This window comes from Malania oleifera, chromosome 3 (assembly GCF_029873635.1).
Source record: "Malania oleifera isolate guangnan ecotype guangnan chromosome 3, ASM2987363v1, whole genome shotgun sequence".
Lineage (NCBI taxonomy): Eukaryota > Viridiplantae > Streptophyta > Magnoliopsida > Santalales > Ximeniaceae > Malania > Malania oleifera.
The window spans coordinates 46304734-46376822 of NC_080419.1; the positions used below are offsets into that span (position 1 = coordinate 46304734).

The following is a 72089-nucleotide window of genomic DNA, read 5'->3' on the forward strand; positions in this document are numbered from 1 at the left end:
AATTCAAAGAAATCAAAGGTAAATATGTGCAAAATGAAAACAAAAATTATTTATTGTCGTACTAGTTTATTTTTTTTCTTCTTTATTTTTTTCATACCTAAATGTGTAAAAAAAAAATTATATGTTCCTTTCTTTAATATTTTTTACTTTTAAGCAGACAATAAAAGTAAGAGTTGGATGTTCAAATTATCAAACTAATTTAAATTATTGGTCTCACTTTGATACTTACAAATATTAAAATTATAAAATTAATTTAAATTATGAAAAAAATATATATAAATTTATATATCATGTTACATTTAGATTGGCACAAATTAAAATTATTATTATTTTCTTTTTTCTCTTTTTTTTTCCCCCTCATTCCTCTCTCTCCGTGTCTCTCGCATTTCATTTTCATCAACTAGCAAATCTTTAATTATATGTATTTGATATAACAGTATGCATATTACTGATATATTATATTATATTTTTTTAATCTACAATCAAATAAAGATTAATTTTTTATCCTAGACTTTACAATTTAAAATTCTCATTAAATATTGCTGCTATGCTATATATAAATCTACATTGTATATTTTTTAAAAATAATTTTATTAGTGTGTACCCTAAATTTTATATTGAGTATTTATTTTAATATAATCAAATTAGTATCCCGTTGTTTAACACGTAAGCGATAAATTAATGAAGAATTTGTCCACGTAGACAGCCTTTATTGTATTATACGAGTATGCGGTTGCGCAGTGCAGAGCCAGCCAAAATATATAGGAGAAAACAAATTAAAAATAACGCCGTTGCCGGGGATCGAACCCGGGTCACCCGCGTGACAGGCGGGAATACTCACCACTATACTACAACGACTGGACGGTGGTTTGCTTATCTTATTTTTACATAACTTAAAAAATAACTCCTCATATGTGAATAATAGAAGGCTCCCTTTTAAGATTATATAATTGCATTACATAAGCTAAATCTCCTATCACTAATTCTCATTTGCTATTTGCACGCGCACACACATTCACACTAATGCTTCCCTCAATATGCACATGAATATATTACACAAACATTGAAATTTTAAAAATGACTCTCTTAATTTTATATTGACTTGCTATTCTCCTAAATATTTATGAAAATTTTGAAATTAGATAATTTTATTTTGTTTGTAAATATACACAAATATCTGTTTTTTTATTTTTTTTAAACCAACGATAAATTAAATTAGAAATTGAATTTGTTTAAGCTTAGTTTGATCCCTCTTGGATTTTAAAAAGACACTAAAAAAAAGAGTTGGTAAAAAAAAGGAGTTGATTCTAAATTTATATTCAATTTTACTTGTAAAAACAAAACGTTTGTCCAAGGGAGGATAAAACTCAAACACTCATAAATAAGGAAAGGAAGTCGAACTTCTTAAATTTTATGAAATTTTAAATGTTTTGTAAAGTTTTATGATATTGTTCAAGTTTTATAAATCTTTGTGAAATTTATGAACGGGTTTATGATATTTTGTGAAATTATAATTTGTATTTAGAAGAGAGAAGGGAAGAAGAGAGTGAGAAGGGAAGAGAAAATGAGCGAGAGAAAAGGGAGAGAAATGAGAAAAAAAAAAAAGATTTTATACTTAGGGTTAGTGGGACACATGTCACAACCCTGTCTAAGTATTCTGGGGCGACATGGAGCAATCCTGACTATTTGATTGGCATTTTCTTTGGACGATCGGATAATTATCACATCAACGATCCTAGTCAAAATTTCATATCTAATCAAGGGGTGACACGTGGTAGGTGACGTCATGCTGACATCACCTTGCTACAAGAAATTCAAAAAAAAAGGGGGGGGGGGGAGGGGGAAAGAACTAGAGGTTGACACATGGTAGGTGATGTCACGCTGACGTCACCCTACTACAAAAAAAAAAAAGGGCTGTGTCCCCATTATGGGTGGACACTTGGCCCACCAAGCCAACCGGACTTAGCTTGATTCAAAACGATCTGGTTTTTACAGAACCATTCCTTTTATTTATTTTAATTGGATTTTTTAATTTTAAAAATGTGGAAATTAGAGAAAAATCATGAAAAATTAGGAAAAATACTTTGGAAGTCAGAAAAAAAATATATATATTTGACTTGTTTTAAGTCCAAATAAAGGAGAAAAAGTCTTTAAAAATCTCGAAAGTAAATAGAAAAATACTAAAAAATCTCAGAAAAATTTTATAAATTTTGAAAAAATCTGGGGATATTTTTAAAGACTCTTTTACTCAAAATTTGAAAATTTTTCCCAATTTTTGTGTGGGTGTGCTCCAATGATTTTAAAAAGGACAAAAAGGTATTTTAGACCCCACCTGTTTAACTCTGAGGGGGGGTTTATCTAACAAGATCCCCTCATTTGGTGGTGTTATTAGATATTCTTAAATCACACTTTAATTTTCATTTGCCTTTTAAATTCTTATTTATTCATTTTTTTTTAAAAAGAATTTAATTAAAGACCATTAATTTAGTTTAGGGATAATTCGTAATTAATTAGGTACCGCTCGTAGAACATGTGTGTAGGGGGTGTTGATATATTCTCCTCGTATAACTGGAATCCTAAGACTATTGGTTCCTTGACCTAGGATTAGTTTAAAGACTAATCAAATGAGTAGTAATTAGGTGTCGTAACCACACGTAAATAAATAATAGGTTAGTGACGACTCCATTTCAATTTCCAACATTTATTACCCCTCATCCATTCTGGGGACACCCTTGCCTGTTGGGGGCACGTCACGACAAATGTAATATTAAAAATATAGTTATAAGAAAATATAATGATAACAAGGAATATAATAAACTATAATATACAAAGTATAATCAAGTTGATATTATTGTTAGTAAAATTAATTACTATATAATTAAAAATAATAATATTACAAATATGATTTTGTTAGTTTATTTTAATATTATATTATCAAAATTGATTAATTATGCTAGAAATGATATGTACCTTAAAGTTAGATTTTATTCAAATTAAATTTTTGTCAACGACATATATTTTGGAGTTAGACTTTTATTTAATTGAGTTTTTGAAAAAGGCGTATACCTTGAAGTTAGACTTTTACTCACTTGAATTTTTGGAAAAAAAAAATATATAACTTAGGTTTAGATATCTATTTATTGAGTTTTTAAATTTTTTTGTGTTTCCTTAAATTGAAAATATTAAGTGTACCTTATTTTTAGGTATTGTGTGTCTATAAATACCTTAAAGCATTGGCCTTAAAATATAATCTCTACACATAATTCTCTTCATATCACTCTTATCATACTATTCTATCATCTAAATATAGAGAGTTTAACAACTTAAGAAATATGTTCTTTGTAGAGTTTTAGACTCTTCCATTTGTCAAAAATTGGAAAGATTCATAAGATTCAAATTAGATTTTTATATCTCGGGATAGACAAGTTAAAATGAAGTTGTAATGCATTGGTTCGCGAGTTAAGTCAAAAAAACCATAGAGACCTTGAATCTACTTAAGAAGAACGAGATATCCATGCCTCAACCTAATCGTGAATCATGTTTGTGTTTGATTTGTGTTTTAGTTATATATATATATTTGTATTATATTTCTAACATTATGCACAAAAGAAAAAAGAAAACTAAAAATTCAATTGAAAATTAATTTAGGTAATAATACTTGAAAATTGAAGAGGCATGAAAGATTAACACAAAATGATTAGAATCTGAGTTTTGGAATAATTAGCATTATCTCTGATAACATCATTGTTGTATTTTTATTTATTATTTTTTGGGATCAATTTGAGGCCCACACTAAGTATGGATTGCGGAATGAGAAATGACACGTCTCCTTTAATTACCACTCTTCGGAGAAATTAAGCATGAAAACTCTAATATAGAAATTTTGATTCTTACTATTAGGATATTTCTTTAAAAATAAATAAGATTAACTAGACTTGAATAGCAATACAAAAAGTCATTTGTTTTATTAATGCTTTTCAGGGTGAAATGCAAAGCCAGTCTTCTTTAAAATGGAATAGGACCTACCAGGCACCAAAAAAAAAAAAGTATGATTGTGAATAGTGGTCTCCAAAAGAAATTTCTTTAAGTCAAGTCTCATGGGTTGATTGAATAAAGGAAAAACCTACCCAAGGGCATTGGATTGACGTAACTCATTTTGGACTTTTCCTACCAATAAATAGTGATGACAAAACATAAATTTAATTAATCTTTATGTTTTTTTGGGATGATTAATGCCCTTTAATGAATGGGGCAAGTAAAAGAGGGAGTGGATCGGGATTTATGATAATAGAATTTGGATGTCAGCCTCATAATATTGAACACACATACGTGTATTCATACATGATCTGCAAGTCATGTGGCCTTCCACCACCCTCTTTTCTCCTTTCTTTCTACGATTGCTATGATTTTATCTCTATCCTTGTGCTTTTGATGAAAGTTAACATGATAAGTCTATTCACAATTAATCCAACATCTACCCATCTAAACCCATACAATACCTTAAAAGGTGCTTACTTTTTTATCAAACATATTTTTTTTTGCATCTGACCCTTTATACCGTCATTTACTAGAGCTATAAGGTAAGGTCATTATGCTATACAGAAGCCAAATGGACTTACCAATGCTAACTTGGTGTTGATTTAGCAAGAATTAGCCATAGAAATTGTTTGATCGGTAACTCACACTTCTCATGAGGTGTCAGGCGCGAGGAAAATAATCCTAGGCCTTTTGGAAACTAAGATGAGATCTTGAATGGAGAGCATGCCAAGAGATATGTTCAACAATTCAAGATTAACAACATAAATGTTTACAAAAGCCTTTGCTACTATTCGCCCTTTGTTCTCCTATGGGCATGGCTGAATCATTGTCTATAGCTGCAATGATGGATTTGTTTAGCATATTCTTTTGCAAGAGGACACTGAAAGAAGAACCCCATTTGCTTCACAATCACCCCCAGTTAGACTTAGCAGCGTGGGGGCAATAAATTCTTTTCTCAAAGACTATTGACTATGAAGATCACACGAGTGATTTATTAGTCGATTTTATAGAAGAAAATGAAGAGATTGAACCCAACATAGGCCAACATCACAAAGATTCCATAGTAATCGATGACACTATAGAAGAGAAGGATTTTCATTCGGAAAAATATGAAGAATATCATAAAATGTATTTGGCCAAGGACTTAAACCTTGTTGGTGATAAAGCCTAAAGTTCTTCAACAAAAACTTTGAACTAAATGAGAATCATTCATTGCCTTGGCCTAAATCTAATAGCGAGTGATCTTCTTCCATCTTTTCTCTTGGTTGGTCAAAACTAGTTTCAAGTTCAATATTCTAGAAGCATTGCTCACGAATAATTTGATCGACCCTATTCATCCTAGAAAGGGTAATATATTCTTCACACCCGAAATGTGAAAAAAAAAATGCTTACTCATTAGAAAATGATAAGTGCCATTAATGGAGCAGTGCTCTTGAAAAATATTCATAGTTTCCCAATTTTAGAATCCACCTGTAGGCTTACGCGAATGTTGCCAAGTGAAGAGCATTATGAATATCGCCTAAGATAACCTCGCCTGGCATGAGGCAGATTATTTTAAGGTAAAGCGAATTATTATTGAAAAATTCATCGAAATGAAATGCACAACAAGCATTGCCTAAGTTATGATGGAAAATTATTTAAAGTGAATATTAGGTTTTTATTCATGTTTATTTAAATTCAACCGGTGTTTAGGACTTAACTTGATAAATATAACATAATAAGAGACTAGAGAAATATAACATAATAAGAGTCTTAATCTAATTATCCCAACATCTTGGCGAGGGCTGATGGATCTTATAGATGTTGAAGCGAGTCTTCTTCATCGGACAATGTCATATTCTCTCCAAAACTATTGTGGCACGCATAAGTAGTATGTGATTTGGACAACTAATCACCTCACCTTTTTCTCTTTTGCCACATCATAATATTTGGCAATGAGCATAAAATAATTCTAACTTCTGGAGCAAGTGGCATTATCCTCACCTTTCAACCTTGTCAACTTCTAAACATCCTTGCATTTTTTTATCATATACTTGATGGTACTAATCTTCAAGATACTCTAGGCAACATCTTAAATATTTATCTTTCACGAGATATCTGTATTTTCTTATCATAATCTCACGATAGACATTATGATTAGGAGCTTCTCGGGTAAATGCTTTCAATTTGGTGATTCACTTACTAATAAAAGGATATTTGGTGTTTGTCGGCTTTATTGCTTAAATGATAGTGCGGAGATATTCTATTTTCACTTCACTTGATAAAACCAAAACCCCATTAGAGAGTGTTGAGGATAGGATTGCATCCATCAATATTGCCTTTGGAAAATTAGCCGACGACGAAGAGGTGACCTCTTCACTATGATAGAAGGAAGCAAAGAATGCTTCCACATATTTCGTACTCTCCATTTTGTAGATCATGAATGAAAGCGGAAGCAATGATAAGATTTAAATAAATCAAGGTGAAATGGATAATACTTGGAAATTAACCTTTCTATCACAAAGAATCCATCGTGCGGTTAGACTAAAGCAAGCAGTTAGGGAAGGTCACTTAACCTTTATGGCAATTAAGCAATGGTGGTGGATTAAGTGATCGTTTGACCAAAAACGCCTTATGAAAATCGCTTAATTATTATAGCAACTAACTGGAGGGTCATAAATGTAAGCCCCAAATTTTACCCTTTTTTGGCTAACGACACGATTAATATACCTCTCAAACGTGTAACTTGTCACCTTGTGATGGACAAAACAGGGAAAAGACTATTTTGAGTATCAAGTGACCAAGAAAGGAAGACTATAACACATTTTGATTGGCTAACACTGAGGTCATGATTTATGATCACTCATTTATAAGCGTTACAAGTAACTAAATGGAGCAACCATAAGCGACATTAATTGTGACATCCTTGTGTTCCTCCTTGGAAAGTAATGACAATTGTTCAACTAAGATAGTTGCCCTAAAAAAGAGCTCGTCTAGGTAAGATGAATCACGTGTCACCGAATCAGTGAAGTGACTAAATGGGAATCACCTTAAAGGAGAGGTAAGTCAAACACCATAGGTGACGTGCAAATTCCCTATAAGATGGAATCACTTATCACTCAAGTACTAATAAAGAACAAGGAGTGAACAAACGACGATGGTCTCATATGTCATTAGTAGATGTTTGCCCAAAATAATTGGCAACAATGGTTGCTTAACTCATCAAGCGAAGGTTGCCCATCATTAAACAACAAGATGGATAAGTATTAGGCAAGCATATCATTTATAATAATTTGCACTTTTAATGTTATAAAATGGTCCTAATTTATAATTAAGTTTTAATTTTTTTTATAAACTTCATCTGTTATTAGGATTTATTATTTTGAATTTGTGCAGAAGGATATTAATATGTGTAATGGTTGTTGTAAGAATATCTCTAACTCAACTCAATAAACATTACGCAATAGTCCAATGCTAAACAAGCTGCAGTGCCTTTTATCCCTCTTATCTCTTTATCTCTTTCTCTCTCACTTTCCTCTCTCCTTTGTTTCTTCTCTCTTTATCTCTCCTTACCTCTTCTAATCTAAGTTTTTTCACCTCCCTCTCTTTTTCCTCCTATTATTTCTATAATTCTGTAGCTATCCTTGTACTTTTGATAAGAATTGATATAATGAGGCCATTCATAACCAATCCAACATCTACTTACCTTTTCTAATTTAAGTTTTTTCACCTCCATCTTTTCTTCTTCCTTCTACAATTTCTACGATTCTATCATTATATTTACACTTTTAATGAAAGTTGACATAATAAGTCCATTCACAATCAATCCAACATTTACCCATCTAAATTCAAACCATCCCTTAAAAAGGTGCTTGATTTTTGACAAAAAAAAAAAAGGTAAAGAGGTTGATGGTTTTGTGAAGATTTAAAGGAGAAAATATCCTTATGGTTAAACTTGAGACATTTATGTTGGAAATCTCAAATTTGAATCCCGAAAAGGAAAAAAGAAGGGGGAGGATATAGGATGAGACATGGGGCAGCTCTCCTAATCTAGATTCAATTTAACTCTCCAAACGAACAAAAGAAAACTGCTCTAAAAACCCGAGGGGTGTTTAGATATTATAATAAATCCTCATTGTATCTCATTGTTTTCTAGTTTAATCACAACATAGATTGATGTACTTAAAATAATAAAAAAAATAAAAATATAGTAATAGTGTTGGGCTTTGTGGAGCCTAGTCGCGTTCAATCTAGATGATAACTTGACTTTTCTTTAATGTGAGATTTCTATCTTAATGCTTAGTCCATGGAGTGAAGGATTGGGTCGTAGGGGTCCGAGGGTGATGCCCCGGGAAAATTTTTGGGGCCCATTTTGTAGACCATTCGGAACCCTGTGCGCAGTATATAAAATGATTGTTTTTTGGGTGATTAGGTTAAGCCGTCACACTTTGCGAGAGAGAGAGAGAGAGAGAGAGAGAGAGAGTATTGTACCGCCACACTCTCTATTTTTTCTTTTTGATAATAGTGAAATCCCTGTAACTCCGTGGACGTAGGCAAAATTGTCGAACCACGTAAATACTGTCTTATGCGTGTGATTGATTTTTCTTTGCCGTGCATTCTTTCTCTATTTTGTTTCTCACAAGTTTTGGGAATTTGTTGTTAATTCCTAACAACTGGTATTAGAGGTTCGAGTGGGAGCAATGATAGAGGAAGCAGAAAAGGCGTATGGAATAGAAAAGTTTGATGGCATAGACTTTGGATTCTTGAAGATGCAGATCGAGGATTATCTCTATGGGAAGAAGTTGTATTTGTTGCTTCTAGGAGAAAAACCTACTACTATGAAGGACAAGGAATGGACTCTTCTTGACAGATAGGTACTGGGAGTTATCAGATTAATTCTGTCTAGGTCTATTGCACACAACATTGTGAAGGAGAAGACTACAACAAATCTGATGAAGGCTTTGTCTGGTATGTATGAAAAATCGTTAGCAAATAATAAGGTACATATAATGAAGAAACTTTTTAATTTGAAGATGGCATATAATGCATCAGTAGCACAACATCTGAATGAGTTTAACACTATCACAAATCAATTGTCGTCTGTAGAAATTGATTTTGATGATGAGATTCGTACACTGATCGTTTTGGCTTCGTTGCCAAACAGTTGGGAGGCAATGAGGATGGTAGTAAGCAACTCTACTGAAAAGAAAAAACTGAAGTACAATGATATACAAGATTTAATTCTGGCTAAGGAGATTTGCAAAAGAGAAGTGGGTGAAACCTCAGGATCTGGTTTTGCCCTAAACCTTGAGACAAGAGGCAGAGTTAATGACCGAAATTTAGATTGGGGCAGATCAAAATCCAAAAATTATAATCAGAACAGAAGTAAATCTAGATCTGGCCAAAAAGGACAATGTTGGAACTGTGGGAAAACAGGTTACTTTAGGAGACAATGCAAAAGTCTTAAGAAGAAGAATGATGATGATTCTGCTAATGTTGTAACATAAGAGGTATAGGATGCATTACTTCTTGCAGTAGACAGTCCACTTGATGATTAAGTTTTGAACTCAAGAGCTTCGTTTCATACCACTTCACACCATGAAATCATACATAACTATATAGTAGGAGATTTTGGTAAGGTGTATTTGGCTAATGGTATAGCCTTAGATGTTGTGGGTATAGGAAACGCCCTGATGACGTTGCCCAATGGGTCTGTTTGGTTATTGGAGAAGGTACGACATATTCCTCACCTGAGAAGGAATCTAATTTCTGTCAGACAACTTGATGATGAAGAGCATGCAATGTTGTTTGCTGGTAGCACTTGGAAGTTTACAAAGGGAGCTAGAGTATTAGCTCGTGGAAAGAAATTTGGTACTCTATACATGACCTCAAGTCTAAGAGACACAATTGTAATTGTTGAAGCAAGTACTGATACAAGCTTATGGCACCACAAACTTGGTCACATGAGTGAGAAAGGAATGAAGATGCTGTTGTCAAAAGGGAAACTAACAGAATTGAAGTCCATTAATTTTGACTTGTGTGAAAGCTGCATCTTAGGAAAGCAGAAAAGGGTGAGTTTCTTTGCAGGACACCGAAGGCTGAAAAATTGGAGTTAATGCACACAGATTTGTGGGGGCCTTCTCCCATTACATCCCTTGGAGGATCAAGGTACTACATTACTTTCATTGATGACTCAACCAGAAAGGTATGAGTTTATTTTCTGAAAAATAAATCTGATGTATTTGAAACTTTTAAGAATTGAAAGGCTATGGTTGAGACAGAGATAGGTTTGAAAGTAAAGTATTTGAGATTGGACAATGAAGGAGAGTACATAGATGGAGGGTTTAGAGAGTATTGTGCTGCACATGGAATTAGAATGGAAAAGACCATTCCTGAGACACCACAACAAAATGGTGTGGCTGAGCACATAAACATAACTCTCAATGAGCATGCTAGGAGTATGAGGTTGCATGTTGGACTACCAAAAACTTTTTGGGCTAATGCTGTTAGTACTGCAGCTTACCTGATAAACCGAGGACTTTCAGTTCCTATGGAGTTCAAACTTCCTGAAGAGGTTTGGAGCGATAAAGAGGTAAAGTTTTCTCACTTAAAAGTTTTTGGTTGTGTTTCTTATGTTCATATTGATTCTGATGCTCGTAGTAAACTTGATGTAAAGTCTAAAATATGTTATTTCATTGGCTATGGTGGTGAGAAATTTGGCTATTAGTTTTGGGATGAACAAAACAGGAAAATCATTAGAAGTAGTAATGTGATTTTTAATGAACAACTTATGTATAAGGACATGTCAATTGTAGTGTCAGATGTCACAGAGATAGATAAGAAGAAATCTGAGTTGTTAACTTAGATGAGTTAACTAAAAGTACTATTCAGGAAAAGGGTGAAAAGGATAAGGAAAATATAGAATCACAGGTAAATAGAGTACACCTGTAGCTACGGTTCATAGATCTTCCAGGACCATTAGACCTCCACAACGTTATTCACCTATTCTAAATTATCTCCTGTTAACTGATGGTGGTGAGCCAGAGTGTTATGATGAAGCTTTGCAGGATGAAAATTCAAGCAAGTGAGAGTTAGCCATGAAAGATGAGATGAATTTCTTGTTGGGGAATCAGACATGGGATCTGACTGAATTGCTAGTAGGGAAGAAGGCTTTGCACAATAAGTGGGTATACAGAATAAAGAATGAACATGATGGTAGCAAGCGTTACAAAGTCAGATTAGTTGTCAAAGGGTTCCAGAAAAAGGAGGGCATTGACTTCACAAAAATATTTTCTCCAGTTATGAAGATGTCGACAATTAGACTGGTACTAGGAATGGTGGTTGTAGAAAATCTACATCTTGAGCAGTTAGATGTGAAAATAACATGCCTTTATGGTGACTTGGAGGAAGGCATTTACATGATTCAGACAGAAGGGTTCATTGTTCAGGGACAAGAGAATTTAGTCTGCAAACTGAGAAAGAGCTTGTATGATCTAAAACAAGCTCCAAAACAGTGGTATAAGAAATTTGACAATTTTATGCATAAAATTGGGTTTAAGAGATATAAAGTTGATTACTGTTGTTATGTTAAGTTCTTTGACAATTCTTACATCATTTTACTATTATATGTAGATGATATGCTCATTGTAGGGTCTAACATTGAGGAGATTAATAATCTGAAGAATCAATTGTCAAAACAGTTTGTAATGAAGGATTTGGGAGTTGCAAAGCAAATCCTTGGAATGAGAATCATTAAAGACAAGGCTAATGGTACATTGAAGCTTTCATAGTTAGAGCATATGAAGAAAATTCTCAATAGGTTCAACATGAATGAAGTTAAACTAGTGAGCACACCCTTGGGTAGTCATTTCAAACTAAGCAAAGAACAGTCACTGAAAACGGAAGAAGAAAGGGACCATATGAGCACGGTGCCCTATGCCTCAGCTATTGGCAGTTTGATATATGTTATGGTGTGTACAAGGCCAGACATTGCACATGTAGTGAGAGTTGTGAGCAGATTCATGAGTAGGCCAAGAAAGCAACATTGGGAGGCAGTCAAGTGGATTCTGTGATATTTGAGTGGTTCATCAGATTCATGTCTTTGCTTCACAGGTGCAAGTTTGAAACTGTAGGGTTATGTAGACGCTAGTTTTGCTAGTGATAATGATAATAGAAAGAGTACTACTGGGTTTGTATTTACTCTAGGTGGTACAGCTATATCTTAGGCTTTAAATCTACAAAAGATTGTTACTTTGTCTACTACAGAAGTTGAATATGTTGCAGCAACTGAAGTTGGAAAGGAGATGATTTGGTTACATGGTTTCTTAGACGAATTGGGTAAGAAGCAGAAGATGGACATTCTACACAGTGATAGTCAGAGTGCAATTTTTCTTACTAAAAATTTGGCTTTTCATTCAAAGTCGAAGCATATACAAACAAAATACCACTTTATCTATTACCTTGTTGAAAATAAGCTGGTAATACTTGAGAAGATTTATAGATCTAAGAACCCAATGTACATGTTTACTAAGGGTATCACTATTGAGAAGTTGAAGCTGTGTGCAGTTTCAGTTGGTCTTTTAGCTTGAGGACAGAAGGATGAGTTGCAGGAATGAGGAATTGCTCATTTGGAGGATTCAATTAATATTGGTGATTGAACTAGTCTCCATGTGGGAGATTTGTTGGGCTTTGTGGAGCTTAGTTGTGTTCGATTTGAATGATGACCCGACTTTTCTTTAACAAGAGATTTCTATCTTAAGGCTTAGTCCATAGAGCGAAGGGTTGGGCCGTACCTAAGTCGTACTCATGGGGATTGCCCCCGGAAAAATTTTTTGGGCCCGTTTTGTAGCGCATTCGGAACTCTGTACACATCATATAAAACGATTGTTTTTTGGGTAATTAGATTTGGTAGTCACACTTCGCGCGAGAGAGAGAGTATTGTACCGCCGTATTATCTATATTTTCTTCCTGATAATAGTAAAATCTCTACAATTTCGTGGACGTAGGCAAAATTGCCGATCCACGTAGATACTGTGTTGTGTGTGTGATTGATTTTTTTTTTGGCGTGTATCTTTCTCTACTTTGTTTCTCACAGTTTTTAGAATTTATTGTTAATTTCCAACAAATAGTCCTTAAAAAATTACTCAGGCAATCCATTATTTACACAGTCCTTCTTTTCCCTTTTAATTTTTAAATTTAGAAGTGTGAAGCAAACATGTATTATGCGCCGGGATGCATATATATATATATATGGAGGTGTGAAGCAAACATGTATTATGCGCAGGGATGCATATATATAGATATAAATGGGGGACTAGGTCGGCCATGTAGGGGTTGAGGAGAAAATTCAACCAAATGATCAAAATTCAACCAATAATTGCATTCCACTCTCCTACGCAGCCTGTTCATATTAGTCAAAATTGCTACATCATCCTCTATGTTTAGTTTATCTCAACTCTTTTTTACCCTTTTACTTTTAGTTGTCCAATTCACACACACACACACATATTCATCAAATTCAGATATGGAGTTGGTGCGCTCTTTTGATTCAGCAAATTCTTTTCTGTGTTTTTGTCTTTGTTTTTCTTGTTTTTGCTTTTGTGTCTTCTCTTTTGATTTGTCTACGCCTCGTGCAAAATGGCACACCCCCTCTTCCCTTCTCTCTCCGGAGTCGGGCCTAAAATAGACGGCCGCCAATGCCGAACTAAATCAACGCTCCATCGGGTCCCATCCCACTCATCCTCTATTCCTACGCGCCCAACACACACACACACACACTCTCTCTCTTTCACCCTTTGAGTCTACAAAAATACGCAAGAACTGCCAGGCGGGGGACGGTGGTCCACTTTCAGCCGGATCTCGTTACAGCCGGCTACTCTCTGCTTGCCACGCCTACGATAAGCCCCTGCACCATCAGCTGCCTTCCTCTCAATCCCTCTCCCCACCTTCACATTCACTCCGCTCTGAGTCTCCACATTTCTGATCGAATTTTACTCCCCCCCCCCCCCCCCCCCGCGGGGACCCTACTCTCTTCTTCCTCTACTTCTCTCTCTCTCTCTCTCTCTCTCTCTCTCTCTCACAATTCGGAGATTCCAGCTTCAACGTTAGCATTCCAGCTTCAAGCATTTGATCCGTCGCGATCAGTCTTCGAAGATTGATTGCTCGAGGACGTTGCCAGAATCATACGTATATGTGTGTGTACACATACGCACACACATACAGATGAGTGTGCTTTGAAGCTTTGTAATTGTGAAGACAAAGCAAAATCCGAGCATTGGACTGGATTAGATTGGGATCGAAGATCTTTAGAGGGAAGTTAGTTTATCATCTGTGTTTTGGTGGTTGGTTGGAGCTGGAGGAATTTCGGTTATATATGGTTTTGAGGGGTTTTCAAGTGTTGGGTTGTGTTCGTTTTACGGTCGACAGAGTTTTGGATTGTGTATAGGTTCTTATTGAGCCTGAGAATTAGTCGACATGGTGGCCGCTAATTTATTCCATTGTAGAAAGAATTCGTGGCCGCCGGACGAGTACGTCGCTCGGGCGACTTTGCAGTTGGTACGCTTTTTTCCTTACCGAGTTCTTGATTTGTAGGCGTGGTTTTGTGTAGCTTAATTCGATTCGACAAGGTTTCTCATGCCATTTTTACACTTAAATGCTTCCGTGTTGGAACTTCGCCTGGGCTGTTCCTGTTTGTGCAGGATTGTATTAGGTTAGGAGTTCTAATCCTGTGGAATTTCAAAATTTTGTTTTTCGAGATTTGAGGTTTAAGATTTCGAGATCAACACCGAATTCCTTAGTATCTGAAGAGACCAAACAGTGGAATTGGAATTGTCGGCTCGGATTCTAATTCTGGGGGACGAATTTACCCAATCAAGCACAATCGTGATTTTACAACATTCCCAAATGTTGTTATATTGCGTCTTTTAAATCACGGTCCCAGTCCTTCGTCCATTCTCATTTAGTTAGGTGTTGTGGGAGTGTTATTTATTTGCCCCCAGCTAATGCCTGATACTTGCCACCGCGCTATCTTGGCTCGCTTTGGATATAGGACTGTTATTAAGCTTTGATATATGTGGCTTAATTTAGATCTCAACCGTTAGACTGATAACTAGAAGCAGTGATTTAACGTATATGCTATTACAAATGAGTTTTGTAGTTTTTTTGGCTGGTTTATTCTATGAATTTGATGCTAAAATCAATCTTCACAAATCTGTGGGAGACAATATTTTGATTTTGTGTGTTTGTGTGTGTGTGTTTTGCTTTTGGTTTTTTGGTTTTTTTTTTTAAATATAGCTTTCATTTCATTTAATTATGAAATTTGTGGTACTTGGACTGAGTTTTTCGCCCTTGATGCTTGTCTGCAGCTTGATTTTGATAGTGCTGCCCCACCAGAGCAAGCATGGAGAAGGAGACTAAACAGCCATGCGAATATTCTGAAAGAGTTCAGTGTTACATTTATGGAAGCCATAAGGATGGTATGATGCTTCCCCTTTTAAAATATTTTCACCAACTCAGATGACTTAGAAATCCTGTTATTCCTTTAAAAACAGAAAAAAAGTCCTTTTTATATGGTTATATGTTACATTCTCAAATATACGCCCTTTTTCTTTTTCTCATCCCTTTTCTCTTTACACGGATATTCACCTGTCATTCCATGTTTTCACTCTTGGATTTTAGGTTCGACTTGGTATTCGACTTTGGTCTTATATTAGGGAGGAGGCCTCTCATGGAAGGGTAATTTTCCAATTTCCTTATGTTATATCAAGAAGTGCATTTGAACTTTTTTGACATTTTTAACTTGGTTGAAGATAAATGTTTTCATCATTAATTGCAATTAAGATAATTGGAACTTGATCTTACATTTCCATTTTTTCCTGCACTTGATGCTTCAAACTTGAAAAATGCTTGACCTGCTCCTTGCAGAAAGCACCTATTGATCCTTTCACTCGAGAGAGTTGCAAGCCATCAGCATCACAAGGGGTTCCGCTTGGAGGGATGGGGTATGTTGTGGTGAACATGATATTGAAGCTCTTTTCTCTATTGTAAAACACACACACACTCACACACACATATTAATGAGGTGGAATGTCAATGTTTATTCTGTAACAGAAGTGGCAGTATATCTCGAGGCTTCAGGGGTGAGTTCAGGCATTGGCAAATTATCCCTGGTATTCGTGAAGCTTCTCCTATAATGGCCAATCAGTTCTCTGTAATGCTCTGCTCTTCATTTTATCGTTTTGTTGCCTCTACCGACCTTTTAAAGTTTTTTTAGAATGTGTTACATGGATATGGCATGTTTTTATGAGTGTTTATTGAATTCAATGTTGTATTTTATTGTTTTAAGCTTTCAAATTGAAGCATCCAAATATTTCTGTTATTTAAGGAGTCCCACTCCCAAGAAAAGAGTTGAAGGAAATTTGAGTTTCTAATTTGCAAGTAGAAAACTAGCACAACCTTCAAACTCAAGGACTCTTATCTAAATTTGTATAAATTCAATATTTTATGCAGCAAAAAAAATTCGTAGGTTTTATTGCCAAAAGCAGATTAATTTGTTGAACTTGACGTACAAGTGTACGCCATTATTTTAAATATATTGACAACACAATTATTTGACACCAACCACTTTCTATTTTTTGAATGTCACAGTACAAGGATTTTATTCTGCAATATTATCTGCCCAAAAAAGTGCCACCTTAGATAGTGCCGACAACTCCAACTAATTCCCTGCTTCCTTTTAATATAATCTAGTTGGAATCACCCACTCTCTACTTATCAAAATAATGAACAGTTAGGATTTCATCTCAAGTGCAGATAAACTGACATTGCCCTAATCTTTGATCTACACTGCCAGAGGAACATGTGGAGAATTTGTGGATGCAAGTAAATGGGTGCCTTGCATGCATTGTATAGATATTTTTGTCTTATCTACTTGTGCGTCAAAGCTGATAACAAAATTGTTCTAAATCTCTTATCAACCCAGCTGGTTGAACTCAGTTTGACTGGCCAGGTCCGGGCTATGGCATGATCCTGAAAATGTGGTGAACCTGGGTTACCATAGAAAACAGGAATCTACTTCCACTTCCCTCAGCTTTCTTGATTCTAATTTCTACCCCTGCAAGTTTCGTGCAGGAGACTAGGCAATAAAATATTTATGGGGTGTTTGGTATCATTTCTGTACAGTAAAGAACAGGTTATGACAATGTGTTTGTTTCGTTGCTAGCTGTTTATGTCTGTTATTAGTTTTGCCAAAAATTTGGAAACCAAATTTTATGGTTTTTAGTTCTTGTGGCAGCATGTTATCATACAATACTTTAGTATCCAAAATTGAGGTTAAATTATTCATTCTACACAAAATTTTTAATTAAAATTAACATCAATTGACCATGTGAATTTAAAGTATAATTAAAATAAAAATATCCATAAAATTTCTAAAAATTTGAAAAAATAATAGAAATCATTCAAAAAATATTTTGACTATTTTTCAATTGCCATGCACTCTAGGATTGTTCTTGTAGTGTGCAGTTTTAGTTTTAAAATATTATTATAAAATAAAATAATTATACTTAATTTCTATTTTTATTATTATATTTTTAAATTTGTGTTCTTTTGTATTTTATTATTTTAATAATATTTAAATTTTTTTATTTAGTTCAAGAACAAAAATGAACATAAATTCAATCAGATTTTTAATTTGTTTAGTTTTGAAAATACTAAACAAGTTGCTAGTTTTCAGTTTTTTTAGCTTTCGTTGCTGATTTGCATTTTTGGTTTCTGGTTTTCATTTCCATAATTTTTTACATGCTACCAAACAGCCCCTTTTAAACCAAGAAATTACCCCAAGGGATGATCTTGGATTGCACACATCTAAAGAAGGTTCTGGAGATCACATGCTTGAGGTTTGAAGCTGTAGTAACTTCTAATAATAATAAAAAAGGATAAATAAAAATATTAGTTATGCGTATTGTAATGTTTTCTGTATCATGATATTTTGTTGCACATTTATTTTAATGGTAATTAAAAAACACTATTCATGTACAAACATTTAAGGCATGCACAAAAAAATAAAATAATGACTCAAACAACATACATTTAACTATTGATTGAAAATGGAAAATCTCTAGCTTAATCATTAAAAAATATATCAAGTCTTTAGTTTTTTCCACAAAGCAAATATGTGCATGTGTGTAGAGTGTAGGAAAAAAAAAAACATAATAAAATATATAAAAGTTCATATAGCCGACCCCTCTTAGTGGGACTAAGGCTTTTTTGTTGTTGTTGTTTTTTTTTTTTTAAATAAAATATATAAAAGATAACTAAAAATATTTGAAGTATATCAAAATTATTGACACACTGATCTAACTGCTGGCCAACCCAGAGTGGCACAAAAAATGTGATTCTAACCCAAAGCAACTCAAATTCAATTAGCATTCATTAAAACCACAGGCATTCCTTTCCAAATATTTTCCTCAAAACACAACAAAAACAGAACAATGGCAAAACCTATTAGCATCATTTTTGCTTCCCAACAAACCCTTAAAAAGAAGTGAGGGGGGAAACCTCCAATGAGTCTGGGTTTTTAAACTATGGAAAACGGTAATTTTTTTTTGGGGGGTGGGGCACATGCACATGTGAATACCAAAGGAACTCTTATCAAACCCCTCAGAGGGGATTTGTTGGAGTTAGAGGTGTCCTTTATATATGAGTATGTTTCTTGATTGGAAAAACCATAGTGAGTAAAATTGCAGAAGTTCAAAACAATGATGATTGGTGATTTTGTGGAAGGTTCCTTGGTGTAATATCCTTGTTACTGTTTACGATTTTGAAGTAAACAGAGGCAGAGTTTACTAGTGTACAATCAAGCATCACACAAAAAGCGCAACGAGTGCGATATCAAGGAGTGTCCAACAGCTTACAGCTAAATCATAAATTTGTTTTTTTTTTTTGTGTGCATAATCTCCATCATAGTTACTGCAAGCATTTTTTTGGGGTTGGCCCATGACTTTTCTCATTGACAGGAACCTCAAAATTTGTGAACATTCTGCCATGCTGTCTATGTAAAGTAAACCAGTTTGGTTGCTTATTCTGCCTTTGACAGTTATATCAATTACATTGCACTCAGCTGCATTAAGAGAAATAGTTATATAGGTTGTTCCCTTTTGTGATTCAACTAAAAGTGTACGACCAAGTGCCAACTTATATTTCATCTAATTACTGTATTCAGATTTTTTTTTTTTCCCTTTTGGAGTGTGGGTTGGGGTTGGGGGGGGGGGGGGGGTGGGATGCTAGTGACAAGTAAGGATTTATTTTATACTTATGCACTATGTACTGTTTTAGAAGCTTATAACATTCATGTTTGATAGTTTGACTTACTCTTTTGGTTGTGCAGATCTTTATATCTAGAGATGGAGGAAGCAAAAATTATGCATCAGTTTTAGCCCCTGGTCAGCATGAAGGCTTAGGGTAAGAGGATAACCCAAAAAAACATATTCTTTGTGTTATACTATTATCTCATGATTTATGATGAGGCAAAACTGCTTATTTCAAGTTGGTCACTCATGATTCTTAAAATTTGTTACATGGTATGGGGAATTTGTTGAGACAAAAGGGGGATATTCCTTCTGCAGGAAATAGAAAGAGGGCAAAGTAGGACAACTCGTTGCAATAGCTTGCTGACTTATACAACTGAAATTAGCTTGCCTCCTGCCTCTCTTTTTTGAGGTTGCTTATCCTGGTTTCTAGTTTTGGTTGGTCTGGGTATTTAGGAGATTTTCAATATCCTATTCAGGCATTTGACTTGGTTAGTTCAATTAAACGATGAGCATGAACTTTCATCTTTGTTCTTGCATTTCCTTATTCTTCCGGAGTTGAAACAATTTGTTTGGCTTTTTTGTGGAACAGTGATTTTGCCCCTCTTTGGGGAGCTTGTGTCTTCATCATCTTATCATTTTCACCATTAGCTGTCAAGATTTTAAATACAGAATGAAATTTCCTTGAATTCAAGTGTGAGATTTAAAACATAAAGCGAAAGTTCTTCCTTAATTTTCTTATGTTTTCATTGAAAACAAAGTTTATAATGCCTATTAACCATTTCTATATTTTCATGAAAGAATTCCATGTTTTGCAACTAATTTCTGTCAATTTATAAAATTGAAATTGAAATTGCCATTGAAATTTTTGTACTTCTGAAGCATCGAAATTTTACTCAAAATTGAAATTTAAGACCTTGGTTCCCTGACTTGAACCTATGACCTTCAAGTTTATGCGTTACACCCTACTGTTAGGTCAATATTTGCCTCGTTTGGGAATTAGATTATGGAGTTTTGTTATTTATGTTGACTTTAAATCACTTGGGATTCGATTTTGAATTTGAAGAATTAAGAAATCGAGTTTAGGTTCTTTCCCCTTTTGTGTCTTGGACATGTGTATCCTGCATTTTCTGGATATCAGAGCTAAGTTGCTGCTGCGCCACTGCTGTCATCATTATACATGTTGCCACAGCGACTATTGCCAGTAACACCATCATCATTTGGCATCACAGTCTTTGTCCCTAACTGGCAATTCTTTTTAAATGAAGCCCCCATCTCTGTCAGCTATCCTCTTCCACAATTAATAACAAATCTGATGAAATTAAGATCATGCAGCCCAACCTCCTCCAATCATTATCAGTAGTTACATCTCTTCACAGCTGTCATCAGAATGTAGCAGTAATCTGAGGCTTCTACCCTTATTTCAACTAGCAGCACAGGCATTCAGTTGAGTAACTTGTCATTGTGAAATCTTCCCATTGCCCCATTGCAGAACTTGGATCGTCTCAGTTTTACCCCAAGTTTTATTTTGTCAGTTGTGCTGGCTACTTCTCTTGCCAAAGACTCAACCATCCTGACATCTTTTTTCCCATTACCGAACCAGCATCCACTACCAATATATTTCATGACATGAAACCAAGCCCATAAACTATCTTCCAACTCTCTCTTTCATGAAACCTGCCAGTATATTTTTACAAGAAAGATCACCAATGATCAGTTCATGGTCATATAGAGGGGATGTGACAGATTTGATGGACTATATACATAATATTGTAGAATAAATGGCTGTATCTCTAGGATAAAACACCAAGGATGTTGTGATCTTAATTGCAAATTAACAGCTGTATTAGCTTGCCTGGACTTTATTTCCAAACAAAATGGATATATGAATCACCATGCTTCCAGATCTGCTATTCTTATGGTGGGACTATCGCTTAGAGATCACTCCAGACACCTTCTGCCATTGTGCTTAGCCCGATTGGTATAAAAGATTAATATGCCTAATTTTAACAAGGGTGAATTATATTATTTGTCTGATTGATTTGAACTTGAGCTTAGCGGAACACATTTTTGTTCATAGAGGAGTTAGGAATGAGAGCAAGGTAAATTGAACTATAACTTGCCTCAATGGGTGTGCTAGTACCTGGTGAAATAACATTGCGTATATTGAGGCCCAAGAACTGGTCAGAAGGACATGTGGATTTGATGGAATGGAAAGGGTGTTATGATTGGAAAATATCCATGCCAACTACGGCTTGGAATTATATTCAAGATTGTGTCCTCATTCAATGTGGGAAAAATGTGGATGCCTACGTGCACGTGTTTTATAAGCTTGTTATGAGGTGTCAATTTGAGGAAAATGTGCGGCAACAAATTATTTGTACTTTGGTGGGGGACTTGAATTGAATTACATCACCATTTTGAAACCGTTGATTAGGCGTGTTCCCATGTTGAGGATGTGAAAAAGGGTATTGCCTACACAAAGGACTGCTAGAAGAAGGTTGATGAACAGCCCTGAGGCCTGAGCTTAGACCGATGACCACTCCTATTCAAACCAAGTTAATTGAGCCAAAGAAGATGATAAGCAAGGGTTGGAATCATTGTAGTCAAACGTGCAAGGCGCATTGAGGCGCAAAGGGTACTTGGAGCCGAGGCGAAGGAAGGTGAGGCACACAATTATTAAAATTGTGTACAATTCCTATTTGATGGGTAATTGATATATGAAAAACACATCAATAGGAATATTATAATTTAAAATGCCAAATATTCAATACCAAAACATAAACACACAGAAATTATGACAACCAAGTACCAAGTTCCAAGTGAAACAAACATAGTTGAGCATAAGTAATTACACATGCAAGGGTTCAAGCAAGCTTCAAATTAGAAAGAAATGAAATTGCCTGGCCGAAGGCCCAAAAGCATCAACATAGTGGCTTAATGCAAGTTAATCCATAACTTGCCAACAGTAGGGCAGCCACCAGCAAGCAGTAGCAGCAAAATACTGAGCCCTGAGGAACACGAAGAAGAAGAAGCTGAAGCAGAACAAGAACTGAAAAAGAAGAAGCCAAAGAAGAAGAAGGCAACAACAGTAGCAAAATACTAAAGAAGAAGAAGACTTACTAGTTTGAAGCAGCGTGACGAATGACGAAGACTGGCGATGACAACTCAATGGCTTGAGGCCTCCCTCTTGTTCAAAGGCTCTGGCGAAGGCTCTCTTGCTGGCGGAAGGCTCGAAGACGAAGGTCTTGAAGGCTTGAACCTTGAAGACAAAGGGCTCTTGCGAAGGCTCTCTTGCTGGTGAAGGCTTGAAGATGAAGGCGTTTCATGCTGGTTCGAAGGCTTGAGGTCGAAGATTGTGCTGGTTTGAAGGCTCGAACCTCGAAGATGAAGGGCTCCTGCGATGGTTCTCTTGCTGGTGAAGGCTCAAAGACATGAAGACAAAGTGTGGACTGCTGGTTTCATGTTGGTTCAAAGGCTCGAAGACGAAGGCTGTACCTGCTGGTTTGAGTCAAAGCCTCTGGCTAGGGCTAGGGCTGGTTCAAGTCTGGCTATGTTTTTTTTTTTTTTAAAGGTTAAAAAAAATGAAGTTAAAAGGTCAGATATCTCAGGCATGACTCACTGTATCTGGAGCCTCAGTGTGCATCACTGCGCCTACATGCACCTCTTGAAGGTTGCCTCGACTCAACCCTGATGAGGCGCTATCCTCATCGCCCCACTGCGCCTTGCATCTAGGCTTTGACTACTATGGTTGGAATGTTTCAAACATGGTGAGATGGGATGTTCATATCAACAATGTCCTAAAATGAAGCATCAGAATTATCTGATTTCATATTGTCTTGTTGCTAGCTTGAGAAACGGTCAATTTTGGGCTTTCTAGATGCAAATTTCTGGTCATAGGGATTTGGGGATGATGTTTCTTCTTGTACTGTGTGTCTTTTATGCTTGGTGGGATTCCATTTCAGCTTCGTTGATGCATTTGTGATCTCTGCCTCCTGAGTTGTTAGTTCTTGCTATGTGCTGTTAGGGAATGTTTCTTCTTGAAGTCATCAAATTACTTTTTTCCTTTGAACTCAGGAATTTCTACTTTCATGTTGAAAATTTTACTGAAATTGATGGTTTCTATAGGCTGGATTGTCCTTACCGATATCTTGTCTAGATGCATGGCTTCTACCACAATAGAAAGGATGGACATCATCATGTCCATCTGCTGAAATGGCACGCTCAAAGGCAAGAAGTTCTTGATCTCATTCTAGAGCCTCAAAGTTCTCTACACGTTGAAGCTACTGCACTTATTCCTCAATTCCTCGTCAAAATCATGTTGATTTCTCATAGTAGAAGTTTCAAGTTTCAACAACACCCTTGTTCTTCTTTGGAGCCATTGAACCAAAGTTCAGAACACCTACAAGAACTTTTTTCCAAAGCTCTGATACTTACTTGATGCTAGGTGAGGTGGGGAATTGAAGATAGCATAAGTGAAGATGAAAAGGAAAAGCTCATTCTTACATGTACAAAAAATCACCACCCTAGAGGTGCAAGACAAAGAAAATACCTCAGCACTCAATGGATTCCACCAAAGAGATATACAACCCGAAGAAATGCCAAAGGCTGCTATTTTATTCAAAATAAAATTTTGATTTTGAAAGTCGAGGTGTAGTCCCAAGAGGGGGGGGGGGGGTGAATTGGGTTATTAAAATTTTCTTTTAATTCCTTTTAAGAATTCTTTAACCCTTAGCAACACTCAACAAAAATTTAGTTTGTTTAATTAATCCACAATCACACTTAATATCAACACAAGTAAACAATAACCAAACAATCCAATCAAACACAATATACTCAATCAAGATATAAGATGTAGCACTTTTCAGCTTTAGCGAAAACTCAAGGTAGAGTTCGTTTGTAGCCCTATGAATATGTGTTTGTTTCAAGCCCTGTAATGAATGAAATTTGCTTGTCCTCTCTCAACTAAGATTTCCACAAACGATTAAACAACGTACTCCCTTTTGGGTTTCCGCAAAAGTTTAATTAAACGTACTTTCTTAAGTTAAGAGTCTTCTTAATCACGGTTTTTGATTTTCAGCAACCTGCACTTTGCATACACACCACATAATATATATATATATATATATATATGCTGAAAGTAAAGAGAAGGGTAAGAGTGAGACCAAGATTTTTACGAGGTCCGACTTTTTCTCATCTTATGTCCTCGCCTTAGGCCAATACTACCTAAGGTTTCCACTATAGCACTCTTTTCCGGGTAGAGCAAACATTTACAAATCCCTCCTTAAGGGTAGAGCTCCCTCTCCAAGCGATACTCCATGCTTGGTCCAACGATCCAAACAATTGTTGAATCGTCAACAACTACAAGAAAGATAATAGACAATCTGGTGTACAATGACACTCTCAAAAGAGCAAATTAGTACAATTGAAAGCACTATATACTTCAATATAAAATATCAAAGGAAATAGAATTGAAGCTCAAGAGTGATTTCACCAAATTTCTTCTTTAAATGAGAATCAGCGATTTAGAAGTTTAGAACTTAGAGAAGGATGATTCAGTACTTCAGAATTCTTTAGCAATTCAGATTTGCAAAAGTGAGCAAGAGAGATCTTTGAGAGAGCAAGAGGGCTTTCAGCTTTTGAGCAAATTTATAATTACTTGGTATGGTATGATTTGATAAAACATGTATTTATCGGCTCATAAAGGTATTTTTGTGTTGCCCAAGATTACTTGGTGTATTTCCCAAGTTTTTATGAAATTTGGGGCACAAGAAACTTAAGTTTGAAATTTAAAAGATTTAAAAATTATAATCGTTAACAGTGTTCAGTTGACTGAAGCATCAGGTTCAGTCTTTTGAAATTCTTTAAAATACTGAAAATATAACTGAAAACAGGGTCAGTCGACTGGGGTGACACAATTCAGTCGTTTGAGGAGGAATTCATTAGGAAATTCTTCAGTAGACTAAACTTAATCTTCAGTCGTCTGAGGAAATTCTTCAGTCTTCTGAGATTAAACTTCAGTCATCTGGGCAGTTAAAAATCTGGTTTTTCAGTTTAGTTTTCAAAAACTCTTTGCTTTCTTACTTTGATTACTAATAAAACTTTTTACGGGGTTTTTAAAATAAAGTTTCTTAAGGCCACAATAACCCCGAAAGAGCTTCAAAATATTTCCATGTGATATTTCAATATGAAGTACTTACATCATTTGTCTTAAAGCCTTAAACATTCTAATTTTCAAGTCTTCCATGGTATTTTGCTTTGAATCCCCTCTTGACTTGAGCTTGAGTCAGCTTTACATACTTTATTCATTTTGGTGTTGTTTGAGCTTCCTTTGGATCACTTTAAATATGAATGTGACTTTTTAGTCCTTAGTGATCTTGAACTTTTATTGCTATTCTTTCTTTTGAACTTTGTCTTTAAGCATTCCTGAAACATCATCACTTTAACAACACATGTTAAATCAATCTTCATTTGTTATCATCAAAATAAGAGTCGTAAGCCTTGTTAGGCCAACAGATCTCTCTCATCACTAAAGATAAGAAATATTGAATTAGGCTTGGAATGTCCTTCAAGCATGGGAAAATGTAGAAAGAAAGTTTAACTCACTTCTTGGTTTTCGATCCCCTCAGTCACTACGAAACAAATGGCCCCGATTGGGAATTGTTTAATTGTCTTTCTATGAGGAAGAGGCGAAACATAATCAACTAACAGTCAAAGATGATCTACACTTTCAAAAAAAAATTTTGAGTATGAATATATTGCTAGTTGCTTGCACATTAAAAATAGAAAATCGGATGCTCTTTTAACAACAGGTCTTAATTTGCTCTAGAAGCCTTCAACTTGCACTCTATTTGAGGCTTCAGAATCCTGAATCATTAAGCTGTCAAATAACACCCTTTTGTTATAATTGGGATCATAATCCAGATTAATACACCTTGCTACATCTAATTGGATTCAACTAAGGGGGACTTTGAGCTTTTCTTTGATTATGCACCTTGTAAGTGTACTGTAGCCAATTGCACAATGATTTCTCAAGACATGATGAAAATGGCTGTCAAATAACACCCTTCTGTTATAATTGGGATCATAATTCAGAATAATACACCTTGCTACATCTAATTGGATTCAATTAAGGGGGACTTTGAGCTTTTCTTTGATTATGAACCTTGTGGGTGTACTGTAGCCGATTGCACAACAATCTCTCAAGCCATGACGATAATGGTGATTGTCATGATGCAATAGCATCAACTAGCATCAGCTCTTTATATTTTTATGTCCTTACCAAGTAGTTAAAGTTGACGAGATTTGTTTCCTCTTTTTTTGGGGTTTTGGAAAACAGTACCGTGCAGTTCCATCTGTAGCATTTAGGAATTTTGCAGTCCTGAGAGAAAGTATTGGATTTTACTTCACATTTCTTAATTCTAAGGATGATATAGCTTGCTGACTATTTTTTATGTGCATGGAGTACTATTCCTGAAACTTTTGGGATTTCCAAAGCAGCAATAGGAAGTAAGCAATATTGAATGCTGTTGGTGGTGTGAAGTTAAAATTTGTTGAATGTTGGCTACTGATGATGCAGATCGTTAGTTAGTTTTGTATTATTCTCTTTCAGGAAATCTGGTGATCAGGGTATTTCTTCATGGGGCTGGAATTTGAGTGGACAGCATTCCACATACCATGCTCTCTTTCCCAGGGCATGGACAATTTATGATGGTATTTCCATCTTGATTCTTTTAGTTTGCAAAACATGTTAGTACCCACCAGCATGTTCTTTTAATGATGGTACTTTTTTTCTCCAGGTGAACCAGATCCAGAGCTTAAAGTGTCTTGCCGCCAAATATCACCATTTATACCACATAATTATAGAGAAAGCAGTCTTCCTACTGCTGTTTTTGTTTACACGGTATGTATATTTAACTCTAATGAAAAATATGGATATTTTTCCATAGACTCATGAATTGCTTATCATTTTTTAAATTTTATTTCTGGGACCTGCAAGTTTCTGGTTCATGTGCTTGTGTATCACCATGAATGATCTGGCTTCTAGGCCTAGTAGTTGTGTGCATGTGTAAAGCTTCATCTTCTTGTCCTGCAAGAACAATGTTTTGCTTATGACTTCTCTTACCAAAATTCTATTCAAGTTCTTACGACTCATTAAATACAGCAGTGAGCTGGTGCAGACAGCAGTGAGTCCTTACGACTCATTTCATTTCCTGGAAGTCCTGCCCTTTTTATTCGATAGGAAAAAAAATTTATTGAGAAGTATAAGAAAAAAGATGCAAAAAGGAGAACCATACCTCAAACAGAACAAAAGGGGAAAAAAAGAAGGGAAAAACAACTTAAATGAAGCATTCCAATCTCTGACAGCATCTTGAGAACAGCAACCCCCCCTTTAAAACAGCCAGTACTATTAGCCTGAAGAGAAGCCGAGTATCGGATCATGTCCTAAATAAACCCCACTGATAATCTCTTCCCTTTAAAAACTCAAGCGTTTCTTTCCAACCAACTATCCCACAACACGGCCCCAAGTGCACATCTTCGCAGCCTTTTGACATCCTTATTTCTCCCATAGCCAGCAAAAGAAATGGACAAAAGAGCTTCCACTGAATAAGAACTAACCTATGTTATGCGGGGCCAGCATCAAGGTTCTGCAGCCATGGAGAAATTAGAAGAGAAGAAGGGGAAGGGAGGAGATACCGCCAGGGGGTGGGGGAACTCACTTTCAATTCAATTCAAGTTCATCAACAACTGTCTACAACATGGCTTTCACACATTGTTTATAAGAAAGCCTCTCTACATCCCTTAAAACTATATTACAGTACAAATATACCCCTACTTTACACAAATATTACAAACAACCCCTGGATACACATGATTCTATACTAATTACTACTAAACACACATAATCAACTACTAATTTAAACCCAGCAATCCCTTAACCCAATTTTTCTTAATTTTTCTTAATTATTCTCCAGTAAGGATCTTCCCAAGGTTTTGCTTCTTGTCCTACATCACTATGATTCTCCAAACAGCCCAAAAAGCGAATTCAACGAGTTCCAAGCAAAAGAATAGTGAATAAATAAGTGAGACATATCCTATGATCTATTAACACAGATAACACGTCCAGCAACAAAGATTTAGGACTCCAACTTGGTATCAGATTGTTGGTGTTAACTCTATTGAGGACCACCAGCCTAATAAAAGCCTAATTTCAGAAGGAACTTTAACCTCCCAAACACCCTGATAGAGAGGGAAAAAATTGAAGTAACCTTAGCAAGAAGAGAAAAGAAAGATTTACTAGAATACTCCCCTGAAGAATCCAGAACCCAAACTCTTCTACTGGAAATATGGTAATTGGCCAATAAAATGAGTAAAGAAGGCAACTCCTCCGATCAATCAAATTCCTGCTAAAGTGAACATCCCAAGAAAAAGAATCCCTCTCCAAAGTAAGAAAAGAGGAAGTCACATCATTATGTCAGGAAGAAAGAGGATTTAATGAAGCAAAAGATGAAAATAAAGCTGACCCCTCCACTCCCAACCGAAGGATCTTCCCAAAACTTAATAGGGTTACCTCTTCTTAATTGAAATTTAGTGAATGGAAGAAAAGAAGAATAAACCGGAGAAATGAACCTCCAAGGATTCACGGAAGAATCTCTAACGCCCCAATTAGCAGCCTATCCATTAATATGCAAACCATATTTACTTTTAATTACTATCTGCCAAAGAGAATTCACCTCCAAAGCTTGGGTTCCCTACTTCTAAGGTTTTTTCTTATAAATTCTCTTTATACAACTGGTTGACGAACACTGATTACAATTTTTTTTTAGCATAATATATATATATATGATTCTGTTAGTTAGTATGAAAAAATTTTGCTTAAGAGGAATAAAACCATATGATTGTATGTTGATGATTGAATGCTGCAACTTAAGGGCTGTTTGGTATCGTTTTCGTTTTCTACTTCTCTATTTTTGTTGCTGCAAAATGAAAAATAGATAGATAATGGCAACACATTTGTTTATGTTACTGGTTTATTGTTCCTGTTGGTGGATTTCAACTGTTTTTGTTAAAATTGAAAATCCAAATTTTATGGTTTTCAATTGTTTAGGCAACAAGTTGCTAGAGTATTTTAATATATAGAATTAACTTTTGTGGATTAAATCATTCATTATATGCATACGTTTGAATCAAAATAAAATAAAATGACCATGTGAATTTAAAATATAATTAAAATATAAACATAAATAAATTTTTGATAAATTTTGAAAATAATAGAAGGCATTTAAAATATTATTTTACTATAATTCAATTGGTGAGTACAATTAGATTGTTCTTGTAGCACTAAAAAATGAGTGTTTAAATTCAATAATTAATAAAATAGCTAAAATTATTTGTATTTTTACAATATTTTATTTTATATTTTTGTTATTTTATACATATTTTTCATTTTTTTCATTCCAGGACAAAAATGAGCATTTACTTAATCGAGTTTTAATTTTTTTTAGTTTTAGGAATCTTAAACCAAGCATTTTGCTCACTTTGGTTTTAGTTTTTATTTTTGATTTTTAGTTCTTATTTCTGGTGTTTGTTTTTCATAATTTACAATAATATCAAATGGCCCCTTAACATAGTTCATTGGACATGCAGGAGGCATCAACATGAGTTTTTTTTTTTTCCTTCCTTGGGGAGCTTTTAAATTCATATTCTAATGAATTATTTTTAATCCTGTCTCAATATAGCGTATATCACCCCAGGAAGGCTATCTATTTGATGAGCTTCTTTGTCATTTCTTCCCCCTGATTTTTCATTATTTTCTTACTAGACTCTTGCTCCTGTTGTAGTTAGTGAACACCGGGAAGGAAAGGGCAAAAGTCAGCCTTCTCTTCACATGGGCGGTAATTTTTTTTATTATGAGATCCTGTGTAATATTGACTAGGATTTACCAGTGCTTGATACTCAGTCATCATTGTCTGTTTTGCACAGAACTCAATTGGAGGGATCTCACACCTCTCAGGAGATCATGTAAATGAACCATTTATGTAAGAATGTGCAATTTTCTGTTCTTTGTTTAATGCATACACCTATTATGTTCAAATTTTGATTTCAAGTTTCTCTCTTTGATAGAGGCGAAGATGGAGTCTCTGGCGTTCTTCTACATCACAAGCAAGTCACCAAACCTTAATAACTATATATGACGGTTGGTTTGCAGATTTCCTTGGGTCATTTCAATGTTCAATAGGTGAAATTGATGGCAAAGTGTTTTGAGCACCCCATCCTTTGGCTTTTCAATGGACCAAATTTGGCATAGACCGGAGTTTGATTCAATTCGGGTCAGTTGGAGGAAATCCTGATCCGCTCCTGTCTGCTATCAAGATTTTAGAAAATCTAAAAAGTTCCTGAATTTGGATGCTTTTGGATACCTAATTTGGAAGCCTGAAGTAATCCAATCCAACTGCATTTAAATTATATAATTCATACTATTTCCATTGTTCCTTAATGGGTTAGATTGGCAATATTTCCATGTTTGTTCCTTGGTAGTGATTTATCTTATTCAGATCTTTAACAGATTAAGAAATTGGAATCCAATCACCTAGTCCAAACAATTGTATCATGTTTTTGATTCAATATTTACTGCAGAGCCTAGTTTCCTTTCCAAGGCAACCGATAAGCACTGTACACAGTAATTTGAAAAGACTGAAGATTAGCCACGATGAATTACTGATGAGTGATGACATGATTTTTTAACTTGTCTTAATTAGGGGAATACAGACAGGAGGTTTCCTAAAAGGATATAATGTTGGAAACTGATTGCATAGATAAAGATATGGGATGTATAAATTGTTAAAATGAAAACCTGTTCAAAATTTTAAAGTTGAGCATGTTGATTGGAAATCTTTAAGAGTGCCAAAAAGTCTGTATGCTAGACTTCAAATTTCTCTTTGTTAAGGGGTCTTGAACTTAGTTTGCACTCCTTGGAAGTAAAATCAGTACTACCTCAAGTTAGTGTCAAGAAATATGTTGAATAGGGCTTTTAGATGGTGACATGGGGTTTACTTGTGTTGATTTTTAGAAGTTTTATATGTGGCATAATTCAGCAAAGAAACTGAAGCTGTGAGATGTTAGAAAAGAAAAGAAGATGATGATTATAGGCCTTACCTAGTTTTGTTAGGACTTGTAGCTACAATTAAACTCTATGGGAGTGCAGCCATAACCTTAGGTCAGAAGTCTAAACCATGATCTACCAGATTAGGAGGCAACACACATTTTGGGTCCTAAAGCAGGAGACCACATATGTGATATCGTGCACACTTCATAACTGATGACAGCTTGGTGAAGTAAGCCAGGCAGTCTACTAGAATGTGATGACATCGGCCAGGACAGGACACTAGGTATGTCTGGGATAAAGGGTGAAGCAGGACCTACACCTGGTTGCAGCAAAAGGGGGAGAAGGACTCTGGAACAAGTATTGGGCTGGTAAGGTGAACAAACAAGGTGGGTGGTGGTTCAGTCTGTTTGCTGGCTTGATTAACCTAAACAACAAATTAGTGGGTTTGCAGTCCCATGTCTAACACATGAGAAAAATTATACTCTTAAGGGCTTGGATAGGCCAAATAACTTAATCTTTAGCATTTAGCTTGATCATTGATGCTTATGCTGGCTAAAAGTTGGGCTAGTGTCATGACATAGTGAAAGACCTATACATGTTTTATGTATGTCAAAATATTGTATTTTTTATAAAAATCATGTTTTTAACAGTCATACACACTACATGTAGGCACATTACCTGGAAATGTGCTTGCTGCTGAAAGATTATATGGCCCTGTAATTACTTGGCAAACTTGCACTAGTTGTTGTTGCAGCTGCTTTCTTAGTTTTCTCAGTACCTGGAAGGAGTTGGTTCTGCTGATCTTTTCTGAAGAGCTTTTTAACAACATTTTTTCATTAAACATTGATATTGACATTCTGACTGAATTTGTGAGGTTTATGTTGGGGGAGTACAAGCGCTTCTAATAATCTTGCAAATTTTGCAGGACCGCAAAAGAGAAACCTCCTGTCACCTTTGCTATAGCTGCATGTGAAACTCAGAATGTGAATGTGACTGTTCTGCCATGTTTTGGACTATCTGAAGGAAGTCAAGTTACTGCAAAGGATATGTGGTGTAAAATGGTCCAGGTAACTGTTCCTGGTGTTCTGTGATTGCCTTTTCCCTCCCTTTTAAAAATTTTGATGTTTTTTTTGGTGAAAGATACAAATGTTTAGAATCTTGGGCTTCCCAGATATGGCAAGATAAATGATGTAGAGATGAAGCAAAAAATATTGGAGAATAAACCTTTTTTGTGTAGGCAAAAACATAGAGAAATGAACCTCTATTGCCAACTTAGTGAGTTTGGCCAAGTTATTGTGAGTTTATATGTGATATATATTCTCTTTATTTATATGATAATCATTCCTAATTTGGTTACCAGGCATCTACAGTCGGACATTGTGCAGATCCTTATAATTAACCTGTATGCTTTTCCAGGATGGGCATTTTGATCAGGAGAACTTCAATTCTGGACCAAGCATGCCTTCATCGCCTGGGGAAACGCTTTGTGGTGCAGTCTCAGCTTCAGCATGGGTGGAACCCCATGGAAAGTGCACTGTTGCATTCGCTGTTGCTTGGTCGTCCCCAAAAATAAAATTTTTAAAAGGAAGTTCATATCACAGGTAATCTTCATTTAAAAAAAAAAATGATGCCTGCTCTAGGCCTTCAGTATGTGTGGATTAACCACACTTGAACACTGAATATAGATCAATAATGCCCCCTATGAAGTACTGTGTTTACTAACTCTATGACTCATTTCTTCATTTTTAAAAATATTTTTTCATGTTCTTTCTTAAAAGTTATTTTCATTCTGAAGTTAGTGGTGTAATGAGACAGTTGTTTTATATTTGGATCTCCAAGAAAAATATTTGCGAATACTGGCACTTAAGTTATTGTTGGGATTATGTGTCCAGGATTTCCTTGTTATATATTTCTTTGTGCTACAGTATGAGTACTCCTATTGTTGCACATGTGATAACAGTGGTTAAATGTGCATTGCATCTTTCATGTTGATAGTTGTAATTTTGGTGAATGTCTGCTTAGTGTGTGTGTGTGTTGTTGCAGGAGGTACACAAAATACTATGGAACTTCTGAAAGAGCCGCTCTGAACTTGGTGCATGATGCTCTAAAAAGTACTCGTAACTAGTTATATTTTTCATTATGTTGGCTATTGTGTGCATTATGATTAACTGCATATAAGGTCTCATGTTATCTGAAATTTTGATCAGATTATAAGCGGTGGGAGGAAGAGATTGAGAAATGGCAAAATCCTATCCTCGACGATGACCGGCTTCCTGAATGGTAACATATGATGTGGCTAGTATGATTTCGAAACTGTTGTGCAATCAAGGCTATAAATGGGTGCTAGTCATGCCGGGCTTAAGGAGAAATTCCATTGAGCTCAATTTTAGTTGCTGAAATTTCTGAAAATGAAAGTTTCACACATACACACACGCACGCACGCACACAAATGTTGCTTTCTAACTTTAAAAAACACCCCTACTTTTGCCTCTCTTGCTGTGGTGCTTCTTTGTTTATTTTAAGCATTAAAAACTTGCCCTTATTCTTATTAACTGTAGAACAATTTACATCTCGTTTCTTACAACCTAATGGTTGTGTCAGACACTGATAGTTGAGAGTCTATCTCTTCAGTTCTTACCACTTATATTGCATAGTTATGCTTTTAGGGCAGTTTATCCAGGCTAAATGTTATCCAGTTGAACAGATTCAAATGGTCCTTGCCTATGACGATGTTGAAATCTCCTCAAATGGGAACAAAATTTGACTATTACTGTCTCTAGCTGTAAACTTATAATGATCCGTATAATACTTGCAGGTACAAATTCACATTGTTTAACGAGCTCTACTTTTTAGTTGCTGGCGGAACAGTTTGGATTGGTAATCATTCATACTTAATTCATCTGCTTGCCTTGCATGTTGGTAAATTGTGAATAAACAAGTACTTGCTTCACGTGTTAAATTTCAGCCCTAAATGACATCTCATTCTCAGATGTCTGATGGCAGAATGATTTGGAGATTTTGACTTACACTGTCTAGTTCTAGTCTACAGCCATCGTAGCATGGTGAAGGCATTTATAGGGGTACTACGTGTTGGGCTTTTATTATTATTGTTGAGCAGAAAAATAGATGAAAAATGGTTTACAAGGCCGTATGAATTATTGTTTGCTATTTCACTAGTTCCATTCTGTTTTCTTTGTGGGGATTTTTGTGTTCTTTCTCTGTGTTCCATCATTATGTACATTTTGGTCCAAAGGCTTCTAAGGCATCATGACTGATTTGGATTTTTCTATACAGATTCTTTTCCTCCAGCTTCTGATGGGGGAGATAACTGTCATCAAGTGACAGATGTAGAAAACACAAATGTTGAAGTAACCAAAGCCAAAGTAAACCGCAGGCAAGATCCAGTGGTAGACCATACTATTGTTAGAGATTATGGTTATTGTGATTGCAATGCTATGGAGAATGAGGATAAAAGTATTCCAAGGACAGATGCACATAGAAATGAGATGGTGAGTCCTCTGAAGGGAGATGACAATCAGTCTCAACATCTCTATACATTAACAGATTCAAAAAATGATGGCGATGATGTGGGTAGATTTCTATATTTGGAAGGAGTGGAATATATTATGTGGTGTACCTATGATGTACACTTCTATGCATCTTTTGCACTTCTTGAGCTGTTTCCCAAAATTGAACTCAATATTCAGCGTGATTTTGCAAAAGCTGTCTTATCAGAAGATGGAAGAAAAGTGAAATTTTTGACTGAAGGAAATAGTGGAATACGGAAAGTCCGTGGAGCTGTTCCTCATGATCTTGGAACACATGATCCATGGCATGAAATGAATGCATATAACATACATGATACAAGTGTGTGGAAGGATCTGAATCCGAAGTTTGTGCTTCAGGTGTATAGGGATTTTGCTGCAACACGGGATATGTCTTTTGGAGCTGATGTGTGGCCTGCTGTCTGTGCTGCAATTAATTATATGGAACAATTTGATAGAGACAACGATTGCCTAATTGAGAATGATGGGTTCCCTGATCAAACTTATGATACTTGGACAGTTCATGGCATAAGTGCTTACTGTGGCTGCTTGTGGGTGGCTGCACTTCAAGCTGCAGCTGCAATGGCTGCTCAACTAGGTGACCAGGTCTTTGCTGAAAGATTCAAAAGCAAATTCTTGAGGGCTAAATCTAAATTTGAAGAAAAACTATGGAATGGTTCTTATTTTAACTATGACAGCGGGTCAAGTAGTAACAGTAGATCTATTCAAGCTGATCAACTGGCAGGGCAATGGTATACAGCATCCTCAGGCTTGCCTTCCCTTTTTGATGATTTCAAAATCAAAAGTGCTCTACAGAAAATCTATGATTTCAATGTTATGAAGGTTAGAGGAGGAAGGATGGGTGCTGTGAATGGAATGCATCCCAACGGAAAGGTGGATGAGACTTGCATGCAGTCACGTGAAATTTGGGCGGGTGTTACTTATGGTCTTTCAGCTACAATGATTCATGCTGGGATGGAGGAACAAGCTTTTACTACGGCTGAGGGTATTTTTATCGCAGGCTGGTCAGAAGAGGGATATGGGTATGTTACGCAATTACATTTATTAATTATTGAAAATGCTCCTTTTTTGTGTACTTGTTCCTTGTATTATTCACTGATATGTTACTCTTTAGGGTGCCTTGGATGCAAAACTAGTGAAACATACATTAAAAAAAATTTCAACACAAATAATATTAGGTCAAAAGACATTTATCTCTCCTGAGGAGAGATTTCAAATTTTCATGGACTTCGTTTGGACCTCTCCTGAAATTTTGGCAAACAGACCAGTCCAAAGAGGAAAATAAGTGCCCCAAAAATCAAGTGTTAAGATAGATTCGTGGGATTCTCAAAACCTCAAGGGTGGTCTGTCTCTTTTTTCCAAACTTAACTAAGTCTATGGGAATTGTTGAAATCTCAGGCGAGGTTCATGTCTTTTTGCTGAATCTCAGGAGAGATTAGTATTTTTTGCCCATTGTTAATGCTCTAAGGAGAGCATGTGATGAGTGCGGTTGCAGAAGTAGGGCATTAGGTGTGAGCAAGAAGCACTGGCCTCGAGCTTGCAAGGTTCTGATGTGTCGTGTGAAACATCTAGATTGATTTTTTTTCTTTTTTGGCCAGGCCAAACATCTAGATGTTTAGAAACATCTAGATTGATTGTTATCTCTCCCACACACTGGAAGATGGAGACTATTGGAAAAATAGTTTTTGTTTTAAAAACTATAATAAGAAAAGTATGAGAAGAAAAAAATGGAAAAATTATATTGTAGTGCTCTATTTATCAAATAACTAAAAGCAAGAAAGCTCAGCCAAAATTGTACAGCAGGAATGCTTTCTATATCCAGCCTTTATTAATATTTTGTGGATGAAAATGAAGCACTACAAGCATTTTTTTGTTAGGATTCTGGCCGAGAATTCATGTGCTACTGTTAGGTGATATGATTTAAGCATTCCTGAAACATGTTTTATTCTTGGTTAACTTGTTTAATGCATTGAACATGCTGAGAGATTTGTTCTCTTGGCGTTAACCTAGCTTGAGAAATTTTTGCATGAGTTGATGACACTGTTTGCTAGTCAGTAAGGCCAACAGCAGCAGCAGCTTTTAAAATCATTCTCCTCTTGTTGTCGAGAATGTGAGCGCATTTTTCTGTTGTCACTTATTATGGTTCATTTTAGGTGTTTTTGTCTTTATGATTGCTGTTATGCAAATACAAAAACTGAGGAGCAGAGTAATACATGATGTGCAGATATTGGTTCCAGACACCAGAGGCTTGGACAATTGACGGGCACTTCCGATCCCTAATGTACATGAGACCGCTTGCAATCTGGGGAATGCAGTGGGCGCTGTCCCTTCCCAAGACAATCCTGGAGGCTCCTAAGATCAACATAATGGACAGAATTCGCACGTCGCCTGTAAGTGCAACACACAACGAAACTGGTGTCAGAAAAATAGCCAAGAGAGGAAAGTGCTTTCGCAATTCCGTGTTTCATTGCGCATGCTGATTTTGCTGCTTGGTGTTAGGATGAGATGCATGCTGGACTTGGAAGAATATTTTTTTCTCTTTTTTGGAGGGGGTGGGGGTGGCCAAGAGGATAAAACAGGAGTGGGCTGCAACAGCAGGGTGATATTTGTCATCCTTGAATTGGACTCACCTAAATCTAATTTATTACTTAATATATGGACTACTGTTTCCTCAAGATTAACTCATAATTAAGTGATGTGGAAGTATGAATTCCGGACCTTAGGTTTGGATTTGGATGAATTTGAACAAATTTCAATATAAATTTGTATTACATTTTATTCAAATTCAACATAATTTTATGGTTGCATTCTGCACAAAACTTCTCTGAAATTTTATTTGGTGGGCCGTGTAAAAATTTTGGCAGCCTTTCTCAGACATCCTGCTGCAAATTAATGTACATGAAGTGAAATGCCGTGTTTGGCTATGGAATTTTTCTATTTCCAGTGCGACTCTGAAAATTTCTGCCATAATTTTCGGGACTCTTCTTGCCTAACAAGTAATACATAGTATTAGATCCCAACTCCTGGTGTCACTTCTCATTTGGCAATTTTTAATGGATCAAATGCTGCAGTCGGCAGTGTTTCTATTCTTTTGCAGACAAGGTAGATTTGATTAAGGGATTGTTTGGAATTACTTATACAAGAGTACTTTTAAAAAATAAATACTTAATTTAAAGTATTTATATGAAAGTAGTATGAGATTGCTTATTAAAATTACCTTTTTAGATAAGTATTTTAAAAAATAAAAAATAAAAGAAAAAAATAGTTTATGAAATAAGTATCTATTCAAGTATAAATCAAACACTACTTATTCACACAAATATTTGCTAAAATTATATTTTTAAAAATTATTAATTTTCTGAAACATTCAAGATGAGGGCTAATGGACGATTTAATCTTTTTGGTGTCTGGTCCATCATTTATAAAGGGCAAATAAGGTCATGGGTTTTATTTTAAATTTTATAACTACAAGATGTCTTAGCCTAGTAAGGTTTTAATGGGATGCCTAAATATTTTTGGAAAATCATTGTACCTCCAAAAAAAAAAATAATAAACTTAGAGACCTCTTAGCCTCTTTAATCTTGCATTTTTGCTTTGGTTTGGAATGAAAACTTGAATGAAGGACATAAAGAAATCAAATAGTAAATTTAATTTTATTCTATTAAAATTTATTTATTTTTATGTATAAAAACATAATTAACTTTAAAAAATTCCAATAGAATATGTTTTTAAGGCTTTGCTGGCTCATAAGGATTTTTTTATTTAATAAAAGAATAAAAATAAAATAAGAAAATATATTACTAAAAATGTTTGAATGTAATTTAAAATTTAAAAAATTTAAATATTAATGATATGTAAAATTAAAAAAAAAATAAAGAATTAAATGTTAATGACGTAAAAAAATTTAAATTTTTATTTTTTTTATTTTTTAATAACTAAATGTAAAAAATTGAACTTCATGCACATGTAAAATTTATTTTTAAATTTTTTTATTATTGTTGTTATTACTATTTTTTTTTTTTTTTAAAAAAGAGAGCAATAAATGTTCACGCTACTACTGTATGGGGCTCTACTACTGCAACTACTTCAAGGTAGCGTTGGGTTCATAGCTGGAATCAGAATTCACGACAACTAGAAACGAAATGTCAGATTCATCTCTCATGTTTGGTTTGACACAGAATTGGAATCAAAATTATGTTATTGGGTTTGGTATATAAGGACATAGGAATCGAAAATGAGTATAATTAATATAAAAAATTTATTCAATTAATTTAATATGAAATAATAATATAATAAAACGACGACCATAGCATTATATTTTATTATACAATAGTATTTTATTCTTTTTTTTATATTATATAAGTAGTAAAACTTACTATTATATATTTATATTAATGATATTAAATATTTTATTTTTTTTACATATTATATATTATATATTTGTATTAATGATATTAATACTATAATTTTATCTTATTTTAAGGTTCTACATAATAATATAATAAAGAATCATATCACAAATACATCATAGCATTTTTTAATTTAATACTATCTATTACTTTTTATGCGTTATAATATTATAATATATAATGTAAATATTAATAATAATAGTTAAAATATTTTACATTATAATATATAGTGTATTATTATATATTTATATTTAATGATGTCATAATATTGATACTATTTTTCAGATTTATGTAATATATTATATTATATTATATATAATATTATATTAATATTATAGTTTACATTTATATAATATATATTTTATCATATTATATATTACATTATAATATATATGTGCTTGCGTATATTTATATACAATAGTATTATATTTTTTCTATACTATGTCATTATTAAATTTAATTATTATATATTTATAATTGATGATAATAATAAAAATTTCATGTTAGTTTATTTTATTATATTTTTAAGATTATAAATAATAGTATAATAAATTAATAATCATACCTTAAGTATATCATAATATTTTAACATATTGTTCTATTATTTTTTATATGTTTACAATGTTATTATATATAATAAAAAATGTGAATGATGATGGTTTAATATTTATATTAAAAAATATAATAGTACTTTAAATATTCATAATGATATCATAATATTAATATTATTTTTAAAATTTGTATAATATATATTATATTATGTTATATAACATTACTACTCTATTTTTAAGAATCAAAATTTAATCTCAGAATAAAAGTTAGGAATCAAAATATAAATAAAATCAAAAATTTCATTCGAAATGAAAATTATTATTATAAAAAATGGGAACGAGTCATTATTCCCACTTACCAAACACTACCCAAACACTATGGGAGTATGATTGGACTTGGACGGTAAGATCAAAAAGGTATAGGATAAGCCCCCAGGCATATGCTCAAGTGGTAAGGACGAATTCTCACAGGCTGCTTGATGGAGAGGTTGAGGGTTCGAACCTTACCAGTCCGAGTGCACATCCGCGATTTACTCATGCACGTGTGGAGGGCGCCATGCATGCAGGCGTGGGATTAGTCTCTCTCGCCGATCCCGTCAGGTTGCATGCCAGGTTGTGTGCCCCAAAGAAGAGTTTTTGCTGGAGAGTCCGCTGGTGATGATAGGGATGAGAGGAACCTAACGTAATTATAAAAAAAAAAGGTATAGGACAAAACCAAGAGTGGAAATTGGTGGGAGTATGTGGAGACGAGCACTTGACTAGACAATGTGGCTTTTGTGATGTTCTACTTTTTCTTTTAAAAGTTTTTTGGGTGTGTGGTCCATGTACATTGAAGCACCCTCTCGGACGCAAAGGTGTAATATGTCAAATGAAATTTTCTGATTATGCTAGCATGGAGGTTTTTATAAAGCACTATTGTTATAATCAATGTCCTATAACTCTATACTCTTAAAAAGAACCCTAATTTTCTGAGTTGAATATTTCACACCTTGTAAAGGTCATACAACATTAATTATACCACACTAACTTACCTAATTAGCATAATGTATACCACAATTTCACCACATGAACAAATTAACACCTGTATGCAAATGAAGTAGGAGCAATTTGTATAAATGAAATCAACTAAGAGTCATATGGTAAATTGTAAAGCTATGCAATTCATTATTGGTACCTTAGTATGGAATATGAATTTAGCGAAGGAAGCAAGCAACTAAACACATTTGCTATAGTTAGTGAGTTTTACAATGTTTATGACCATTCACTTTTTTTCAAAGAGCTTTTCATACTATTCTCATTCTTTCAATGGGAAAAATTAAAGTCATACTTACTATTTTCATGAAGGCATTATCGTACTCAAAAAATAAGGCGTACACTAGTATTTACATGATGGTTACTCATCTCATGCACATAAAACAGATGATTACAAGCCAACATCAAATGATTTAAACCCAATCCTAAATCTTATGCGTAAATGTTTTGGCTACAGTATCAAACTTTGCATTAGGCCATCTACTCCTGAATTTGATGTGTGGATACTTTAATTATGTTATTAAACTTAGCATTGAACAATCTAATCTTGAATTTGATGCATGACTTTAAGAAACCTATACTTGCTTTAGGTTCATGTATTAAATTTGTTCATCAAATGCATCTAACACTATCTCTAGTTACTGGAACTACTATTTTCACAAAATACTCATTTTGAATCGATATTTTATGATCTTTTGAATTGAGTTTCATTTGTTAAACTAAACATTGATTTTATTTAGTTGTTTAATATAGATTTCGTGGTCAAATGGAGATATTGGATCATTATCTTCTTTCACCCAAAATGGGAGATTTTCAAATTGTTGCTTTTTTTTTTATTATAGAATTGATTATTTTTTTAAAAAAATTGAAATCCAAATAGTTTGAGCTAAATTACATTCTAAAGTTACCTTCTAAGATTTGAAAATTATTTAAATTAAGTTGACCTTGTGTTGTGCTTGCGTGTTCTTGAGGGAAATATTGCCTTCTTATTGCTCATCTATAATGCTTCTCATATAGGCCGAAACCTCTATGCTCTCTCTTCAATCACAAAATTCCTTTGAACTTATTTTGGGTAATAAAAAAAAAAAGCCTGGAAATTTGTATTGTGTACTGTATTCTTTTTATTTTATTTTAGTATTTATTTATTTTTTACTAAAAGATGGCGGCACTTCCATTTATTTATTAATAAATCCTCACTTTTTACGGAGGAATACCATGGTTACAAGATAAGCAAAAAAGAGATTACAGAAAAATAAAATAAAACCCTCCTCGAAATAATACCAGCAATCAACCAAATCAGGATAACAAAACTAACAAAGAAGATAAAAATACAAAAATAACCATAAACAAATCAAAATTCACCAAACAAAACTCGAGGGTTGAACTAACGACGAACGGAAGTGAGACCCCACCTATCCATCCGAAGAATACCTTTCAGATAACGTGGTACTATATTCTTATTATTCTCTTTACATGTATTATTTGTGTGAATCACTTGATCCAAGGACTTTTAATTCCAAAGTTGGTTTAGGCTTTTTGAAGTCATTGTAGCTTTCTAGCCCAAGTTGGCTATTTACCCAAAGGCAAAGTATACTTGTACTAGTGTTGTCTGTGTGCAAGTTTCCACCAGTGATTGTACTATTGTATATTATGTATTGTATTCTTATTACTCCCTCTGCATCTCTTACTTGTGTGAATCACTTGATTTGAGGAATTGTAATTCTAAAATTTGTTGTAGATTTCTAGCCTAGGTTGGCTATTTACCCGAAGGCAAAGTATATTTGGACAAATGTTGTCTGTGTGCAAGTTTACACGAGTAATTGTACTATTGTTTGATATAAATGAAAGTTCAAGTTTTTTGTTTGTTTGGTTGATTGTGTGCTTGTGCATATTTCTTATTCAATTTTCGCATATTATTTCTATTCATGTATTTGCTATTATTTGTTAATTAACAAAATTTTAAATCTCCAATTCACCCTCTAGGTACCAATTAACCAGGCCAACTAAGGGAATTGTTACTTTCATGTTCAATAAATTGTATATGTGCAATATTTATTCCCATACTTACTCTTGCCATTATATGTATCTTTTTAGGCTGCCAAGTCAAACTTGAGTATTCAATAGCTTTAAATTGAATCATTGGCATACACATACTTTTGTAAACTTTCATTTTGAACATTTATTTACAATTTAAATTTCTATTAATTTTCTTATTATGCACATATCTCTTTGTTCAATCGAAAATCATACACCTTTTAAGGGATTGTGTGGATTTAGATAGGTAAATAGCGGATTGGTTGTCATTAATGGACTGGTTATGTCAACTTTCATAAAATAAAAAAAATGTAAGGATAGTGATAGTAAGAATCGTAGAAATCACGCAAAAAATGAGAAAAGAATGAGGTGAAAATACTTAAATTAAAGCAGGTAGAAAGAGATAAAGAGGGAAGAGATTAAGGTGAAAAGAAAGTGAGAGAAAAAAGATAAAGAAATAAAAGGGATAAAAATAAACTAGTGTCTATTTAACATTGGACTATTATATGATATTTGTTGAGTTGAGTTGAGTTAGAAATCCCCTTACAATAACTCTTACACGTATTTATACCCTAATTGGGTCAAACCTACATTAATTCTACAGTCACAAACATAAATTTAAAATAATAAATTTTAATAACAAATAAAGTTTACAAAATATTTAAAACCTAATCATAAGTTAAGACCATTTCATAGCATTAAAGGTCTAACTTATCGTAATTGACATATTTGTCCAATGCTTATCCATTTTGTTGCTTGATGATTGGTAACCTTCACCTAATGACTTAGGTAACCATCGTCATCAAATATGATGGGTGAACCAAAAATCTAAACATTTCATACTTATTTTGGGAATAAGAAAAAAAAAATGATTCTTAGTGCCATCTTTGGTTCAACTTACTATTTATTCCTTCAGAGACAAGCATCTATAATTTTTTTAAAAAAAAGTAATATAAAAAAAAGATATGTTACAGATTTCAAAAAGGATATATCTTTTTAATAATGTGGATATTATATTTTATTTAATAAAATAAAAAAATTAAAATGAAATTATTTCAAAATTAGGAAATGAGAATTGTGAAATGCAACTTGAAAGGGAAAAAAATTGAAAATAACTTTATATGTAAATTAAGGAAAGAAAGAGGGACAAATAATCTTTGAAACCTTTAAAGGATAATTAAAATTGAAGTTCTTATTTGTAAAAGAAGGTATCCCTAGAAATGGGATTTGAATAAATTAGACCATCGACAAAGAATAATTTGTCCTGACAAGCATTGCCAAATTAAAAGATAAGGTTTATTTCTTAAAAAAAAAAAATTCAAAAGCTATGGTCAAATGAATTTTTATTTTTATCATCATCATCATTATTTGTAAGAACCTGAACCCTTATATGTGGAGTTGATTTTGTAAAAGAGGGGGAAAATGGAAATTCTGCAGGCTTTGTCGATGAAGCCAGAATTCGTCGACGAAGGCAGTAGGATTTTCGTCAACGAAATTCAGAGGTTCGTCGACGAAGGAAAGCCGAGAGGCGGAAAATTGGAAATATCATACTTCGTCGATGAAGTCACCAATTGCTCAACAAAATTCTGAATTTTTCATCGAGGAAGAGACCTTTTTGTTGACGAAATCCCTCGGGTCAAAGGTTTGGGCTTGCTTCATTGCTAAGTTTTGGATTTCTCTCTCTCTCTCTCTCTCTCTAGATTTCGAAGCTCTCTCTCTCTCTCTCTCTCTCTCTCTCTCTCTCTCTCTCTCTCTTCGATTCCTTTGCCTTTTGTTGCCGAATTCACAAATCCACAATTACTGCAAGGATCAGTGAAGGATTCTCTACATTTCTACTGGATTGGAATCTCGTTTCGAAGGATTTCAAGTTTCGGGCCAAAATCGAGGTAAGGCTTGGTTTTCATTTCTGATTCGATATATGTATAGTAGTACGGATTGCAAGTATGTTATGTACTGTGGTTTGTAGGTTTTGGAGTCTCGGTTCGTATTTTTTAGGACCGTAGAGTTCGTGGTTGGAATTCAGGTTAAGGTAAGGGGATTCTGTTTATATCAGTCCATTTTTGAAATCAGGATCGGTGAGCTTGTAGGCTACGATCATATGTATGTTTTGATTACTTATTTGGGGAAATCTATCGGGTAAAATGCGAGATTTTTGGGTTGCAGTTTTTCGGGAAAATCGGGGATTTCGGGTATCATCTCTATTTTGTTTGGAAAACTGTTGGTTGTGTTAAAACTGTATTATTGAGGTGACTGTAATCCATATTTGCATAAACTGTATACTTGAAATTGTAAACGATATGATTTGTCGTAAACCAAATAAGTGTGGTATGTTTTGTATGTATGTATCTTGTTCCAGGTATTTGTAAAACAGCTATGTGGCGGCTAATTACCGTACGCTAAAATGTAGAGGAACGTGAGTTCCAAAATGATTCCAGGGATTTGTAAAATAGCCAGGTTTCAGGTAGTTACCGTTGCGAGAGTGGCCAGCTCTATATCCAGGGTGTGAAATATCACTAGTATGGTTCGGTTGGTCACCAAAGGTGTGATCTACACCGTATATAGCAATGGATTCACAATGGGCCTAGGTCGTCGTAGCGTAGTTTGCACGTGGTAATGTAATTGAGGTTAGACCAGGTGACCTTGTGTAGTTGCGTATGTGGCAATGGATTCACAACTGGGCCTGAGTCGTAGATCTTCGTAGTTTCATGTGTTGGAACGTAACCGCTGTGAGACTAGGTGACCTTGTGTAGTTGCGTATGTAACAATGGATTCACCATTAGGCCTCAGTCGTCGTAGTGTAGTTGCGTGTGTACCAATGTAATCGCTGTGAGTCTGTGGTGACCTGGTGTAGTTACGAACTAGTGTGACGACACTGACCGTATGTATGTATGTTGGGTATCGTATGAACTGGAATGATTTTTGTGAAAATACTGGAACTATATGGAATTATTTTAAAACTGTACGAGTTGTTTCAAACTGTATTGTATGTATGATGTTATGAAGTATGTAAAATGACACTAGTATGCCACACACTGATATAACCTGTTTTCTCCCTTACTGAGAGGTGTCTCACCCCGAATATATACAAATATTTTTCAGGTCTTTCGGGTAGCCGTAACTAGCATCCTAGCATCCAGAAGCGAGGGGTGTTGTTTAGCTACTACTAGTACCTAATAGGTATGAGTTCTTGTAAACAGGTTGTCATGGTGGATTTTGTAGACACCCGTAGTATATATGGCGTTCATGGGATTGTATATCCTTGTATGGTATAGACTCTGGTATTGTACAGTATTATGTATAGAAAGACCGTATTCCGCTGCATATTTTGATGAGTATGGAGGATTGTATGTATGTATGTAGGGCTTCCATTCACCCCACGGGGTCGGACCCTCTTTGTATGTTGTATCATGTATGTTTTAATTGATGTAGAAACAGGTTAGGTTACTTAAATTCACCCCTGGGTCCCATTTCCGGGTTTGGGGCGTGACATTATCATTATTATTACAGTTATTATAAAGCAAATAAAGTTAATAAAACATTTTAAACCTAATCATAAGTTAAGGCCATTTAATAACATTAAAGACCCAATTTATTATAATTGACATGGTTGTCCAATGCTTATCCGTTTTATTGTCTAATGATCGACAACTTTCACCTATGACTTAGGCGACCATCGTCATCAAATATGATGGGTAAATTTTGTCTAATGACTTATGCAACCATCATTGTCTGATGATTTTTGTGACCATCGTCGCCTAATGATTGCATATTCTCTATCGTTTAAATGGTTACTCACAACTTCTGTGTTGCCTAAGTCATAAGCAATTTCATTCCTTAGGTGATTTGTGTCTTAGTATTGTTTGACTTATGTATTTTTGAGCAATTCTTATTGTAGCTAGAGATAGGAGAGTCAAAAGTTGGAGACGCGTGAAGAGTTGGAAAAGCGGTTTGCATTTATCTCCATTTATCTTGATAGATGAAACCTCTCATTTGTAATTTAATGTATTTAATTGTAAATTGATTCCAAGCCCTATAAATAGAGAGTTGTGGAAGTTGTAATATGTACAAGAGAAGCTCAGAGAGCAAAGAGAAGAAAGAGAGGAGGAAGAGAGGGAGAGAGAGAGAGTGAGAGTGAGAGTTGTATTTTTTTGGCAAATAGTGAATTTGTGGTGTGCTCCGTGGACGTAGGTCGATCTTGACCGAACCACGTTAAATTTCTGGTGTATATTTTTCTGGTTGCTCAAAGGGTCTCAACAAGTGGTATTAGAGCCCCGTTGGAACAAAAAGACCAGATCGGAAGTGGTACACCAAAAACAAAGCTCTGTACAGTGGCTCGAAATTGAGTTTTGAGGCCACCATCACCTTTAGCTCGTGGAGACGAAGAGAACCGTGCAAGTCGAAGCTCGAATGGAGCCTAGATGAAGCATCACGCGCCATCATGCGCCTCTCCGAAGCAAGACGCCTCACCATGCATTGATCACGTGCCGGTGACTGCTGCTTACGCGCCCCACGCGTTGCCATGCATCTTCTTCGCCTGGACCCCATCAACCCGACATGAAAAAAATCTGCTTGACCTGGCCACTCACTCAAACCAGATCAACCCGAGAACCGGTCCTCAACCCGGATCGGACCCGTTATCTGAGAACCCAGCCACATCTGTGTCGCTGAGTTACCCACCACGTCAGCGCACCACGTCACTGCCATGTTAGCCGGGCCACACATTGCCACGTCAGATGCCACGTCAATAGGTGGACCCTACTGTCACGTCAAAATCCTTGCTATGTCAACATCCCTACCACGTCAGCATTATTGGCCACGTTAGCAACTGCCACGTCAACATAGTTGACTAGTTGACCAAGTTTGATTTGAACTTTGACTAAACTTTTCGGAGTCGTTTTGGGTTCATTTTTCAAACGACTTGAACCATTTCTAAGGTTTTTGACCGTTTTGGATCCCATTGTGCTGTAAATTTGAGTTAATTCTATCTTTAGATCAAAGAATCGAGATGTCAAACGAAAAGAGCTCAAAAATTGAAATGTTCAATGGCAAATATTTCAGTTTCTGGAAGATGCAGATAGAAGATTATTTGTTTGGGAAGGAATTGCACTTACCATTGAAGGGTAAGCCAACATCTATGAACGAGGATGAGTGGGAGTTGCTTGATCGTAAAGCTCTCAGAGCCATTAGAGTGACATTATCAAAGTCTGTGGCGTTCAATATCAAGCATATATCATCCACCAAATCTCTGATGAATGTGCTCTCTAATATGTACGAGCAGCCTTTAGCCGCAAACAAGGTACATCTCATGAAAAGATTATTTACTATGAGCATGTCTGCAGGTGAAAGTTTCAACATACATTTGAATAATTTCAACGAGTTTTCGGATCAACTCGTCTCAATCGGGATAACGTTTGATAATGAGATTTGTGCCCTACTAATTCTCAGTCAGTTGCCCAAAAGTTGGAATGGTATTGTTACTGCCATCAGTAGCTCCGTAGGAAAATCGAAGCTTGTATACGATGAGGTCGTCAGCATGATTTTGATGGAGGAAATCAGAATGCAGTCGAACCATGACTCCACTTCGAGTTCAACCTTGAACGTGGAAAGTCGAGGCAGAGGAAACAGGCATGGATGATCAAACAATCGTGGCAGATCTAGGCCAGACGATCTAAATCCAGAAATCCCAGAGGTTCTCAGGACATAGGTTCCTAGAGCACAAAAGTTATTGAGTGCTGGAACTATGGAAAAACTAGTTATTATAAGAACCAGTGCAGAAGTCAAAAGAAAGAATACGAGGCGAGGGCAAAGACAGAAGCCAATGTTGCTTCAGAAAATGATGATTTGTTGATCTACTCTTTGGAGATTAAAAAGGAGTCTTGGATGTTAGATTCTAGAGTTTCATTCCATGCCACTTGCAGCAGAGATTGCCTAGAGGAGTATACATCAGGTAATTTGGATAAAGTATATATGGGCAATGATCAACCTTGCGACATTGTCGGTAAGGGGACAGTAAAGATCAAAATGAATGGATTAGTATGGAAACTGAGAGATGTCAGGTATATTCCAGATCTAAGGAAGAATTTGATCTTAGTCGGTCAATTGGCAGATGAAAGATATAACATAACCTTCATTGGTGATGAAAGGAAGATTTCGAAGTGTGCATTGACAATTGCTCAAGGTAAGAAAAGTGGTACTCTTTATGTAACTCCTGATGCATGCATGTCTATTACAGTTGCTATAAGAAATGATGATAGCAACTTATGGCATCAACGACTCGGACACCTGAGTGTGAAGGGACTCAGGGTAATGCACTCAAAGGGTAAGTTGAGTGATTTACAGTCAGTGAAGATTGACACATGTGAGGATTGCATATTTGGGAAACAGAAGAGAGTCATTTTCCAGACAAACATCGGTACCTCAAAGAAGGAGAAACTTGAGCTAGTCCATTCAGATGTATGGGAACCAACAACCATTTCATCCACAGGTGGAAAGCATTAATTCGTCACGTTTATCGATGATCATTTACGGAAGGTATGGGTTTACTTCTTGAAGTATAAATCTGATGTTTTTGATACTTTTAAAATTTGGAAAGCGATGGTAGAAAATGAAACTGGTTTGAAAATCAAGAAGCTAAGAACAGATAACGGTGGTGAATATGTTGACACCGAATTTAAGAAATTCTACTATGAGCATGGTATTAGAATGGAAAGAACTGTGCCAGGTATGCCTCAACACAACGACGTAGCCGAGCAGATGAACAGAACGTTGACAGAAAAATTCAGAAGCATGCGTATGCTGTGATGACCCAAAAATATATATATGATTAAAGCACAATAATAATAAAATAATAAAAATGGTCATTGAGTTAATATCAATGCAGAAGTGTTTTTCTAGAGGATCCTTGATTCCATGTTTGATGCCTAAGAAAGACCTTGTCTAAGCGAGTGCTTAGAGACCATTGCGGCTCAGTCGCTCCCTGGAGGTCGGCTTGATCAAAATGGAATTTCATAGGATAAACAGGATAGACACTGTTTGTACACGTAAATAAGTATATATAAATAAAATGGTATTTTGATAGACATAATTTGTAAAAATACATAATAAGATGATAATAATATAGGTATCATATGTGGGACCCACAAGACTATGTGGGGTCCACATGAGTCCCGGAGCCACAAGACACTGTTTATATACGTAAATAAGCACATAAAATAATGTTTTGACTGATATAATTTGTAAAAATATATGATAAAATAATAATAATATAGGTATCTTATGCGGGGCCCACAAGACTGTGTGAGGCCCACATGAGTCCCGAAGCCGTATGGAGGTTTACACGAGTCTCCAAGCTATGTAGGATGCATAAAATCGTATAAGAATTATTCGAATTACGTAGGATCCATTCGGGTTTTAAAGTTGTGTGGGGCCCACAAGACCATGTGGGGCCCACATGAGTTTTCAAAATTCAAATTTAATTCTTATTCAAAAATAAATAATAAAATAAATAAATACTAAAAATAGTTTAAAAGTAAAAACAATGATAATAATAATGATAATAATGATAATAATGATTAAGAAAAATAATAAAATAATAAAATAATTAATTAACTAATTGACTAATTAATTAGGTAAGTGATTAATTAAAAATTTATTTAATGGGAATGGTGGCAAGTACTCCCACATGGCCTCCATCCCCATCTCATACTCAACCCATACCTTGTCCATCCTTTGCCCATTCTTTAATTTTTAAAAAAATTATAATTTCACCCATCTCCCCACACTTTTATAAATTTCATTTCTTCCCCAAAATTTTCCTATAAATAGGGAGCTCACAACCTTCATTTCTCACAACATTTTTCGAAGGAAGAGAAAGATTAGTGAGTGAAAGAATTTGTGGTGGAGAGAGAATTTTTGAATAAGTTCTCAATCACCCACTCTTTCCGATCTCATTTTTTAGAGATAGTTACAGTATTCGTAAGGAAGAAGGTAAGTAAATTTTGATTATGTTAGTTTTTTTTATTTAAAATTTATACCCGAATTTATTTTATAAGTAAATTTCAATTATGTTAATTAGTTCCACAAAATTTCTATGAGTTTATTTTTATGCATATTTAATTTTACAAATTCTATCTTTAATATACTTGCATCTATTTTTGGGTTAAGAAATGTTCTAATCCCCTCGGGTAAATTTTCAACATTTCTTTCTATTCAAAAATAAAATTATATATATTTTTAAATCAAAAATTGTGTGGCATGAGTTTATTTTTACGTTACATTTTTTTCATGAAAATATGAGTAAAGATGAGATTTTTACGATATTATTTTAAATTGCATAAATTATAATAAGATGATTTTAAAACCCCTTAGGGCAACGAAAGTTCAAAGTTACAGATGCTCAGTACCGCAACTTAAAGTTTATATGGATCAGAGTGTACCCACACTGTTTACAGAGTAGTTATTTATGTTAGAGGATTTCTCCTGAGTGCACACCCGGTTCCGGATCAGGACTTAATAAGGAAAATCTCATTTAAAGTTTACGTACGTTGATTTAGTTTGGTCGGCCAACCAGCTAAGTCCAGTCTTCGAACCGCACAACCCAATCATGGGGGTAAACATGACTTACGGCAAACAGGCCTAAGGGTGGTTTTTATAATATATATTTATACATATTTAATTACGTGTACAAAGTTACTGATGATTTGAAGGAAAAGTGTAAGTTTATGTGAAAAGGATCATTTTGGTGCTTAAATGACGATCTAAGGAAAACGTATAAGGAAAAGTATATGTATGTTTATTATTAAATGTTTATACAGTTTTAAAGTTAAAAGTTTAATTTAACAGTTATAGTATATGATTATAAAATTTTACTGTTGTAATTGATGACAAAAGTTTTATGCAGAAATTTTTAAATTTATATTTATTCTAAAAGAAAATTTGAAGTTATAGTATTAAATATTGTTTTACAAAATTTTTAAAAAACTCATTTTGACCACACACTAATAATAATCTTATTTACTTACTGAGCGTCGTCTCACTTCAATCATATTTTTATTTCAGATAACTCTGAAGAACATGTTGGAAATAAGGCTTAACAAGCATGCGGGTGGGGATAGAAAAATAAAGATTGATTAGAAATATTAGTATGGTTTCAGATATTTATGTTTGTGTAATTTTTCTTCTTTTGAAATAAATGATTGTAATATGGATAATTAGCGCTCTGGTTTAATAAAAATTGAGTTTATTTGCTTCCGCTGTAAATCATTAGTAAAAAGTTAATATCCTAGACCCTTCGGGGTCGGGGTGTTACATATGCAGTCAAGTTTGCCAAAAATGTTTTGGGCAGAAGTAGTCAACACAACAGCTTATCTAATTAACAGAAGTCCATCAGTACCATTGGACTATAGTCTACCAGAAGAAGTTTGGAGTAACAAAGAGGTAAGACTTTCACATTTGAAAGTTTTTTATTGTGTTGCATATGTACATATCAATGATCATGTCAAGAATAAGGTAGATCCGAAATCCTAGAAATGCACTTTCATCGGTTATGGTGGTGATGAATATGGATATCATATTTGGAATGATGAAAACAAAAAGGTGATCAGAAGTAAAGATATGATTTTTGATGAAAAGGTGATATACAAAGATAGACACATAACAAAATCTATAGAATCTGAAACAACCTTTGTAGATATAGATGATGTTTTAGAAGGTGTAAGAACACATCAGTAGAACACCGAGAATCCTCAGCAGAATACCGAGATTCCTTAGGCAGAGGAACATATGGAGTAGATTGTTGCACCACCATCTCTTACTCCAGCACCAGAGCTTAGGAGATCTTCTCGGCAACACATACCAAACAGAAGGTATATTGATTACTTACTTCCTACAAATGGAGGAAAGTCCGAATGCTATGATGAAACATGTCAGGTGACAGATACGAGCAAGTGGGAGCTTGCAATGAAAGATGAGATGAAGTCCCTCACCTCCAACAGAACGTGGGAACTAGCTGAGTTGCCCAAAGATAAGAAGGCCCTTCACAACAAGTGGATGTACAAAATCAAAGAGGAGCATGACGGCTCCAGAAGATACAAGCCTCGATTGGTAGTCAAAGGCTTCGAACATAAGGAAGGGATTAACTACACCTGTATCTTTTCACCAGTTGTGAAGCTGACAGCCATCAGATTAGTCCGCAAGAATCGAGCAGATAGGAAGGTGGTGACTATAGAGAAGCTGAAGTTGTGTTCAACTTCAGTTGGTTTTCATGCCTGAAGACATATTTTGAGCACATCATTTATTCATGATGCTGGTTGAGGAGCGTCTCTGTCTCCAAGTGGGAGATTGTTGTAGTTGGAGACAAGAGAGCCAGAAGCTGGAGACGCGTGAAGAGTTGGAAACGCGGTTTGCATTTATCTCCATTTATCTTGATTTTATCTTGATAAATGAAACATCCCATTTGTAATTTAATATTTTAATTGTAACTTGATTCCAAGCCCTATAAATAGAGAGCTGTGGAAGTTGTAATATGTACAAGAGAAGCTCAGAGAGCAGAGAGAAAAAAAAGAGGAGGAAAAGAGGGAGAGAGAGAGAGTGAGAGTTGTATTTTTCTGGTGAATAGTGAATTTGTGGTGTGCTCCGTAGACGTAGGTCGATCTTGATCGAACCATGTTAAATTTCTAGTGTCATATTTTTCTGGTTGCTCACAGGGTCCCAACAATTCTCTACTTAGTCACTTGGGGTGACTAGGCAACATGTGATTTACTTTGTATAAACAATCTTTTTTTTTTTTAAGTCAACTATCTTAGTTGAGCGATTACCATCATATTTCAAGGAGACACACACGAATGACACAATCAGTCTTCAAAACATATTATGTTAACTAAATCTAATGAATGTTATTATTATTATTATTATTATTATTATTATTATTATTATAAAACGAGCAAAGTTAATAAAGCATTTAAAACCTAATTATAAGTTAAGGTCATTTAATAACATTAAGTGTCTAATTTATTATAATTGTCATGTTTGTCTAATGTTTATTCGTTTTGTTGTTTGATGATCAATGATCTTCACCTAATGACTTAGGCGACCATCGTCATCAAATATGCTGGGTGAATTTTGTCTAATGACTTATGCAACCATCATTGTCTAATGATTTTTGTGACTATCGTGGTTACCCACAAGTTCTGTGTTGCCTAAGTCATAAGCAATTTCATCCCTTAAGTGATTTGTGTCTCATCAGCAATGTTTGACTTCTGTATCTTTTGAGCAATTCTCCACTTAGTCACTTGGGTGACTAGACAACATGTGATTTACTTTATATAAACAATCTTTTTTTTTTTAGTCAACTACATCATATTTCAAGGAGATACACAAGAATGACACAATTTGTCTTCAAAACATATTATGTTAACTAAATCCTAGAACTTACACTCTATTGTCATAAAACTGAGTTAAATGTGCCAACACATTTCATACTTTTTTTGGGAATAAGAAAAAAAAATGATTCTCAGTGCCATATTTATTCCTTCAGAGGACAAGCATCTATAATTTTTTTAAAAAAAAAAGTAATATAACAAAAAGATATGTTACAAATTTCAAAAAGGATATTTCTTTTTAATAATGTGGATATTAAATTTTTTTCAGAAAATAAAAATAGAATTAAAAAAAATTATTTCAAAATTAGGAAATGAGAATTGTGAAATGCAACTTGAAAGGAAAAAAATTGAAAATAACTTTATATGTAAATTAAGGAAAGAAAGAGGGAAAATTTTTTTGAAACCTTTAAAAGATAATTAAAATTGAAGATCTTATTTGTAGAATAAGGTGTCCCAAAAATGGGATTTGAATTAATTGGACCAACGATAATTTGACCCGACAAGCATTGTCAAATTAAAAGATAGGTTTCTTAAAACACAAAATTCAAAACCTGTGACTTTTTGTCATAGTAAATTATTATTATTATTAAGTCTATCAAAGTGGAATAGAATTGGCTCGGCTCTGTTCAAAATAAAAATCAATTAATTTTCATTGGAATTAAATGAAAGTTAGGATCCATCTATATCAAGGATTTGTTTGAAGAAGAAAAAAAGAACTTTGTTTTTATTATATTTTCCTATGTATCAAATTACACCATTTCAAATGAAGTTTTGTTCAAAATTAAGAAATTTCAAATGTTCGGGATGCGTAAAATTAATTGCTTATTTATTCATTGTTGTGTATTTTATTTTTTATTCACTTTATTTGGCAAATAAATTTGAAAAAAGAAATTCTTTCATATTTTTCTTTTTTGTCCATCATTTTTTTAAGCTCTAAATGGATGTTCAAAATCAATTAAGCAGAGAAAATAATGAGCCTCTAATTAGGCTTTGAGCCCCAATGAACACATTTGGTCCTCATAGAATGGGCCTGGATGGAAGTAGGGTCTAATACCAACTCAATAGTTAATAAATTTAGATTTTTCAACTCCGAGTTAAATAGGCCTTAGTGGAAAATTACTTAAAAGTTAGTCAAGAGAAAAGGACCTGCTAAATGAGTTATTAGTATTATTAATTTATTTTTGATAACTCGGAGACTCTATCAGTATCGTGTCACTTGGTGCGGCACCAAATTCAGGGGGTGAAAACCGTACGTCCACTGATACACTCCTGATAATTCACAGGAGTAAACTTTTAAGGAGAAATTGAACTCGTGACCTTAAGATCACCAAAATGAATTCAATGTGTGCATGAATTTTTTGTTCAAAATGAATACCCAAAACAAGGTGCTTTAAATCAAATCAAATCCAAGTTTTGGGAAAAAGTGAATTTCTTTTTGACCCAAGAAAGTGCTCTCCCTTTTTTTCCAAAGCAAGGCATGTGATGAAGGTCGAAGGACCTCATCCTTGTGAAGATGAAAATAGTAAGCCTCAAAATTCGAAGAGTATTAAAAGGCGGAAAAAAATATGATGAAATCTTCTTTTAGTTTTACACTAATGAACAGAAGTTTAATAATATGTCATTAAATTTTAATTTTCTTAATTTTTAATTATATTTAAATAAAATTTTATTTTTAATAGTATTTCAAGTTGAGAGAAAATGCAGCCAAAAGTTCTTCTTTATTTTTTTTTTCCCAAATATAGTCATGTTTAAAACTTACAAAATATAAGATGTACTTTGATTATAAAGTAAAATGAGAAAGAAAAATAAAATACATACATATATACATATATATATATATATATTAATAACAAAAAAATTTGATTGTATGCATTATTAATATTCTTTTCTTAATTTTTATTTTTTATTAAAATATTGTAATAATATTTCATATAAAATTACTAAAAAGTAATTTTTTTTCTTTTCTCAAACTGTATCTTTAATTCCACAAATCAGAGTCATGTATGTTTGACAAGAGATATGGTGAAAGTTTACTCTGTGAACTAGTGGGAATCGTGGATGGTGAGATTTCGCTCTGTGAGCCAGCGGAGACCGTGAATGGCGAGAGTTCTTTGTGAACCGTGAATGGTAATGGAGATGTGTCCCGGGAGTCGGGTTGGCCAAACGTCTAACTGATGCACAGAAGTCATTTCCACACAGATTTTACCCTGATCAGCGGGACCTGGCAGTGGAAGACGCTGATCCATAGGTTTGGTGTCACACCAGGGGGTCCGAAAGGCTTGTTGGTGGCTGGAGTTCCAATGTAATCAAAATAAAATAAAATAAAATAATACACTTAGGGATTTGTTTGACATCAATTCTGTTTTTTCATTACACAATGAAAGAAATATGCTACAATTATGTGTTTGTAGTTTTCAAAAATAAAAATAAGAGGAGGCATCCGGCATCACTGTACAAAAAAATTAAAATGAAAATTAAAAATTAAAAATGATAAAGTAGAAAGCTTAAAATAAAAAGTAAAATTGATTAATATTTATAAAGTTAAAACAATTGAAAACTTGACTGAATAAATGTCTATTTTTTGTTTTTGATCAAATTATAGTTAAACATTTAGTCAAAGTAATAAAAATACAAATATTATACAAATAAAAATATTACAATAAAATATTTTAGTGTAATTATTTTACATACTTGTTATATTTCAAACCTCATTGTTTACTGCTACAAGAAAATTTTATTCTACATTACAATTGAAAAGTAGTACAAATATTTTTTCTAGTGACTCATTTTTTTTGAAATTTTGATTTCTATTTATTTAATTATATTTAAATTCACACGATTAATTTACTTTTTTAGTTAAAAAATATATAAAATGAATAATTTAATCTATAAAAGTTAATTTTGCATATTAAGATATTTTTTTTATACAAGTCAAAACAATTGAAAATGATGAAATTTGGTTTTCATTTTTCTCGAAAACTGTTGAAAACCAACAACTGAATAGAAAAATTAGAAAATTCAAATAAATGCAATGTCATAATCTATTTCTAAAAATTGAAAATAAAAAATAGAAATGATACTAAGTAAACGCGTTCGTATTATTCTTAACATGCCGGCACAACAAATGATATTAAGTAGACGCGTTCCATTTGTTGTGCCGACATGTTAAGAATAATACTTTATTGTTTAATTCATATTTGTGGATTAAATTATTGGTTCTGTACAAAATTTCTTATTAAAGTTAGAATAAAATGAATATACGAATATAAGATTTAATTAAAATAGAATTTCCATAAATTTTCAAAATTTTGAAAATAAGAAAAATAATTCGAAACATCATTTTCACTATTTTCAAATGCTATGTATTATTAGATTGTTATAAAGCATTAACATGTGAGTTTAAAAAAATAATTATTAAAATAAAAAATTATATTTGACCTTTTTTCCAACAATCTTTTATAGTTTTCAAACTCCTATATTTTTGCCATTTGTATTTTTAATTGTTATTAGATTCAAAGACAAAGGTGACAAACTCAATTAGATTTTTAATTTTTTTAGTTTTTAAAATATTAACAAAATAGATTTCTAATTTTTAGGTTTTTGCTTCTATTTTTTAATTTTATTTTAAAATTTTAATTTTTTAAATTTTATTACTGACATCAAACAACTCCTTGATTTATATATATTTTTTTATTCTCTTGGAAACTCATTTAACCACAACAAAAGGAAACAATACCCCTAATTTAAATTTTCAATCTCATGTATCATCTGTTAGACCCTTGATTACTTTGACATTACCAATGAACGTAGTTTAGGCAAGTCATGTGCAAAGGCAGTAGTACGAGATGACTTGTCATGGATTACCTTGACATTTGGTGAACTAAAAATCTATATTATTGAGGAGGGAGCAGATAAATGCTAAGTTGCATAATTGACATAGTCAGGATGGACATGGTTGGGATCATAGTCTTTGACAAGATTGTTATAGTGACTGGTTTCGATTGACATGGTCAGTTGGTTAACTCAGGTATGTCAAGTGTCTCATTGACATATGGTGCTTGCTTGTGTGTGGAATAAGTTGCAATTAAGGGGAAAACCAGTCAAATGTTGCAATGTTGACATGTTGGCCAGACAGACGATTACTTGACATTTTTCCTTGTAATGGCTGGCATGCAAACTTGTTTGAAGAGATAACTTGTGGTTAACATGTGACAATGTTTCTAGCCACAAAATTGTAGACATAGTCAGGTATGCCTTGTTGGCAAATGTTGGCTACATCCAACACAATTTAGGCAATGGAGTTATTAACTACAGACTCTAGATAGTTGGGGGTGTTAATTGTATTAATATGACTTGTGGGTGGAATGAGACACTAAATGGAACTCGTGCATGGTGTTCCTACACATGTAATGAGTGTGTAATCCTTGTCTTTGAATCAATAAGCTTGGCAGGTATTGCTCTTGTAAATTATTACCTTACACATGTCATTGGTTCCTTGTGTAAGTTATACTTCTTCTCACTCACTGGAAATATAAACCAACGAGTTCAATTTGTATGTCATTGGCTTAATAAGTGAGATTTGGTGTCATTATAGTGCCAAAACATGCTCTGTGTGTTAGAACCGGAGGAGTCCATGTGTAACGACCAAAAAATAAATAAAAAATAAAAAAATTAAAAATAATTATTAATTAATTAATTAATTAATTAAACATTATTACGGAAATTAATTAAATTAAGAAATTTGAGGGTTATATATGTGTATGTGTGTGTGTATATATATATATATAAGTATATAATATTAATATAATATATTATATATTATGTTAGTTAAGTTATATAGATGTAAACTTAAGTTTCTTGATTGTTCAGGAAAACTTGAGATTGGAAATCACAGAAAGCATCTCTGCGTTCTGCTCTATCTCTCTCTCTCAACTTTCTCTCTCCTTATCTTCTTTCTCTCTCCTTGATTTCTTCGGCGAAACGAGCATTAATAGAAAATCGAAAAATACCACTGGACTACATTCTTCGCCACTGACATTTCTACCAGAGTGAATTTGTCATAGGAGTGACGTAGGCATATCTCTTGAGGTAAGGCAAATTCTCACTTCTACCTCAATTTTTCTTAAATTTTAAGTCAAAGTAACGATTAGGAACCACCACAAGGTTCCTGAAACAATTCTCTACAAATCTAGTGGAGTGGAATTTTGGTTTGAGGTTCCGGGACATAGCTCCAAAATCAGGATAAGGTTGTATTTTTGAGTTTTAATGATTATTTGAGGGAAATAGATTAAAAAACATTATTAGGAAGTGTTCTAGGATTGAGATGATTAGTTTGGAATTTGTGGATATAGGGGCTTTTGCACGGACGTCGAAAGAGCGGTGTAGACTGTGGGTTTATTTTCGAGGGTGAGGTAAGGGAGAATAAAATTATATCTGTATTTTATTAAGGTGAACTGGTTATTTACGAGCATATGAAACGTAGTATTTATTTATATGATTTTTATAACAACTTGAGTATTGGAAAATGATGATTTTGTTTAAGATTTATATTTGGGATAATTGCATATGATATTAAAACTATACGACATGAGAGCAATTTTTCTTAATAAATTGAATATGAATTACTGTGGTATTTGACCTTGCATATGAGGATGTTTGTAATAATTATGGCATGATTAATGAATTGTTATATTTGAATTCTTGTGTGGAAATGCATTGATGCGTCTTTGTGAATTACCTGGTGTGGTTATTCGTATGCATCACAATATAACGTTGGCATGAGGAGGTTGTTCTATTACCTAAATATAAATCATGATATGACATTGGTAGGCCAAGGAGTTCATCATATTGTCATTTATATGGGGTAAGGCATTGGTAGGTCTGAGGAGCTTGTTCTACTGATATACTACGGGTAGGTCATGGGGATTGGATACTGGTGAATAGTGGTGCATGTGTGGGCCACGTATTGCGGAAGCTGGAGTGGTGCCTGTATGGGCCACGTATTGCGGAAGCTGGAGTGGTGCCTGTGTGGGCCACGTTATATCCTGTGTAGATGATGACACTTGTGTGAGCCATGTTATGTATCATGTGTGGATGGTAGCACCTGTGTGGGCCATGTTATGTACCATGTGTGGTTAGTGGTGCCTGTGTGGGCCACGTGTAGTTAAGAAGTACGTAGGTGCCTGTGTGAGCTACGTACTAATATGTACGTAGTTGCTCTGTGAGGGCCACGTACTCAAGACATTGGAAGACTAAGTATGAGATGCATGATTCCTGTGTAAATGTGTTGTGCGCTTGTGAATTTAACTATATCATAGTAATAATGGTATAGGATACTGTTAATGCATGTGTGTGTATGAGACGAGGTAAGCATACCGTCGGGGGCTTGCTGAGAAATGTGAGTGCTCTGATAGGTAGTTTCTTAGTATCAGTGCAAAGGGATGCTATTTGTATGGGCATATAATCATCCCGATTCTCGGAAACCTTCGCCTTTAATAAAAATAAAGATGTGTACACTGGCGGCGAGGTAATTCTTTGCCTGAGAGCTTACTGAGTAAAGTGAGTGCTCTGGTAGGTATCTTTTAAGTACCAAAACAGATGAAAGTTATTTGTATAGGCAGGTAATCTTCCCTATCCTCGGGGACTTTCGCTTGCATAAAAATTATGTACTTGTATATATTGGATGTGTGTATGATATCGAATGTTAGTAATGTTATTAATTATGCTTTTTCTCAACTGTTATTGAAATTATATGAGAAACAATTTATTTTGATATATATATATATATATATATATATATTAAAACTTATCTACCACACACTGTTATAATTTATTCCACCCTTACTGAGAAGTGTCTCACCCTGGTGGATTATCAGTTTTTTAGGTTCTTCTAGAGATTGGGCTTGAAGGCCTAGGCTGAAACTGTTTTTGGTAGTTTTATTTTTGGGATATTGTGAGATACTGGTAAATATACAGATATATTTGTATGGGGTTATGTTTTAAATACTGGTTGTAGATACAGATATTTGGATGTTGTAGTGTTTATTTTTTTTGGGATGTTATATAGAACTCTAGTATTTATTTAAGGTTATTTATTTATATTCTGTTGAGTGTATGTTAGTTATGGTATCAGAAATGGAGGATTGAACAATGTGGCACTTGGGTCCCACCTAGAGGGTTCAAGGCATCACACCATGGGTGGGCTTGATACACATGGGTGAATACCTTCTTGACCCAAAAACTTAAGCCTATTGGGTTTTGGGTCAAACTATGTATATAAGCCCCCTATTATCTACTCAAATTTTTCCAATGTGGGACAAGCTCACAAGTGAAATTCTCAACAGTGTCAACTTACACCCTATGAAAATACCACTTGATTGTACCATACTTGTGCACCTCCTCGAAATATGATGATGATCATTTAGTTAAGATAGTCACCCTAAAAAAGAGATCGCCTAGGCAAGGGGAACCACATGTCATCTAATCGGCCAAGTTACTAAATGGAGAATGGCCAAAAAAATGTATAAGTCAAACACTAAGGTGAGGCACAAATCTCCTAAGGGATGAAATGCTTATCACCTAGGCAACATAGTAGTTGTAAATAGTCACTCAAGCGACAGAGACCACGTAGTTATCAAACAACAATAATCACTTATGATCATAAATAAAATATAAAAAGAACCCTAATCTAATTCTCTAGTAACTTGGCAAAGGTAGGCAAATCTTGTAGACATTAAGTGGAGTCCTTATGAATGGAAAATGTCCTCTTTAGCCTAAAACTATTGTGACGTACATCATCGATGTATTTTGGACCACCAATCACTTCATTTTTTTTTCCTTTGTCGCCTCATAGTATTGGGCGATAAGTACAGATGAATTTGAATTCAGGCGCAAGTAGCATTAACCTTAACCTGTAGCTTCACCAACCCCTAAACACCCCTTCTTTTTATGGTTGACTTGATGGCATTGGTCTCCAAGGTATTCTAGACTAGATCTTAAATATTTATCTTTAGCAAGATATCTCTCTTCTCTAGCCACGATCTCACAGGGAGCATTATGCTTAGGATCCTTTCTGAGGAATGCTTTTTAGTTTGGTGATCCACTTGCTACTCAAAGGAAATTTGGTGGAAATCGCTTCAACTGCTAAAGCATTAGTGAGGAGATATTCTATTTTCAGTTCTTCAAATAAAATTGATACCCTATCAAAGAGTGATGAGGATAATCTTTGGATATCCTCCTTCAACATTGCCTTCGGAAAATCAACTGATGGCGAACAAGCAACCTTCTTCCCTTCAGCGAAGGAAAGCAAAGAATGCTTCCACATATTCCCTAGGTAATATATTGTCAATCATGAATGAAAGCAAAATGGATGAGGAGATCTAAATAAAGCAAAGTAAAATAGAGAATACGAAGAAATTAACATTTGTATCACAAAGAATCTATTGTGTGATTGTACTAGATAGCAGGCAGTCTTAACTATCTTGGCAACTAAGCAGTAGTGATCGAGTAAGTGATTGCAGCTAGCGGAAGGTTGCCAATGTAAGCCACGAAATCACCTTTTAAGCTATTGACACAATTAATGTATCCCTCAAATGTGTGATTTGCTGCCTCGTGATAAAAGAAATAGGGAAAAGACCAAGAATATTCCAAGTGTGGATTGCCTAAGAAGTAAGGGTGTAACACTTTGTGATAAGCTAAAACTAAGACTGTTATTTACAATTTCTTATTTATAAGCATTATAAGTAACTAAATGGAGCAATCATGAGAACCATTAATTGTGTTGTCCTTGTGCACCTCCTCTAGATCATGGTGATCATTTTACCAAGATAGTTGCCTTATAAAAGAAGGTGCCTAGGCAAGGTGAATCACACATCGCCTAGTCACCTAAGCGACTAAGTAAAGAATTGCCTAGAAAAGGTGTAAGTCAAACATTAGATGAGACATGAATTGCCTAAAGGATGGAATTACATATCACCAAAGTCACACAAAATTAGTAGCCACTCGAGCGATAAAGACCACGAAATCATCAGGCTACACTGGTCGCCTAAATCTTCTTGTTGTTGTTGTTATTCTTGTTGTTTATCATTCTCTGGTTGTGTTTCATTTACAACTTATATTTATTCCGTTCTGCATCCTATTTATCCTATCCATATTACAACAGAAACAAAATCATTTGGAGGTTAAGTTTGTTTTAGGCCCTTACCTTTATCCCATGGTTTATATATACAAATTAAATAAAACCTCATATTTAGGGTCCTTTTGTTTTTAGTAAATGCATTTTTTTTTGAAACTATGAAAATGGTTTTGAACCCCTTTTAAACATCTATTTTTAGAAATTTGGGGTGTCAAAATTTTTAAGAGATTAATTATTACTTCAATCAAGAACCATATTAGAAAAAAAGAGAGCTTTAAACAAACCTTCCATTCAAGAAAGGAGATTATTTAATGTTAGAAAATAGACAAACGTAACTAAAAACGAGGACCTTTATCAAATCCCATCTAGGCACCAAATATGGTTTCATATGGTTTATGAAAAAAGAAAAAACAAATCCATCGTCCCAAAGTTAAAGGTCAAGGTCAAAACATGAACTTATTAAACTCTATTTGAATAACTTATGCATAATAATCAATAACTTCCGCCATAAATCTTCAATTTTGGCAAAAGTACCAGCTCTATAGCTTAGACTCATGGGGCTTCAAAATCATAGGTGGTAGGTCATGTGGTTTAATTATATGGATTGACAATATGAGTCATCGAGTCTTAAAAACTATCCATGAGAGGTGTACTCTAGGCCTCTAGTTTTGATAAAAAATGCCCATAAAATCACTTATAAAGGTCAACATTATGCACAACCAAAACCATCAAAAAATAGATTCTCAGAGGTTTAAAATGATATATTATTTGTAAAATAACTCAAAGGGGTGAGAAAAATAGAATATGGTCAAATCTGGTCAAACCATGAGGTGGTTATGCATTCACTTAATGTGCACCTTTTGGTTGGGTGAGGAAAATTTTCCATACAGAGTGAGTTTAAGTGCATGAAATATACCCCTAACAATTAAACTACAATGCCTTTACAAAACAACTTATCTTGGGCTCCAAAATTCAAACACATGAAGCTAATGCAAGACTATTGATATATTCAAAATACCATTTTTATGCAAAGCACTAGCTTATTTTATAAAGATGATCTTTTAATTACTTCACTTCACGTCTCAAATATATTTATTTCATGGGTATTTTTACATCAAAAGGGTGATAATATTTAAGATCAAGACATAAAAAGAAGACCGTAGGAGGGGAACCACCAATATAAAGGAAAAAAAAAAAGAGGGAGAAGAAGAAGAAAATACAATACATTTAATTCTCTTTACTTGTTTATTTATTTATTTTTGTGAACAATTAGTTTCTTAGGATGGGAAATGAGATTGAAAAGAGTAGAAGAGTGATAACTTCAAATATGAAGAAATTCTCCTTCCACCACTCAATTTTTCTCTTTCTTTCACTTTCTCTTACTTTCTTTCACTCTCTCACTTTCTTGGCTGAAAAAAAGAATTAGTTTCTAAGTAAGGGAAATGAAATTGGTAAGAGTGAAAAAGTAGAACTTTAAGTATAAAGAAATTCTTCTTCCACCACTCAATCTTTCTTTTACTTTCTTACTTTCCTACATGAAAAAAAAAATGATGTTCTTATTCATGAAAAATGAGTAGAAAGGTTGGAAGAGCGAGAACTTCAAGTACGAAGAAATTCTTATTCCCTCACACAAACTTTCTCACACTTTCCTCCTCTTCTTCGTTTTTTCTTTCACTTTCTCACTCATTTCTTTTGGTATATGGGAAAGTAAGAGGGGGTGTTGGGAATGAAGGTGGAGAGGAGAATGAGGGAGATAATAGTGAAATAGAGCTTTAGGAAATGTGTATGTGTGTGCTTACCGTAACCCCCAATATAAAATATTTATAAGGTGAAAAAGTGAGGAAGGGAGGTGGTGTATTGAGAGAAACTCATTGGTTGGATATTCATGTTTTGGAAAAAATTGGAACATGTGTTCCAATTAATAAGACAAAAAGAGAATTTTGTTCAATAAAGGATGACCACCATTTAGGGCATCACAAGTAAGGGCATTGGGCTTTTGGAAAAATTAGGAAAAGTGTCCCAATGAATAAGGTAAACAGATAAATTTGCCTAATAGGAGATGATCACTATTTAAGGAACAAAAACAAAGTATGAAAATACTCAAATTTTGTTACGATTTTGAAAGATGGGCTCAACCCCCCCCCCTCCCCCCAAAAAAAAAAAAACAAAACTTACTTTCTAGGATAAAGCACATTAGAATGAGTAAAAAGTCAAACTTAAAAGGGGTTTGGGTAAAATGAACCATTGACAAGAAAAAAAAAGGCTAATAATTTTATAAGATTGGTCTAATTAACAACCATATACCATATTTGGGGAGCTCAAAATTTACTTCTATATGATCAAATTGCTTTTAGATGCCCTAGTATATAAAATATTTCAATATGTAGATCTTAAATTTAGAAGTCCGTAAATAGGGTGTTGGTCTTTTTATTCTAGTTTAACTAGTAGATAATTTTGTTAGTTGATGTCTTTTGCTGTTTGTTCTATTTTTCTTTTAGGCTTAGGCTTGATGCAAAAGCAAATCCAATTAAGAATTGGGAAGAACTAACAAGAACCAAAACAAACAAATGTAAAGTCAAAACTGTCACTCCCTTGACTTTACTCAGATGAAAAAAAAAAATGCCATTTCCTTTGAAGTTGAACAGAAGATGAGATTTAAAAAAGGGAGGGACCAAAGGAGACCAAAGCCAAGTTCTCAACCCCTAGCCCCGGGAAACCATCTACATACATCAGTCCCTTTCCCTCATCACTTATTTCTTAATAACTTTTTTAAGAGTAAAAAATGCTACTCTTCTATTATATTACGTTTTAGATCTTTCTTATTAGGTTGTCCCACATCGGCGAATCCCTCCTTCCTCCCTATATACTAGGAGTGTACGTGTTCAAGATTCCTGCTTCTGCTTCTCTTTCTTCTTCTTCTTCTTCTTCAATTGCCAACCCTATCGACTGCTCTGTGTCTTCGTCATCTTCAGGTGTTCTAGAGGTACGATCCAATTCGCCGCCCAACTCGAGGGAATTTTGTAACCTGTAATGATCATGCTACTCTGTTGCTCCGTTTAGTTGCTGAGGAAGTTTAGGAAAATTTGTGAAATTTTCCCTTTGTGATCATATATTTTTCGTTAGTTTAGCACCTCCTGTTGCACGTGGTCCAGCTGAATTGAGTAGTTTTGAATGTTGAATTAGAACGGTGTGAGGCAGAAGGTTAAACTTTTTTGTCTCGAGTTTTCCTCCCAACCAAATAGAGTGTTATTGATGTTGTACTTCGTTTGGAGCTCGAATTTATACTGAAGCGAGATGATTCTATTGTGGATCTGAGTATTTATTTATTTTTTTCCATATCCACTTGCTTTTCCATTACTCCATTAATTTCTTTACCCATTATGATTCGTAAATTTTCACCTAAGCTTTTCTGATTTTCTCTGCTTTGGATTGAGAAAATTAAACCTTCCCTGAAAAATTCTCTCTTGTTTTCCTCACCTTCTCGGTGACTAAATGGAGATTTTTTTTTTTTTCATATTAATGTTTATTTTATCTTGTTTTATGTGGTGATTTTATGGTTCTCATGGATTCAGATACATTGGATAGTCATGGCAAGGAAGATGCTTGTTGATGGAGAGTTGCACAGCTCGGCTGGCGAGGAGACCCACTATGACTTTGACTTGTTTGTTATTGGAGCTGGAAGTGGTGGTGTTCGCGCGGCCAGATTTTCAGCTAATAATGGAGCTAAGGTATATTAAATAAAATAATGAGGAAATGACCAATGAAGGAAGAAGTACTGTTTTTCCAGCTTAAGATCCTTATTTTGCTTCTTTGGCCTATTGATTTCATTTCATTGCTGTAATTTGGGATAAACCAATGTTCCGATTACTGTTTAAAAACTTGTAAGCATTCATTTTTCATGCTCCCTCCCCAGCAAACACACCAAACAAAAAAATATTAACAATTTTAGTTCTCATTTATGTTGTAATTTTATTTTATTTTATTTGTTTTAGTTGTTCGTGTGCAATGCACGCGTGCGCACACACATTTTTTCTTACTAATGTAATAATTTTTCTAGGTTGCAATTTGTGAGCTTCCATTTCACCCAATCAGCTCGGAAGTTGTTGGAGGAGTTGGTGGAACGTAAGTTCTTCAAAATTATAATGTTGGCCATCTTTTTTCCTGTGCCCTCTCATCATGCTTTTTTTGTCTCAAGATCTCTTTGCTATTTTTATTATTTTCTTTCGAAAATGTTTCAAATGTGCTTAAACTAGATATACTTGAATATATTTGACAATTATGAAAGATATGTTTTTTTCAAAATAATAAGTTAGTATGATGTCTGTTTATTTATTTATTATTTTTTATTTGCAAAGGGACAATTTATTAATGAAGAAAAAAAGCATCAAGGGGATGCCACCCAAGCACAACCAAAAAAAAAAAAATGAAAGCAAAACAACAACCAACCCTGTAAGATGTCAAGAAAATAAATTATTATAGAGATGTCATTCCCAATCATCTTATTGTGCCAATTAGAAATCATAGCTAACCAACGATCTTTGACAACTCGCAGAGGGGAAATTGATCCCTCAAAAGCTCATATGTTCCTTTCCCTCTAGACCGTTAAAAACAGCAACGAGGGTGAGGGAAAGGAATTTCCTTCTAATCTAGCTCAGTCCCTGCCCTAGCCCATAACTCGCCCTCCATCGTAGCTGCTGTTACCCACATCTGCCTGACCATGGAAATGGCCAAGTGTCAAAGATTTATGGTTCAAGAACAATTTAGAAGGATGTTCTTAACCGATTTAGCTTGCTCAAAGCAAAGCAGCACCTATTCATGACTGGTAAGCCTTTTTCTTGAAGGTTATAAGGGCAAGGATCTTGCTACGAGTTGCCCCCCATGTGAAAAGAGCAACCTTTGAGAGGGGGCTGCTGTTTTCCAAATGAGAACCCAAGGGAAATTAGTTCTTCAATTTGCTAGTGAGTTGAAGTGATTGTAGTAAGAAGTGATCTTAAAATTTCCATCTTTATTCAAGGACCACTTGGGCTTATTGGAGGTGTCCTTGCATTGAAATTTATGAGGCAACAATAGAATTTTGACAGAATATCCACCTCCTTGTCAAAAGCATTCCTAATCAAAGGAACGTCCTATGACTAGAGAGCTCTAGGTGCTTGCTAATAAGTATGTCATTTTTGAAAACTAGCCTGAAGAAAGAGGGTTATTTGGTGCCAAGTTGGGATTCACCACACCAAGCATCATGCCAAAAATACACATCCTCCCCATTTCCCACCTGAAAGAAAATAGGAGGGAAGAAGATACTCCATCCTCTCTTGATGCATCTTTAAACACTTGTTCCATGGGGTTCATTCACCTCTTTTGAAATTCAGCTATTGTGATGGATCTTGTATTTATTGGCAATGACTTCTCTCAAGAAATACTCCTTCTCAATCATGAATCTCCAAAGCCACTTCCCCAAAAGAGCCTTATTGAGAAGGGATTTGAGGCTTAAACCTCCGTTTTGCATTGGTTGTTTAACAACCCCCACCTAACAAGATGATATTTAAAGTCCTCACTTGTATTCCGAGAGGATCTTCTTTGAATGCTTTCCAATCTCTTGGCTACGGTGCTAGGAATGGGGAAAAGAGACATGAAGTAGACAAGAAGATTAGAGAGAGTGCTCTTGATGGTATGCTCCCTTTTCATAGGCGATTACTTTTCCAACCATCTAGATTCCTTTCGAATCTGCTGGTTATAGGGTTGCAAACTCTCGTCTTTGAACTTGGCCCTAGTGGGAGACCGAGGTAAGTTATAGGAAAGGCTGCAAGCTTGCAACCTAAAAGACCGGCAAGAAAAGGGACCATGATCACGAGCCCCAAATGGAATGATTTTGCTTTTGCCCAAAGTCACTTTAAGGCCTGAGACGACTTCAAACCCAAGGAGGATGCATCTAAGATTGAGAATTTGCTCCGGATCATCTTCACAAAATATGATGTGTCATTTGCAAAAAGAAGATGAGAGACTACCAAAATTTCATTTTCCTTATCGATGCTGAGCCCTTTGAGCAATCCCCCTTCGATAGCATTTGATAACATAAGGCTCAAAACTTACATCACCATGATATATAGAAGAAGGGAGAGAGGGTCTCCTTGTCTTAGACCTTGTGAAAATCTGAAAAAATCAGTAGGGAAACCATTGGCAAACATTGAGAAAAAAAAAAGTGGGGGGGGGGGGGGGTGGAGATAACTATGAGTGATCCAATTGCACCAAATTTCCTAAAGCCCATTATATAGCAGAAATTCCCAATTCCCATGGTCAAAAAAGTCTTCTCCAAATCTAGCTTGCACTCCACTCTGCTTTTCCTACCCTTATGCAGTCCATCAACCACCTCGTTTGCAATCAAGGAGGCATCCAAGATTTTCCTGCCTACAACGGAAGCATGCTAGTGTTTACCCATAACTTAAGAAATTGCTGTTTAAGCCTATTCACAAGGACTTTGGAAAGGATTTTATGAAGGCTGCTAACAAGATTGATATGGTGAAACTCTTTGATGTTGCAAACTCTTGCTTGTCTAGGGATCAAGGAGACAAAGGTTGAGTTTGTGCTGAACATACATCTATCGGTACCAAATTTGTGGAAGTCCATTAAATCACCGATAATGTCCTGTTTAAGGATATCCTAGTACCTTTGGAAGAATGCCATGTTGAAACCATCAGTGCCAGGATGTTTGTCCCTGTTGCAAGTCCTAAGTAGCTAGAGAATTTCCTCTTCCTTAAAATATCTCTTGAACCACCGAGCTGTAGAAGAGCTAAGATTTTTAAATGTAATGACATCAACTTTTGGTCTCTAGGATTCTTGCTCAAAGTAGAGGTTCTTCTTAGACGTCACGTTTAAGATTATTGACCAACCGTTTGAGTTGAAGCCCTCTAGGAAGGCTATGGTTCTCAACCCGCCCTTGTTTGTATTCATTAGGGCTAAAATCTGTTGAATTTGTTCTCAAGAAGTTGAGGTCTTAGCATTTCTCCTTCAATCTTGTATGACTCACCCAAGAGGGGGAAAAAGCCTGTACTTGAGGTTTCCCAGAAATTGTTAATCACCATTAGGAGCCATTCGATTTCCTCTGTGTCGAGGAACATAGAAGTCATCCTTCCCTTACTATTTTCAGTCACTGAGAAGATCCACCTTTTCACCATCGAGTGCAAGGTCAAAGGATTTCTGCTCAATGAAAATGGAGATCATTCTATCATGAGGCATTCTTCAATAGAAACAATTTTTGTTAGTTAGTACAATGTTGGTTGTGTTGTATGTGTGAGTGGCAAGAGTTTAGAGTCCCGCATGTGAAGAATTATCTTATATAACATTTTTTTATGATAAGAATAATAAAATTCAATCATGGATAGACATATTATTGATATTAGAGATGCATTATGTTTAGATTTGAGCTTGGATTTGTTGTAACTTTCTAGTAGAGGGAAAGAGAGGAACAAGGTAGAGATCAAATAGAAATGCATATACTCTATCTCTCACGCTTCCCTTCAAGCTAGACTCTAAATATCAAATAGACCAATTTTGTCACATAAAAATTGAACAAGAACTGCAACAAAACCCTTAAGTAACTAAATTTGCAACTTGCATCTTAGACGATATGTACACATGCAAATATTTCCTCTCACAAATTTCTCATCCATAAAATGATAATTGATTTCGGTGTGCTTAGTTTGTCCTTGAAACACCAGATTCGTATCTGTGTGCAGTGCTGCTTGGTTGTCATAATATAGATTCTTTGGAAGGGGACCAAAACCAAATTTGTGCAAGAAATGCTTAACCACATCAATTTGAATGTATTCTGCTTCTGCACTGGATCTTCCACAAGTAGTTTGCTTCTTACTTCTTGAAGAAGATTGGATTAGCCTTGGAAAAATGTGATACCCAATATTAGATTCCTTATGACATACTGAACCTAACTAGTTAGAATTCAAAAGACCAAGAAGTTGTGACTACTTGGAGTCTTTTAGAGCTCTCTCAAATATCATAATATGTGAATAACTACATCCCAGTTTGGCATCCTTGGTGGATCCATAAATTGGCACACTGTATGGATAGAAAAAGAGATCAAGTAACAGTCGAATAGTTAAATCCCCTCCATCAATCAATTAGACTATCTTAAGATACATTTGCGAGTGAATGAACTTGTCTTAAGATTGTTGATCAGTCAACTAGGTAGTCTAGGTTACATAATCCAAGCATATATTTCTTATGATATATAATCGATTCCTTAGGAGAATGAGCCAATGTTCAACAACAACAAACCAAGCCTTAAGTCCCATTAGGTGGAGTCGGCTATATCAATCATTTTTCACCAATTTATGCAATCATGGACAATATCTTTTGACAAATTTAGGGCTATTAAATGCTTACTCACTATCTCATTCCAAGTTATTTTAAGTTTACCCATATCCTTTCTACGACCCTTCACCAAAACTAATTCACTCTTCCTCATTGGCGAACTATGTGGCCTACTTTGCAAGTGCTCAAACCATCTGAGTCGTCCCTCCCTTATCTTATCTTTCATTATATTTTCT

General features: G+C 34.6%; 2 protein-coding genes and 1 non-coding gene across 4 annotated transcripts in view; 2 read left to right on the top strand and 1 right to left on the bottom strand.

The window, feature by feature from the left end:
* Nucleotides 1–786: 786 nt before the first annotated feature.
* Nucleotides 787–858, bottom strand: TRNAD-GUC (transfer RNA aspartic acid (anticodon GUC)). The gene has a single exon. It is a non-coding gene; the product is annotated as a tRNA-Asp (tRNA).
* A 12779-nt stretch (nt 859–13637) lies between these two features.
* On the top strand, nt 13638–37813 carry LOC131151781 (uncharacterized). The gene is made up of 18 exons (XM_058103197.1): nt 13638–14571; nt 15381–15491; nt 15694–15750; nt 15940–16016; nt 16126–16225; nt 19403–19476; nt 26935–27035; nt 27122–27225; nt 30164–30217; nt 30306–30361; nt 30447–30485; nt 32354–32495; nt 32845–33029; nt 33472–33539; nt 33636–33708; nt 34244–34305; nt 34723–36016; nt 37219–37813. The coding sequence occupies exons 1-18, from the start codon at nt 14491–14493 to the stop codon at nt 37472–37474; spliced, it is 2934 nt and encodes a 977-aa protein (XP_057959180.1). The 5' UTR covers nt 13638–14490; the 3' UTR covers nt 37475–37813.
* Nucleotides 37814–66246: 28433 nt separating this feature from the next.
* LOC131151783 (glutathione reductase, chloroplastic) overlaps nt 66247–72089 on the top strand; it is a 108311-nt gene continuing 102468 nt past the window's right edge. Inside the window, exons 1-3 of one of the 2 annotated variants that reach the window (XM_058103199.1) lie at nt 66247–66514; nt 67104–67259; nt 67589–67653. In XM_058103199.1, the coding sequence (XP_057959182.1) occupies nt 67119–67259; nt 67589–67653 (206 nt within the window). In that variant the 5' untranslated portion in view covers nt 66247–66514; nt 67104–67118. Of the gene's footprint in view, nt 66559–67103; nt 67260–67588; nt 67654–72089 lie in introns of both variants that reach the window. The other variant, XM_058103201.1, reaches the window with a different exon arrangement.

Bases quoted from the DNA above. Each gene is read 5' to 3' on its own strand.
- LOC131151781 (XM_058103197.1), top strand. From the start codon at position 14,491: ATGGTGGCCGCTAATTTATTCCATTGTAGAAAGAATTCGTGGCCGCCG. The intron at 15,492-15,693 runs GTATGATGCTTC...CTTGGATTTTAG, and splicing joins TTATGGAAGCCATAAGGATG to GTTCGACTTGGTATTCGACT. The intron at 19,477-26,934 runs GTAAGAGGATAA...ATTCTCTTTCAG, and splicing joins GGTCAGCATGAAGGCTTAGG to GAAATCTGGTGATCAGGGTA.